The sequence below is a fragment of the Cibotium barometz genome, chromosome 29, assembly GCF_041138505.1.
Source record: "Cibotium barometz isolate CiBa-2024 chromosome 29, ASM4113850v1, whole genome shotgun sequence".
NCBI classification, from domain to species: domain Eukaryota; kingdom Viridiplantae; phylum Streptophyta; class Polypodiopsida; order Cyatheales; family Cibotiaceae; genus Cibotium; species Cibotium barometz.
Window position 1 is genome coordinate 34,133,479 of NC_141074.1, and position 72,089 is coordinate 34,205,567.

At 42.1% G+C, this 72,089-nt stretch overlaps 1 protein-coding gene across 1 annotated transcript; it reads left to right on the plus strand.

Annotated features, from left to right (window-relative positions):
- The first annotated feature begins 22,260 nt into the window (after positions 1-22,260).
- On the plus strand, positions 22,261-55,630 carry ATXRCC1 (BRCT domain-containing DNA repair protein). The gene is made up of 7 exons (XM_086823185.1): positions 22,261-22,754; positions 51,924-52,923; positions 53,045-53,233; positions 53,374-53,479; positions 53,574-53,728; positions 53,813-53,899; positions 54,950-55,630. The coding sequence occupies exons 1-7, from the start codon at positions 22,366-22,368 to the stop codon at positions 55,322-55,324; spliced, it is 2,301 nt and encodes a 766-aa protein (XP_086679311.1). The 5' UTR covers positions 22,261-22,365; the 3' UTR covers positions 55,325-55,630.
- The last annotated feature ends 16,459 nt before the right edge of the window (positions 55,631-72,089 follow it).

Genomic DNA, 72,089 nt, shown 5'->3' on the forward strand with positions numbered 1-72,089 from the left:
ATTCATCAACTCTGGTGGAGTAGACAAAGCTACTTCTTCATTGGAAGAATCCTTCACAACCAGTACATCTCTTGAGTGGTTGTTATCATTCTGAATCTCCATTTGCTGAAATTCAAAATTAATATCTTAAGGCTCACCAAATCTCTCTTCATATCTTTGCCAATATATAACCAACCCTAGAAACCTACCTATACAAATGTAGATTCCTCCTAGTAAACTATCATAGAGATACATATAAGTGTCTCTCTATAGTTTATGTATTGGCAAAATCATAAAATTTTTAAACTTTTTAAAGAACGTTCTGAAGTTAAAACAACTATTTGCTAGAACAATCTCCAGAGCTCTGTCTACAATCTCAAATGCAATAGTCTAATAAATGGAATGTTTATAGCTTATATAGCTAAGCACACCAATATTGTTTTAATGCTCTCTCTCTCTCTCTCTCTCTCTCTCTCTCTCTCTCTCTCTCTCTCTCTATATATATATATATATATATATATATATATATATATATATATATATATATAGCTCTCGCTCTCTATCTAGCCAACCATACAATAGACACACAAATAGATAAAGACAAAATGCCAACAAAGAAACCAACCTCAAGTTGAACAGAGAATTGGATTCGAATCACCAGCTTTGATGCTATCGTCCTTGTGCTTTCTTCTACACAAATCTCACGAAAAAACCAGGAAAAATAATAAACTTATGATCTCTCTATTTTTCTAATCGAAAAAACACAATAAAACGTAACAATAACTATTTCTCTATTACATGATTGTATGGGACAAAGAGAGAGAAAGACAAACAAATAGAGAGGGAGAGAGAAAGAGAGTGAGAAAGAGACATCCATCAATAATCTAAAAGCTTATTACATTATCTTTACCAACTTCCTTAATGGAATACACTTAAGAATTTTACCAAAAATGAAACGCCTTTCCTCAGAGCTCCTACATCTTCTACCCACAATGTAAAAGCCATCTAGTAATCCCAATGCCTCTTTGATTAAGAGGAGCTTGAGATTGTCATCTAGTCTATAAGGGTCCAAAACTATATAAATATACCGAGAATTAACATCATCCCGTCCATCAAATCCAAGGACTTCCCATTTTGGGCTAGGCTGGGATCCAAAAAAGCCTAAATGTGGCATCTCCTCAGAGAAGACAGTATCTGACAATTTATTATTGTTGTAAGTCAACTTTAAGATATTTAATGACATGTCTCTGCATAAAACGTAATCAAACTATACATTAATAACAATCATGAACTTTTTTTGTATTTAGCAAAGGGGATTATAAGAAAAGAATGAAAAAATAAAATCCATTCAAATACAAAAAAAAATCTAGAACCAAATCCATTCAAGAGAACACAAACAAATTTATTTTCGAAGAAGCTTATGCTTTGGGATACATTTAATAACTTCATCAAATACTTGTCGTACTTGATCTCTTTCAACGTGGACAATAGAGTGTATTTCATAACGATCAGTCAATCCCAGGCTTTCTTCAATAATCATAAGGGCAATATTTTCATCTAATTTGTCTAAATCTAAATGTATTTTAATTCGATAAACATCGTTTCATCCAATAGCTTCAACCGGCCATGGTCCAGACCAAGTTGGACTATGAAAAAAACGATGCTCAAATTCAGTAGCCAAATTCCCCTCTCCTCAAAGGAAAGAGTACTCCTCATGTGCGTAAAAAATATGCAAGTAACTTCTTCCATCTCTGTCAATCATACATACATACATATAAGTAGATGCATGACTACTATGTGCGTGAGTGTAAATTTTAATTGTAACTAATCTATGCATGTATATCGGTTTTAATAAACAAATTGCAACTACTATGTGTATGCACATGTGTGTTTGAATTAATACATGTAAGTCAAAAAAAAACTTCCATATTTTGACAAGCTTTCATAATATGGAATTTTATAAAAATAACATTTTAATAAACTTCCATTTTATAATGTTATTGTTTAGGGATTTAAGTATGGACTATAATATTTAGGGTTGTGTGTATGTATATAATGACATTTTGTGTGTGTGTGTGTGTGTGTGTGTGATATATATGTATATATACATATATATTTGTATACATACATACACATACACACATATAAATACATACACAGATAAAATCACCACACACACACACACACACACACGCACACAATCACACCCCAAGCACAAACACACACACACACAAAACTATTTCACTCTCTCTCTCTCTCTCTCTCTCTCTCTCTCTCTCTCTCTCACACACACACACACACACACACATGTTAATCATATTAAAAATAATAATTTTTAAAATGTTTTTAAATACTCTACCTCAAACATGCACACACCCCCACACACACTTTTCTTATTCAAACAACTATATTATTTATATCTCTTACACACACACACACACACACACACACACACACACACACACACTTTGTTTTCACAGAATCAACCCCAAACACACACACATAAATACACTTGCTAGTCAAATTTAAAAAACATTTTCTTAAAAAAAACTTTTAACATATTTCAAATTATTCCCAAAAAAAACTTTTAACATATTTTCTAAAAAAACTTTTAACATATTTCAAATTATTCCCAAAAAAAATTTATAAGCTCCCATATTTTGATAAACTTCCATAATATGGCATTAAAAAAAACATTTTAATAAACTTTAAAAAACTTCTCTCTCTCTCTCTCTCTCTCTCTCTCTCTCTCACACACACACACACACACACACACACGCATATAATACTTTCACTCTCTCTCTCTCTCTAATACACACACACATGATACTTTCACTCTCTTTCTCTCTCTCTCTCTCTCTCTCTCTCTCTCTCTCTCTCACACACACACACACACACACACACACACAAATACATACACAGATAAAATCACACACACACGCACACAATCACATTTTGAAACTTTCAAACATATTTCAAATTATTCAAAATAAAATTATAAGCTCCCATATTTTAATAAACATCCATAATATGGCATTACAAAAAACGTCTTAATAAACTTTGAAAAACTTCTCTCTCTCTCTCTCTCTCTCTCCCTCACACACACACACGCACACACACACACACAAAATACTCACTTACTCTCTCTCTCTCTCTCTCTCTCTCTCTCTCTCTCTGACACACACACACACATGATACTTTCACACACACTCTCTCTCTCTCTCTCTCTCTTTGACACACACACACACATGATACTCTCTCTCTCTCTCTCTCTCTCACACACACACACACACACACATAATCAACCCCAAACACACACACACAAATACACTTGCTACTCAAATTTAAAAAACATTTTCTAAAAAAATTTAAATACATTTCAGGTTATTCAAAAGAAAATTATTAGCTCCCATATTTTGAAAAATATCCATAATATGGCATTAAAAAAAACATTTTAATAAACTTTAAAAAATCTCTCTCTGTGTCTCTGTGTCTCTGTGTCTCTCTCTCTCTCTCTCTCTCTCTCTCTCACACACACACACACACACACACACACAATACTCTCTCTCTCTCTCTCTCTCTCTCTCTCTCTCTCTCACACACACACACACACACACACACACACACGATACTTTCACATGATACTTTCACTCTCTCTCACACACACATGATACTTTCTCTCTCTCTCTCTCTCACAGAAAAATATACACTCCCATATTTTGATAAACATCCATAATATGGCATTTAAAAAAAACATTTTAATAAACTTTAAAAAACTTCTTTCTCTCTCTCTTCCTCACACACACACACACACAATACTCGCTCTCTCTCTCTCTCTCTCTCTCTCTCTCTCTCTCTCTCTCACACACACACACACACACACATGCTATAACTCTCTCTCTCTCTCTCTCTCTCTCTCTCTCTCTCTCTCTCTCTCTCTCTCACACACACACACACACACACACACACATAAATACATACACAGATAAAATCACACACACGCACATAATCACATTTTCTAAAAAGTTTCAAACATATTTCAAATTATTCAAAAGAAAGTTATAAGCTCCCATATTTTGATAAACATCCATAATATGGCATTTAAAAAAACATCTTAATAAACTTTAAAAAACTACTCTCTCTCTCTCCCTCACACACACACACACACACACACACAAAATAATTTCACTCTCTCTCTCTCTCTCACACACACACACACACGATACTTTCACTCTCTCTCTCTCTCTCTCTCACACACACACACACACACACACACACACACACACACAAATACACTTTCTAGTCAAATTTAAAAAATATTTTCTAAAAACTTTCAAATATATTTTAAATTAATTAAAAGACAATTATAAGCTCCCATATTTTGATAAACATCCATAATACGGCATTAAAAAAACATTTTAATAAACTTGAAAAAACTTCTCTCTCTCTCTCTCTCACACACACACACACACACACACACACACACACACACACACATGATACTTTCACTCTCTCTCTTTCTCTCTCTCTCTCACACACACACACATACACACACACACACACACACACACACATACACACACACACACATGATACTTTCACTCTCTCTCTCTCTCTCTCTCTCTCTCTCTCATACACACACACACACACATGATACTTTTACTCTCTCTCTCTCTCTCTCTCTCTCTCTCTCTCTCTCTCTCTCTCTCTCTCTCACACACACACACACACACACACACACATACATGCTATAACTCTCTCTCTCTCTCTCTCTCTCTCTCTCTCTCTCACACACACACACACACACACACACACACATGATACTTTCACTCTCTCTCACACACTCTCTCTCTAGCACACAAACACACATGTTATAACTCTCTCCAACAAGGACAAAATTCTTATTTGTGATCATTATCCCTTGCCATACACAGACCGCATGTTGAAAGAATTTTCAAATAGCTTCTTGGATGGCTTCTCGGGCTACAACCAAGTGACTATCGACCCAGGTGATCAATACAAGATAGCATTTGCTATACGAAGTGGGGAACCTACGCTTATTGCATCATGCCATTTGGCTTGACCAATGTCACTGCCACCTTCCAACGCTTGATGTGTATAGCCTTCAAGTATCTCCTTTAGAAGATCTTAGAGATATTCATTGATGACCTTTACATGTACTCGAAATGGAAGGAGCATCTTGCTCATCTTAGGCTTGTTTTTAAGAGATGCAAACTTATTGAACCCCACTCAAATGGAAATTTTGGGTTACATGATAGTTTTCAAATTTTTACCAAAATCTCTCCATATAATAAGACATGAAAAAACCAACTATGCCTCCATAAACCTTTTAGTATGCAAATTTAAACTTTCATAAGACAATTTAAAAAATGTAAATATTATAGAATGAATTATATATATTAAAGAGTAAATATTTACTCTGTTTACAAGGCCAAGGTAGTTCACTATACTTAATTCTTGGAGTGTATGTACGTGTGTGTGTGTGTGTGTGTGTGTGTTAAACCATAGTATTAAAAACTTCATATATTATTATATATAGAATTCAAAAACCCCTTCCAACATCATATTAGAAAAATGCTTGTTTTTTCTTTTATACCCCTAAAATTATCAAATTATGAAAAAAAAGTTTTTATTTTTTAAGGTGATTTCTCAGAAGTATTTATTCACATGTTAAGCATTTATGGATGAGAGGGGATGACACAAGGATCCCCATCTAAGATAAGCAAGAGAAAATATCAACTGGGCTACCATCTACAAGGAGAATTTGGCAAAGAGAGAAGCCACATGGGCCAAGGAAAGACAACCATGGTGGTGCATGCACACCTAAGGGCCATCACACATGTCACTAACAACGGAGAATCCTACATGGAATGACTACACCACGAAGCTGGAAGATCCTCAAAACCCACCAGGGTGACCTTCAGCTCTTTCAAAGATGATGTAGATGATGAAGAAGAGTGGCATAAAATTGCCTAAAAGGCCATCAAGAAGAGAAAGCTCAAAGTAGGCACAAAGAGCTGTTGCTTAACCCGGACGAGGTAAAGAAGCAGAAAGAAGAAGAAGAAATAAAAAGACACCTAGAAGAGAGATAGAAACAGGAAGCTGCCATAGAAGCATAAAAGAAGAAAAACCTGAAGAAGAGAAAAGGAAAAAGGAGGAAGAAGAAAAGAGAGAAGAAGAACTGGAAAAGGGGAAGCTATCTGTAGGGACTGATCTGCCCATGCCATCAGAACTGCAGCCTTGGGTGGTAGCTTTGGCACAAAAGATGCAAGAAGCACCAAGCCACATCCCAAAGCTACCCGGAGAACTGGAGGCACACCTCCCCACCTAGCAATTGCACATGAACAAAGGGATGATGACCGTGGCCCAGAACATTCTCTCTCATGCCCTCACTTTTATGGAGGAATATGAGTCAAAGGCCCGGAGCACCATCAACAATCAGATGTGCGCTCTTAATCAGCAAAACAACACCAGACTGCTCAAAAATGTTTCAACTAAAGCCAGGGACCTGGAGAGCAAAGCAAATATAATGGCTCAGCATAACGCAAAAAATGTAAAACAAGATCGCTTTGGTGGAGAAGGCCTTAGTCCAGTAGAAAGAGCTAAGTGAAGGGAAGATCAAAACCCTCACCAGGCGAGAAAAACTTGCTCAAAGTTTAGGTGGAGAGCATGCTCAGAGTAGAGTTAGCGGAAGCATAAAAGCCAGCCAAGGTCTGGGGAAATGTCATCCAAGGGCTAAAAGAAGAAGTGTTGGAGAGAACAACATCAATGGGCGGGCAGTTAGACAAAGGTCCAAGCCCTGAAGACCTAGGAAGCAGAAGAGATTTTGTGCCTTCTACTCGATGCTAAAGCAGCAATCATTAAAACAGCACAAAGGCCAGACTCAGCAAGGTCTGGGACCAAGCCCTAGAAGCCTTAGTAAAAATTCAAGAAAAGATGGCTTGTAAAGCTCAAAAGGTCATCCATGACCTAGATGAAGATGATGATGCAGACAAGGAGCAACATCAAAGGCAATAACAATAGTAGCAGCAACAATAGCAATAGTTACAGCAACCTGCCCCCCACCCAAGCACTTCTGGAAAGAACAAGCAAGCAACATATGAGGACTAGAACCTAGTTCTAGCTCTGAAGGCTAGTGCTTGGAAGGCAGCTCACTCGGAGAAGAAGGCTAAAAAGCTAGCAAAAAGAAATAAGGAATTACACCAAGAATTGGAGGATGCCACACCCTCCTAGGAGTATGCAGATATTTTGAGAGAGGCATTGGAAGACAAAGACAAGGCCAAGACATAGGCAGAAGAATACAAAAAAAAGGTAAAGAGGAGCACAAAGTTTGAAATTGACACAATCAATGAGCTGAATGTGCTAGAATTAGAGATGGAGCACTGTTTGGAAAATGAAGCTCAACTCAGAAGAGAAAGGCCTAGAGATTGGGCAGAATACAAGACAACACTCTAGAAACAGATAGAGGAAGCACGTCCAGTGGTAGAAAGGGTACAACAAACCTAGAAAACTAGATTGTAGTGGAAACTGAAGCTATGCGAAGCAAAATAAGAGGCCACTAGGCTACAAGTAGAACTTGCAAAACGGGGAAGATTGATGCTAAATTAGCCATGGACAACCTAAAAATACTGCCTGGTGTGCCAAGGAAAGATCACGGAGAGCTGATCGGTGAGGTCCGGAAGCTGCAGGATGCCAACCAAGCCTAAAAGATAGACTAGCAAACAATGGGGCAACATAGATAATCCATTCTTTGAAGCCTCCCATGTAATGTTCTCATAATTGTTGAAGATTAACAAAAGAGCTGCCACCATATTTCCACAATGGAGATAGAATAAGGTCCATAATGACCAGGAAACCTCTTCCTCCAGAGCATCCATGCTCTCAATGTTGAGATATCGAGCTCAACTAGTGCTATGACGGACATTGATCACCCGCCTGGGTGATAGCTTCCGCATCTACACCACTGGCATGGTTGCTAAGATTATGGGTGATATGCGGCCAGTGGGATGACAGGCTGTGTGTGACAACCATTTTGGATTACTAGAGACTGGCATAGTTATAACGCCAGTCATAGTCGGGTTCACATTATGGACTGACCCTTGTATGTTGTAGTTGAGTACTAACCCATATAATGTGTACTCTTATCTTTTATGTTATGTTGGTTGAGTAGAGAAGAAGAAGATAGAAGAAAATTCAGCCATCCATCTCTGTGTGTGTGTTTGCTTGATAGGGTTTGAAGCTCTCCCTCTCTCCCACATTCTCTTTATGGTATCAAAGCCCGGTTCATGTGAGAGCTCAGGAGGCAAGCAAGAGGAAAGAACAAGGAACGAAGCGGTACTACACGAGTAGGAGCATCATCATCTCTTTTCCCTTCTTGGTTTAGGTCATACAACACCCCCTCAATAGCTCTGGGAGCTACACATCCCTGATTGAGGAGCTGTTTTTGCGGGAGCAAAGCTACAGGGAAGGTATAAAGTCCTATCGGACAAAGTTTTTCGGCCAGATTCGCGTTTCGGCCACGTTACTATGGGCCTCGTTTCGTCACTGGCAAGGTATTTCGACAGTTTTCTGGAAGTTCTGGTAGAGAACTGTTTCTGCTCGAAATCTGGTTATTCAAGTGCAGCAGTGCATTTTGGAAGTGCAGACAGGGTTTGCACATGTATTGTTGATACTGGGTGTATGTACGTGTACTCTGGTCACATTTGGTGACACACAAGTTGTGCTGAAGTACCGTTGTTTTTGCTGGTGTATTACAGGTTGCATACAGAAGTTGTCTGGTTGTTTTTGCAGGTTATTTGATTGCTGCAGGAAAACATGTCTGGCGGAATGAATCAAATTGTTAGTGAGAAGATGGATAAGAATAACTTCCATGCCCGTGGAAGTTCAGAATGACCAATTTCCTAATGTGGGTAAAGGATTTTGGGATTATGTAGAAGGAGACAATGAGGAGCCTCCAGAGTTATCTGAGAGAGAATGCCACTCCTGCAGATACAAAGGCATTCAAGGATTGGAATCAGGGCGCAAGAAAAGTCATGTACTAGCTTTTAATTAGTGTTACAGACACTGATAGGACACATATAGGATGTAAACACTCCAGCAGTTCATGGCAGAATCTAGTTCAGATGTTTTGGACTAACACAAAGGCAAGGAAGTTGCAGTTAAAGCAAGAGTTGCATACTGTGGAAAAGAAAAGCATGTCCATTAATGAATATGCCTTAAAGATCAAGGGCATTGTTGAATCCCTTGGGTCTATCAATGTATTAGTGGAGGATGATAATTTGGTGAGTGTCTGTTTGAATGGGCTTAGCAAAGACTACAAGCCATTCAAGACCTCCATTGTTTGCAGTTAGGGAGAGAACATTCCCAATTTTTGGGACTTAATATCTATCCTGATCTTAGAAGAAAAGGCTTTAGGTGAGGATTCTTCTTCATAAAGCAAGAACACATCGGAACAAGCCTTCTACTCTAATTCAGGTAGAGGCAGAGGTAGAGGCCGTCGTCGAGGCCAAGGTGGTGGTGGCTGACAAGGAAATCAGAATTCTGGACAACAACAGTCTAATGATTCACAGCAGCAATCATACACAGGTGGAAGAGGCTAGTCTCTAGAGGCAGGGGGAGTCGAAGAGGCCAGTCTCTAGAGGCAGAGGAGTCGAAGAGGCCAAGGTGGATGGCAAAGAAATCAAAATGCAAATAGCATAGAGTGTTATTACTGTGGCAAATGAGGACACATGGTAAAGGACTGCTACAAAAAGCAGAATGACATTAAAAGTGGAAAGTTGCAACAAGGCAACTATGCATCATCTAGCAAACCTGGAGAGGTGATGACAGAAGTGAGCAGTTGTTTGTGATGCAGCACATGCTTAGTTCCATAACAAGGAATGTGTGAGGATCTCACGATATATGGTATGTGGATTCTAGCGCCTCTAACCACATGACCAGTCATGCTGAGTGGTTTAGAGATATACAAAAAATGGAAAAACTAGGTTATGTAGAAACAGGTGATGATACTGCACATTCCATTGCACATGTTGGCAAAGTGCCATTGTCTATACAGGATGGCAAAATGAAGTACTTGGCTTATGCACTTCATGTTCCGAATATTACAAAGAACTTGGTTTCTGTTGGACAGATGGTTGAGCAGGGTCTGCAAGTGAGGTTTAATCTCCAAGGATGTTTTGTGGAAGACTTCAAAAATAAGTGTTGCTTGGTTGCAAAGGGTAACAGAAATGGCAAGATGTTTACTTTGGATGTGAACATGCTTGAGATAAAGGCAGCCATGTTTGCACATGGAATAGGTGTCATTGTAGATATTGACATATGGCACAAGCGCATTGGTCATGTGAATGTATAGCGGCTGAAGTCTATGTAGGCCCAAAATATTATTGTTTCAGGTTTGCCAAAGTTCAAGGTTGACAGTATGCATAAGGTATGTGAAGCATGCCAACTTGGTAAGCAGGCCAAACATGCTTTCCCACATGAAAAGTATGTTAGTGTTGTGAGGCCATTGGATATCATACATTAAGATGTATGGGGACCGAGCAAGATTGCAACAATTGTTGCAGGTTGTAGGTACTGTTACATTCATTGATGACCACACTAGGAAAGCGTGGGTTTATTTGATGAAGGAGAAAAGTGAGGTGTTTGCTCACTTTCAGAGATTTAAAGCCTTTGTCGAGAAGGAAAAAGGCATGCAAATAAAATGCCTAAGATCAGATGGTGGGGGAGAATATTTCTCCAATGAGTTCAGTGATTTCCTGAGAAAGCAGGGAATCAAGAGGCAGTTTATGTGCAGGTACACTCCGTAATAGAATGGTGTTACAGAAAGGAAAAACAAGCACATTGCAGAAGTGGCATGTGCCTTGATGGCTGAAAAGAAAATGCCACATTACTTTTGGGTAGAAGCAGTAAAACTGATGTGTACATTATGAACAGGACACCCACTACAGTTGTTCATGGTATGCCTGAACATAAGTTTACAGGCATAAGACCGGATGTGTCTCACTTCAAAGTGTTTGGGTGTATTACATATGTACATGTTCCTGAACAAAGTTGGATCCAAAGGCAGAGAAATGCATCTTCATTGGTTATGCTATGGAGCAAAAAGGTTATAGATGCTATAACCCTACCACTCGTGAGATGCGAGTAAGCAGAGATGTTGCCTTCGATGAGATGAGTAGCTGGTATGCACCAGTAGTGAAGGCAATAGAAGATACAGATGAAAGAAGTGCTGATGTTGCACCACATACAATCACAGGTGCTGAGTGGATCTGGGGAGTCCGTGGTCAGGCAGGTTGAGAAATGATACAGGTACACATGTATCACGAAAAGAGAAGGAAAAGGTAGATCAACCTTTTGTGCCTAATATGTTAGCAGGTCACTCATATGTGGAGGGTGACTCTAGCGGTTCTAAGCAGAGCCTTGATGAGGAGCTTGGCATTTTGTCTGTGGTTACTCTTGTTGGTGTAACGAGAACCAGGGCTGTTTTGAGAACACCTAGTAGTGATCCAAGTGTACGCAGGTCTATGAGGGCTAGATACCCTGTTGGTTGATAGGTTGAGATATGATGGATATACAGCCCATCATTATGCTTACATGGTAAAAGCAATACAGGAGGTTGAGCCCACTTACTTTGAGCAATTGGAAATAAGAAATGGGAAGATGCCATCGATGAGGAGATGGCAGCATTGGATGCAAATGCAACATGGGAGTTAGTGCCTTTGCCTAAGGAAAAGAAGGCAATTGGATGTAAGTGGGTGTATAAAGTCAAGCACAATGTTGATGGTTCAGTGAGCAAGTACAAGGTAAGATTGGTTGCCAAGGGCTATGCACAGACTTATGGCATAGACTATGAGGAGACATTGAGCCCGGTTGCAAGAATGGCAACCGTGAGAGCTATCATTGCTATGGCTGCAAAGCGAAGGGTTGGTCTTTACATCAAATGGATGTAAAGAATGCTTTCTTGCATGGTGATTTGCAAGAAGAAGTGTACATGATGCAGCCACCAGGTTATGAGAGTGATGCACACCGAGATTTTGTGTGCTGGTTACGCAAAGCCTTGTATGGCTTGAAGCAGGCACCCAGAGCATGGTCAAACAAGATCGGGGAGTATCTTGTTACCTATGGATTTCAGATATTCAATGCAGATTTTTCACTATATGTGAAAAAGACAGATATAGGGATCATGCTATTAGTCATCTATGTGGATGACTTGATTATCACTGGTGATAGTGATGCAGACATACATGATGTTAGGATGATTTTGAAGCAAATGAGATGAAGGATTTGGGTGAGCTACGGTATTTCTTGGGCATAGAGGTGGTGAGATCACCTCATGGCATTTTGTTATTTCAAAGGTAGTATGGCTTGGACATGTTGTCCAAGTATGGTATGATAGGCTATAAGCCTATTTCAATGCCATTGGAGCAGAACACAAAGCTTTCCAACCACAGATACATGTGAGCTTTTGGAGGACCCCACTACCTATAGGCCCATAGTGAATAGTTTGATCTACATGACCATTACGAGGCCAGACTTGAGCTATGATGTTAGACTTGTGAGTCAGTTTATGCAAGCCCCTAGGAAGCCACACTTGGATGCGGCTAGACGAATTCTCAGGTACATAAAGTCCACAGTTTATTATGGACTTTTCTATGAGGCTGGTATAAAGATACAGTTGCATGGGTACACAGATGCTGATTGGGCTAATAGTATTATAGACATAGGAGATCTACCAGTGGTTTTATGTTCTCATTTGGTGAGGTAGCTTGGTTTCAGAAGCTACTTGGTGACATGGGAGAGCTTGTGGATAGGGCAATTATCATATATTGTGACATTATGAGAAGCATATAGTTGGCCACCAGTAATCCAGTATATCATGCTAGAACGAAGCACATTGAGATGCATTATCACTTTATAAGGGAGAAGGTTCTAGAAGGAGATGTAGATCTGGTATATATCAGCACATAGAGGACCAGGTGGCTGACATCTTCACGAAGACATTGGGCACAGAGAAGCTTCACAGGTTTAGGAGCTTACTTGGAGTGCAGTGTGTGGAGTTGAGCTGGAGGGGGAGTGTTGAGATATCGAGCTCAACTAGTGCTACGGCTGACATTGATGACCCGCCTAGGTGATAGCTTCCGCATCTACACCACTGGCATGGTTGCTAAGATTATGGGTGATATGTGGCCAGTGGTGGGATGACACGCTGCGTGACAACCATTTTGGATTACTAGAGACTGGCATAGTTATAGCGCCAGCTCATTTAGTCGGGTTCACATTATGGACCGACCCTTGTATATTGTAGTAGTTGATTACTAACCCATATAGTGTGTACTCTTATCTTTTACGTTATGTTAGTTGAGTAGAGAAGAAGAAGATAGAAGAAAATTCAGCCATCCATCTCTCTCTTGTGTCTTGTTCTCTCTCTTGTGTGTGTGTGTGTTTGCTTGCTAGGGTTTGAAGCTCTCCCTCTCCCCCACATTCTCTTTATCAATACTTGTTCTATTAGACTCCGGAGGGAAGGAAGATGCTACCACCAAGGATGTAACCACCAACCAACGCCGATGTCTAGAAGTGGGGCACCAAAGATCCAGATGTAGAAAGACACAAAGCACACTTACAGAACATCCAAAAAAGTACGAAGAAGCCACACAAGTCGAGTGACAGCCTATCCCCATGGCAGAAGAGGAAATTCTAAAGTCTGACCAGTGGTAAGAGTTTTTGACCTGCAAACTCTGTAGACCGACAAACAGAGGTCTTGGGGGCTCAGAAGAGTAGGCAACAAGTCTGAAGAGAATGCTAACGCCATTCACTTAGATAATTTGTACATTCCGGACTGTACTCCCCCAAAAATGTTCACAAAGTTTAAAGATAAATTTGTCAATGGATCGGGTTTGGAGTAGAAGCTCCAGCACTAGGCGTGCCAAGTGTTGCACCCAACGGCTCAGTGGTGACAGAGTGCCCAATCGGACCACCTTCCACGTCATGAGCACCACCTTGGTACTGCACGTGTGAAGGTGGAAGGCTGTAACCACCACCACCAGGATAGCCATTGCCAAGAACAAGAAGACAAAGCTTAAAAGGATGGCTAATCACTGCTGTAAGGTCACGAGATGCATAAGTTTGAAGGTTGCAGAGGTTGCATGCTGCAATTAGCTCATAGCTAGTTGTTGACAGCCAATAATGTGAAGCCTAACATGGTTATAGTCATTATAGGAAGTAGTAGCCTTTGTGTTGAGCAGTGTTTCTATAGTGATCTTGTAATGATTATGAAGTAATACAGTAAACAAAGAGAAATGTTTCCATTCTTTATGTCTTTGTGTTACTCTCTGCATTGTGTTGAATAAGCGTGCTGTGTCTCTGTTTTAATACGCATGCTCTGCATGTGAAAGTGGGTGTGAGAGTTATGTAATGAAGTAAGAGCAGAGTGAGAGTGTGAAGTTCTAAAGCTGTGAGCGGTGTTCTAAGTGTCCCCATGACCACTCTAGAGTTGGTGTTCAAATCCAGAAGCTTTGGTGGGTGGCCACATGCCTCCCATGGTATTTCCTAATTGGTCTGTTACTTCTGTCTTGCCATTTCGCCGCCGAGAGGGAAATCGGTGAGAAACAAAAGGACACTAAGATTAGCCATTGTACTTTTTCTTTTATCAAATTTGATGGTAAAAAGGATGCACGTCTCATACTTTCATGGTTAATTGAATTAGATAATTATTTTGTTTGAGGAAGAGAAAGAGATAAGAACAAATGTGTTGCCAACCACATGGTTAATCGTGCATCATTATGGTGGAATGTTCTTTGTAAAAGCAATGATAAACCAACTACTTGGGTGGAATTCTAATGTAAAGTGAAGTTCAACTTTTTGCCACCTCAGTTTACTCTTTGACCATGTCTGATGATCGTGAGACGATATCACAATACACGAAGAAATTTTGGCAAACTCTACTTCAACTCCGTATGCTTGAAGAATTCCCTGAAGATACAATTCAATGTCGTTATGAATCTGCTTTCCAAGGTACACGTTACAAAGGTACTAAGGAAATTAGGCAACTAGAGATTGTCATTGGTCCTTATAAAGAGAAAAGGGATTTCTTAATTATTGCACCACTACACTTTAGTGATATAATTTTGGGTATGCCTTTTCATCATCAATTCAACCCCTCAAATTGATTATGAAACACACACACAATGTGGATCACACACCAAAACAAGAGGTGGCTCTTGATCTTCTCAACATCTTCATGAGTATACCAATTTGATTTCAACTATTAAAAACAAGGAACAAAATAACAATTAGGTTAAGCATGAATCCCAAGCCAAAGTACATTCAAAACATAAACGCAACTTACCCAATGTTCCTTCTACCTACCAATTATAGCTCTATCTATCAAAGACCATATTGTGGCCATTACATAAAAGCCACAATCCACGTCATTAGGTTGACGGGGTACCTACAACGTAGAAGAAATTACATATTATGATTATCCATGCAACAATACATGTGAATGCTTACCCTAAACCCTAAGTCCATATACCTCCACCTCCTACGTGACACAATGCAATTACGGGTTCTCCAACTCATGCTTCATTGCCAGGCTAGAGCAATGCCTACTAAGATGCCATAACACTTTGCCATAAAACATGTCATTATATGTATATTGTTATAAAATATTATGACACAAGGAAAGAAAAGCTATAGTTTAGAAACTTACTGGTACACATCGTCTAGATAATCCGACAAAGTGCACATGGACAAAGAGTCGAAGAACAATATTACAGTTTTTCCTCTTGGCAAACTTGGGATACGAACCTTGTGGCCATTGAAAATTGCCACAAGAACCCAATGATTTCTGCAAAAGAAACCGTTTAAGTTACACAAACACTTGCAAGATAAAGTATTACATAAAGGGCTTCCGTCATAGTATTACCTGTGCAAGATAGGAAAGAAAGTAAGCACATGCTGTGCCAAGTCCAAGGGCCCAAAAAGTTATCCATTGTCGTATGATTCTGAACCCTGGATAAACTTGCTTTTAATAGCGTACTCACCTCCTCTCAATACTTGCTGCTATGCTACCCCAATCTTTGCACCACTGGCTTAGCTTCAGGTTTCAGTTGTATCTCATGTTGCACAGCCGACACCCCCCTCACCTGAGTATAAGATGAAATGAACAAATCTGGGAACTGTTGCAACATAGACATATATTCCTTCTTCTTAGTTTCTACCAAGCATTTTCTGCAACACCTCTTCTTTGTATGGCTTCTCTTCAACCTCAACTTCTACCTTCTCCCCTTCCTCTGTACACAGTTGCAAAGACATACTCATGAGATCAATATTTGGCTCCAACAGTTGAACTTCTCCCTTATCATCTTGTGAGCTTTCCTCTTCTGTTTCTGTGTCCTCTGTGTGGCACTAGTTTCTTCATCCTCCTCCTCTTTTGATGATGTGTCATCCTCTAAAATCAGTTCTTTCCCTTTACCCATGTCATATCTAACTTGCTTTTTTACTCGCTGATCCAGACCCAAGATGAGGTGCCCTCTCCACCAATCCTGACCTGCCCTCATGGCAATCAGCCATGGTCTCCCCAATATCAATGGATAGGCCTTTGTCCTTGCTGGCATCACATGGATATATAACTCAGATTCTAGACTAAATATGGTTACCTTCAGCTTCTTCACTACTCCCAAGCATCTCACCTTGGCATTGTTGGCCACTCTCACTCTGAATTCTGAAGGGGCACTCACTTTTAACCTCAAAGCTTCCATGGTTTGCTAAGTCATAACACAAACCTGAGCACCTCCATCAATGTACACTTTTGGAACTTTAAATTTGTTTATCCATGCATAGGCAGATAGTCTTTATCCCCTTTCACACGTACTATATTCAGTTGTCCTCTTTTCTTCACCTTCTTGGGAATCCTTATACTAACGAATTTGCTCTAGGAACTTCCAAGTTTAAGACACAGCTGGCTGCAGGTAGCTGGGGCCAAGATAGAGTGGGTCCTTTTTGTTGGAGATCTTTCTTCAAGATAGAGTGGGTCCTTTTTGTTGGAGATCTTTCTTCAAATCATACTCTTCCTCCCCTTCTCCTAATGGAATGTCCTACATTCCTATCTTCCTCTCCTGGGCCTACTCTTCTTGTTTCCTTCATTAAATTGATCTTCTAAATTACTTTTCTTTTTGCCTTCTAGATGGTTCGGCTTTATCCTCACCTTGAACACCCCTAGTTCTTTTGTTGGCTAGCATATCTACTTCCTCGTCTTTTCCTTCCTCGTCTCTTCCAGTCAAGTTGTGGTTGAACTACAGGTCCTTGTGGAACTGGTATCTCCTCTTCCCTTCTGACGTTTGGTATCTCCTCCCTTCTAGGTACTAGAGGATATATATCTCCTCCCATTCTCTTGGGGTAAGAACATTGATGAGGGGAATTATACCCTCTTTCCATGCAATTAAAACATTGAACATTCAAATTGGGTCCACCTTTGCCTTTACCTCTCATCCCTTCTTTTTCACCTGCACTAGGGACATTTCTACCTCCATGTAGCAAACTCAAATTAAATGCTGAGTCAATTGGTTGATCCCTTGCATCAGTTGGTTAGCAACTACTGGAGCTGGGGCAGTTCTTGTTTCTGCTGGTCTTCTCTCTCCAAGCACAGTAGGCCTAGTCTCAACTGGCACCTACTTTTGCCTTTCTGCCATCCACTGGAGCTTCCGTTCTTTTTCTCTGGCAATCCTCAATGCCTCATCATATGTACCCGGTCTCTTCAGTTCAACCTTCTCCTTCAGATCAAGGTGTTTAATTGCTTCCTGAGAGGAAGCAAAGCTTGAGGTTTGTAGTCTTGCACCCTCTCCTTCACTAGAGCTACACCCAAAAATAGGGAAGTTAAATGCCTTCTTCATAAAATTTAGAGTGTTGCTTACAGAGCCAGTTGGTGAATTCGAGCTCTGAGGACCGTGGTGGCTTTTATTTCTAGGTATTTGGTTGTTTCACCACTCCTGTCCATGTTTCATTAGCTCAATTCTTCCCAAAGCTCCTCACTTGAGGTGGATGCGAAGGAGCCTACCTTCTTAATAAGGGGAACATCGAGTGATAATCATTCGCTGGGATCGAAGGCTTTATGGGTTTGAGGAGTGTGAATTGATGCGGTACAATTGACTATGTTATCGTTTCTAAACGATTGGTCTAGATGGGGTTCCCATCAACTCCGCATCAAAGGTCCTTTTAGTACTTGTAGTGCAGGTATGAAAATGGTTTCAAGCACATTTTGTTTATAAAATAGCTACTAGGCCCATGTTCACACATCTAGGTACACGACTGTAGGCTCACATATGTAGGTTCACGTCTGTAAGCTCACATATGTATGTTCATGTCTATAAGCACACGAGAAGCAGACATGACTAGGTTAACACCTTTTACTCACATCTCTAGACTCATGTATCCAAGTTCACGTGTCTAGATTCATGCCTCTAGACTCACGTATCTAGGCTCACATTTGTAAGCTCACATTTTTTAAATATGAACTCAGCTTTTGTACTTTCTTTTTATGAAATAAGCTTACCTAGGCACAGAAATCTAAGAATTGGGCCTATGACTGGGTTGATGTACACTTATTGGGACTATGATTGTGTAATAATTGTACTTCCCTAATAATTATGAAGGATAGGAATGTTTCTTGAAAATTGAAGCTCGTGTAGATGGTATGATAAGAAAATCTTCTGAGAAAATGAGTAGGTGTGTCTGTATGAGTCTTTATGGCAGTAATATTTGGTCCATAAAATGTTAAATATACCTACCTCTAGACTCACGTGTCAAGTCCAAGCTCATGCCTCACGTGTCCAAGATCATGTCTCACATATCCAGACTCTGGTCAATTTTGCACGGGACTGTGGGGTCATGTCCCCTACCTACCCTAAGAACTGGTTTGGCCTTGTTTTTTGTGGTTTTAAAGATTTTTAGAATTGATGGGGTGTGATTACGGTTGTTATGCAAGTAATTAAATGTTTTTTAATCAAATTTTTTATGGATTTGCATGTTTCTAAGCTACTAAATCAAACAATGCATGAAAAAAAATTGAAATGTATGAACAAAATTCGACAATCCCACTCTAATCCACCCCAATGGAGTTCAATGCTCATGTTTTTGAAGTGGATTCCATTCCTAATCACAATTAATAAGCTATTTTATAGCTTTAAAAAATAAATCTAAGCCTCTTAAGCTCCAATTTCATACAAATCACCTACGAGCTATGGCCCTTCCACTAGTTGAAACTAGAATGCCATGTTTACAAATAAACTTTAAAGCAAAATTAAACACAACAAATAAACACATCGAAGGCTCCAAAAACCATACGTTTTTCAGAGTGTGACCTCCTAACACCGAGCAATACTGGGTGATCCCAAAAGCTTTAAATGGATGGATAAATGGAGCTAAGCCCTAGGCTAGTCCCCAATAACGGCACCAAATATTCTCAAGTCAGAAGCTTACCTTAACCTTACCATTATCACACCGGAATGCTCCTTTGCCAATGCGGTGACGAAAGATGTGGTCCTTCACGATGATTCTCTCTCACGCAAACCTATTCAAACAAGCATCTAAGAATCCAAGAGCATCCATGAAAGCAAGAAGGAAAGCTCACAAGTAAACTATTGTAAGGGAATGATTGTGTCTTGCTTATTGTAAAAAATGACTTACATATAAATACCTAGTTTTCATAGTAAGCCAAACTTTAAAATGGTTTGAACTCTATTATTATTGTGTCTTGCTTATTATAAAAAATGAATTGTTTTCACACTAGGCTGGCCAAACTTAAAAATAGTCTAACCTCTATTATTAGTCTTAAGCAACTATGTACACATAGTTCATAGCCTTTCTCTATTTGACATTAAGCACATGGTAGGGCTTCTTTATATGTTCCAACACCGTATTACTAAAGACGAGTGCTTATTTGAGCGGGTAAGATGGCAAAGTGCCTTACAATAGGTTAGGAGGGTGTAACCATGTTAACCTATGGAGTGGTTAGCATTCCCTCTCGTCACAAAGGGGAGCAAGAAAAATGGATCAAGAAGTATGGATTTAGATGGATCAATCCATGGTAGGTAATTAAATTGGCGTGATGCTCTATTAGAATGCAGATAGGTAAGCACAAATTGATTGGTTTAATGAGAAAATTAAGAAGAAACTCATGTATTAGAATACTATAAAGCTCTTTCTTACAGGTTGTGCTAAAATGGTGAAACACATCCTCATTTTCGAGGCATCTATTTGTACATTTTGTAAGACCCAATGGGTTAAGATAGCAAAAATGGAAAGGGTGACACTCCACCTCTTATGAACTAGCCTTGTAGCCCAAGAGAGTGGAGAAGTGGAAATTCTAGTGTCCACATTAAAGCAAAGAGCCTAACTTGTGTGATAACTTCAATTTAAGGTAACGAACCTTAGACCAACATCATACAAAATGGTTATCAAAATTTAATGGACTTCTAAGAAAATGAGAAGAGTATACATGGTTAGAGCAACATCATATATGGAATGGTTAATCAAATGGACTTTTAGGAAAACGAGAAGAGCATACATGGCATAATAGACTCTTCTCTACATCAATTGCCAAATCAAGCAATCGCTAGTCATACAAGGCATTGCTAAATGCTAGTAGGAGAGCCTCAAAAGTGTACAAATGGAAAGGACATAGATCATTGGTAGGAGAAGGCTCTTCAAGAGAATCTATGTAGTGATCCCATGCTTGGAGCACACGCTTGGAGCAAAGATGGTAAGCCCTTGGCCTACCTAAATATGGAAAAGTCTAATAAATTGCACAAAATGAGAATACAAAGAGGCTTCAATGGACTATGGAGCCATATTGGCAAGACATGACATTCCAAAGAATGAAAATGTATTGCTAAGAAGCCACAAACCATTTTTTAGAGTGGCCAATTGCTATAAGTCACTCCAACCACAAGTGGATACACAATTGAAGCAATAAAAGAGGTCAAACCTCTTGGGAAATAAAGGCCAAGGCATGGCTCACATATAGGAGGAAAAGAAAGGCATTTGGTTGGTAAAAGCAACACGTTAATGGTAGGAGGAAAGCAAAGATAATTGGTCTAACAACAAGTAGATGCACAATTGAAGCAATTCAAGAGGTAAAACCTCTTGTGAAATAAAGTCCAAGGCATGGCTCCACATACAAGAGGAAAGGAAAGATAATTGGTAGGTAAAAGCAACACATTAATGGTGTGGCAGGAGGAAAGCAAAGAGAATTGGTTGGTAAAGGCGACATGTTAATGACATGTCAGGGATCCCATAAGAGCTGGAAGAGACACTATAGCTGTTTGGAAAGCCATCCCAATTTCTCACTTAAACTTGCTAATGTGGAGGGTCATGCACTCTAAACTCCTGACATGGGGTCGTATTAGCAAGTGGAAAATTGTAAGCATGCTCTACCCCTTCTGTAAAAGAGAGGTAGGGGGAGTGTTTAATCTCTTCTGTAAATGCAGTGAGACAACCTACCCCTTGTGGAGGAATATTAGAAGGTGGATGTACAAAGCAAGGACTCAAGATGTGCTAAATTGGAAACAAGCCATTTTGGGTGACATAAGGAAGCTAAGCCCGGCTCTAGTGGAAGTTTGGTAACCAACCACACAAACGGCCTAGTGTTCGCCAAGAAAACAAGGGCATAGTGAGAATAATATGTATTCACTGAAGAGATTTTGGAAAAGAATGATATTGCAAAAGCTTATCTAAGTAGCTAAATAGGTGAAATATATGAGATAATGCCTAGTGCAAAATCCATTATGGGTGGTATGATAAATTAAATGGTTTAATCTATTGAAAATCAAGGAATATTCTTGGAGGAGAAGGTAAAAGCTTAAATCACCTCATCATGATAAAAAAATAACAAAATCTTTCTGAAGAAGCATCAACAAATATAGAGGAGACTTCCTCACACACACACACACATATATATATAACCACACCGGATGAGATTTCTCTCTCTCTCTCCCCACTACAATGTTACACAATTTATTCTCGTTCTTCTTCTTCTTCCTCTCTCTCTATCACACACACACACACGTGCACGCATATTCCATGTCTCAAAACAAGCAAAAGCATATGTATGTGTTACACACACACACGTGCACGCATATTCCATGTCTCAAAACAAGCAAAAGCATATGTATGTGTTTTCTCCTCTCCTCGTTTGTAACTAATTTAAAAACTTTTCTTGAATTTTTCTCGTTGAGGTAGAAGCTAATCATATAAAATAAATATCCATTTATAGCCTTGTTGAAGAAAGTCCTGAACTAAGAGAAAAGCACGTCCGCTCTCTGACAGGCACTTTCACACACAGAGGATTCGATCATCTGCATCCACAAAGCAATGGATTCTCCCGAGGGACTGCGATGCGAGTGGAGGGTGCAGTCGTGCTCGTCAGAAGCAGAGGTTCACGAAGCTTATAATGCCCTCAAGGACGAGCTGTACAGGGTGTGGCAGACGGCAGAGCCTGCAGAGGAAGCCTGGCTTGTGCTGGAGGCCCACCCCCCTGCGGCCTTTTGTGAGATGGAGATTGTGAACGCAGGATCGGCCCTGGTTGAAGTGTTTGGGCTGCGAGATGAGGAGGACAGCCCTGATGAAGAGGAGGGCTACCAGATGTTGCTCTCCGCCCAGCAGCTGATGAGTGCCAAAGATCTCATCAACAAAACCAATCGCAACCGTTCATTCACCTACAGTACCTCTGATAAACTTTCTCAGCTTGCTGCACAGAGCAGGTAGAACCCTGTCTTGCCCCCAAAGCCATAGATAACAAAGAAACCTGTTCTCCTTTTGCCGCCTTTTTCCATTTGTCTTTACGGAATGTGGAATGTGGCTGCACAGCCTCACATCTTACGTACATACATTCCATACCGTGCACATAGCATGCAATGCATACATACATACATACGCATAACATTTTCTAGGAGGCATGCATATGCTCCTCATGTATGAATGCATGCATGTTATGTACAAGCACAACCTGTCCATGGGCTTTAGATGGGTAATATCTGTTACTTTGATTGGGCCCAAAGTAATATGTAGGGCCCAGTATGCAATAGTAATCAACAAGACTGATCAGAGGAGACAGGTTCTTGCGTGCATTATATTTGCTAATGTGTACAAAAATGTGTGTATTTAAGCATACTTCAAATTGTGGACATGCACATTATATTTACATATGTTGCATGTATTGAATCATTGACATGCATGCAATGTTCTATATTCCATGTACGATTACTTATGCATGTTGCATGCTCACATATTAATGCCCATATTTAAGTGTAAGTGTATGCATATGTAAATGATATGTATGTATGTTTTCTTGTGTGCATATGTAAGTGTATGTATGTTATTATGTGTGCATTTATGGTATGCATGCGTGCTTGTGTACTTACATTATCCCGAAGTCTTCCTTAGACAATGTGTTTCCATTCAACTAGTCAAGGGTCCTTGCCATGAAGTGAAGTTGTTGTGCTCCTATTCCTTCTATTAATCCTTGAAGTGTCTCCTGAATAATGATCATTCTCAATTCACTTGAAATGTATCCTATATGCGTTGTGCAGCCTCATTCCCACTTGTGGTAGACATTGCTTGACGACGTGAAGCTTGTGCTGGGGAGGACTAGTGAGATGTTCAACCATGCTGCTTGTGGATGGCAGTTGGAGCCTGAGGATGTGGGCCAACATGTCATTCCATGCAAAAAAAAACAAGCCATGTGTTGTACTCGTCTAGATTAAATGTTTCTTGTGACACTGGTATTTTAATAAGCCCATCCTATGTTTCTCTACAACCATAACATAAAGATAGAGTACATACTATGAGGGAAAGTGTGAACCCGACGACTGACACTATAATCATGCAATAACTCTAGTAAATCAAATTGGTCGTCACACATCTTGTAAACTATTGGCGGCATATTAACCATAGTTTGATCTCTAACCATGCCAGTTGAAAGAGTGCACAGAGCGGAAGCATACAAGCACTAGAGTGTGCTGAGAGAGAGTGTAAGACTCATAAGTGAGGAATACAAAAGGAAGACTAGACTCTGAAAAAAGAGAGAGGCAAGCCCACCTATATATAGGTAAAGACTGGACACTTAGAGCTGCTGACTTGACTCCATGTAGCTGGCCGATTGGACATGAAGTAGCCGACTTGGGAAAAATGCCAAAAAAAGACTCCTCCTCATAGGAATCACTAGGGGAAGGAATGCCCTCGCTAGAGGTGGAGCATCATCAGTGGCCAATCCAAAACTGCCCTCACTAAGGACATTGCACTCGTCCATCTCCATCACTCGAAATTACCGGAAGGTTTCTGGCCCGTGGTGATATGTAAGGCAAAAGCCTCATTCTTTTCCTTTGTTGTGGAGTCCGGATTTTATGAACTTGTGGTGCGGTACGTGTCCCGCAGACAACTATGCCTTGGGGTCTGCAAAACTAACTCATTAATCCAACTGAATAGCTGTAATTTGGTCTAGTGATAGTCTTGTAAATCAAACTATCTACTATGTGCTTGTACATAGTTGGGTTCTCCAAGAGATCACCTATATCTGCAGACAACCTCGTGTTCTACTCCAATGGCACTGAGATTGGCTTACATCATGTCATCCCATACTTGGACAGCATGTCCAAAGCATACTGCCTCCCTCTGCAAAAGTCAAATCCTATCATGTGATCTATTGACACCCAGGTCGGATCACAGCTTATTCAAATCTTTAATTTCAGACTTCTTCGTAATAAGAAGCATCTTCATCTCATGAATGTTATCATCACTGTCAGTTGTGACAGTCAAGTCATCAACATAGATGATTACTAACATAATTCCCCTCTTAACCTTTCTCACATAAAGTGAGAAGTCAACAGTGGATATTTGAAATCCAATAGTGACAAGATGCTTTCCTATCTGGTTTGACCATGCTCTAGGTGCCTGCTCTAAGCCATACAAGGCTTTGTGTAAACGGGAGGGGCAACTGAACACGGAAAAGCTAATCAATCATGAAATCTGAAAATACACATATGCATGGCATATAAAACAAGATGACAAATCTGCACAGTACACCACACTAGGGGCCAGAAGATGGGTTGACCCCCCCCCCCTTTATGGTTAGATTACCAAAAAGGAGTCTGCTTCCAATACAACTTTGCGGGTGCCCAGGGTTCACCACTGGCTTCACCTGTTTCTTCCAATACAATATGAAAACAAGAAAACATCACATAATCTGAATTTGCTGACAATTCTCAGCACAAGTGAGCATTCTCGGCATCAAGCACATGGAGGACAACTATGGACAGCCCATAGCACTCCCACATCAGCCCGGGACAGCTCAACATCTTCATCTTCTTTGTGTCTGGCTCATAGGGCAAGTCGACCAGCCCTCAAAGGCTGTTTTCAGCAGTCAACCAGCCCTCAGTAGCCACAAAAGAAAGCTTGGTTAAATGGAGAGATCTTGATGATTCCGACTCTACTTGGCAAAGAGATGAAGACTTACAGGAATATCCAGAACTTCTTCAGGAATTCTTTCAAAGACAACCATCTCTTCTTAGCTGGAGTCTTATTTTAAGTGGGAGGGAATGTCACGATTGTGACTAGCTCTCTTAATCTCTCCTTAATTACTCCTTAATCCCTTATTAACTGAAAGGACACTTGTGAAGGGTCACACCCAATCCCTTATTAACGTGTTTGTCCACCGAAGTCAGCTCGAAACGGGCACACCTAGCGGCCTGTTCTGTGACCACATCCTCTGTGCTGCCGTTGTCAAACAAGACGACGACGCTCTGGCCACCTATGTAGCCAAAGGACTTGAGCAATTCGTTGCGCTCATACTCCTGCTCATGGGCGCCCTTCTGCTTATTTTCGAGCTCTCGGCTAATAATTGCTCCAACTGAAGCACCGGGGTTTGAAGAACTAGGGGTAGCCGCTCGGGTCTGTGTGGGAGCTGAGCTTACCACGGAAGCTGTGGAGGCGGCGGTGGCGGGCTTTGGAGGCTTCTTAGGACAATCCCGAGAAGTATGTCCTTTTGTATGAGAAAAGAAACATCTACCCTCCTTCTTGTACTGAGAAAGTTCCTCAGCACTTAACTTGCCACCTGTCTTGCCTGCCTCCGCTTTCTGGTCTGGAGTAAGCTTAGACGCATTGTTCGAGTTCTTGGAGCCAGAGGCTCTCGGGCTCTGTCCTGGGGAAGACTCCGTCTGGTTCTGGCTTTTGCCTCCCAAGGCGTTAGCCTTGGGAGAAGCCGGCTGGGAAGTCTTGGGCTTGCCACCATTATGTTTCATTTCTGCACTCTGCGCAAGCGAGAGTGCGTCTTCAAAGGTGGCTGGCCTAAACATACGCATCTCCCATTGGATTTGCATGTCCAGGCCATACAAAAACTGCCCTTTCTTGTCCGTATCAGATAAGCCCAATTGCAGACATAAAGTCGAAATTCTATCGGCAAACTGAAGGACTGGTTGCGCGTTCTGACGCGCTCCCCTGAACTCGTCTTCGAGTCGCTCAAGGTAGTGGGGCGGTAGAAACCGCTACTTATTAAGGTCGCGGACAAACTCGTCCCACACATAAGCTGCCATACCTGCTCTGGTGTGGGCATGAGCCCACTGAGTCCGCCAAGGAATGGCCTCGCCTTCCAAGTACCAACTGGCTAAGATCACTCTGTCAGTATCTGATTTTCTAACTGCGGCAAAGTAAGCTTCAAATTGATGTAACCATGAATAGAGAGTTGTGGGATCGAGTTTACCATTATACTTACTAAAGTTCATTTTCTCGGGAAAATGATTCGAGGGCGCGGTCGGTGTCAATCTGGCGTCCAATGCTTTGAGGTAACGCTCGTGTTCCACGCGTCGCATGGCTTCGTCTTCTCGTTGTCGGATCTCCAATGCATGCATCTGCAACTCAAGCAAAGAGCTTGGCTGCGGCTGTGACCCAGCGAGAGGGTCCCTGTGTCGAGGATCTGGTATCTGGGATACGGAAGGAGAGGGAGGAGGAGATGGAAAACGCGACGCTGGAGAGCGGGTACGCAGGACAATGTGGCACTCTAATGTTCAAGAAAGCCACAATTCATAATCATACGGGTACCACACGCACTTCACATGTGCAAATTGGGATTTATGGTTTACATAGAAATGAAAACCCCCTCTGTTTCCTCTTCATCGGCAACAACCAGTCCCAATGCTCTTGGTTCCAGTTGAACTTCCTCCTTATACATGATGGTCTATAACAGCCTCGCCAGCTTGTAACCTACCTTCTCCAATTCACATAATGTATATGCTCCCCCTGTTTGCTGATGGTTCTCACTAGAGCCCAAAGGCGTCAACAACCACAACCCCCGGAGCCTCAATTTGCATAGTCTTCATCTTAGCCTACTACTATGGAGGACACAACCCCATGAGCCTGGCAATCCATCTCTAGCGGATTGGCAACAAGCTTTGCAACTAGAGATAGGTGTGCCGAAGGTAGCCGCTACAGGAAGGTAGTGGTCCTGCAGTGGGAGCATTGGCAGCATGTGACGATGGTAGTGGTAGTTGGTTTAGGGCGCTGCACAGGCGGCTGAAGGCGGTGCGATTAGCCGAAATAGGCGGAAGTTGGCATTGCTATGGGTGGCAGTAGGTGAAGTGTGACCGATGACAATGGTGGACAAGGTGCTGCATGGGCGGCACTACACGGCACAACCAGCGATAGTGGTGGGGTTGAGCGCTGCACAAGCTGAGCTAGCAGGCTTAGGGCACTGCACATGCGAGAGTCAAATACCGTGGAAATAAGTACTGCTACAACAAGTGGTGGTGAAGGGTAGCTACGGGCAGGACGTGGTTGTGCATAGGTGGCTCTGACAAGGTCAGGATTTACTCTGCAACAAAAAGTCAAATACCATCAAAACAAGTCATCAGGTATACTATTTTGATATAGTGCAGTTCTACATTCTTGTTTACAGGTCTACATTTTGCATTGTTGAACAATGATGGCTTAGGCACCCGATGTATTCGGGGTGCTCACCCAGGAGGATAAGTTGGATGGAACCAATTACTCGTTATGGAGTTTTATGATTCAGAATGTGTTGGTAGCCAAAGGGCTGTGGGATATCGTGTCTGGTGAAGGCACCCACCCACCAACAATTCAGCAAGCTACACCTCCTAGAATGGCAATAGAAAGGGTTGCAAGTGTTAATGCAGAGGTTGCAATCCCTCCTCCGACTACACATGAACAATGCATGAGGGAGATTCAATGACAGAGCATCTCACCAAGGTCAAGGATTTGAAGGAACAACTGCTGAACATTGATGAAGTCATACCAGACAGGCAGCTTGTTAGTAATACTCTGATTCCTTTGCTACCTTCTTATCCTCGTTTTCATACATCTCTTAATCTCTCAATGAGAGGTGGTAGAGATCCTGTGACTTTTGATGATCTTGTGGACTTGCTCTTACTGTCACGATTGTGACTAACTCTCTTAATCTCTCCTTAATTACTCCTTAATCCCTTATTAACTGAAAGGACATCTGTGAAGGGTCACACCCTTACACATGGGTCACTATCAAAGGACATGTCTATTCATTAAAAGACACCCCCCTAAGTCCAAAGGACATAACCGTTGACTCAAGAGCCACACCCCTTCCCAGGGATGCGTCTCTTCACTTGTACCTTGTCTCAATGCAAATAACTCAATCTTTCTATCAGCATTTGTCTCATGTTTATTAATTAAGTCTTAATCATGTTAATAAAGCTATAAAAGCTTTACAGTGGTATCAAAGCAAACTTTTTTCCGCCCTGTGAGATGCCCAAACCCTAACGCTAACCCTAAAAATAGTCCAAACCCTAACCCTAAAATCAGCCCGCCCAAACCCTAAAATTGGGTGTAGCAAGTGTTGAATGGAAGAGCAGGAGAGAATGCCCCATTTAATTTTACCCAATTTTGCTTGATTAAGCATTTTCCCCAATCTTTCTTTAAAAAAAAAAAATGGTGGGAAGCAGAGACTCACATCAGGGTTCCATCTAAGTGCTTGTAGGCTGCCGTTCGGGGTGAATACCTCTCCAAGCAAGGGGCGCCACCCTTCGTTTTCTAAAGCCATGACTCTTCACGTTTTTTTTTGAACGTGACGTTTCACACAAAAAAAAAAGCCTTATAACTTAAGGCTTATACTTAAGCCTTTCATACACGTGGCCTCAACCAGCCACGTGAGCAATTCGGCAGCCAGCACCCAACGGCAACGACCAGCAAAAGGCAACCCGCCAGCGCAAAGAAAACCGGCTAGCGACTAGCGCTAAGAGAGAGAGAGAGAGAGAAAAAGAGAACCCAACGGCTAGCCGACCAGCGCATTTAAAAAAAAAACCATAAACTTATCTTACGGGTTCCTACGAAACAGTGCCTACCTTGGTCTTCTGCGCGCCAACTTGCTGCCGCCTCGCTTCCTCGAAAGCAGCCTTCTTCATTGCTAGGCTCCTGCGGTCTATGTTGGTGTTTTCCGTGGCTTGACGGCTACTACCTTGGTGCTTCTTCTCCAGCAAAACTATTTATTATGGCAACCTCCTTCAGGTGTGATTTTTCCATTTTCTTGGGTATTCACATTTTACATAATGTGGAGTATTAACATATCAGCAACCCTCCATTTCATTCTTTTGCGGGCTCTCCACTCCTCCGGGGCCAATACCCCTTTTTACGGGATCAAAGCACCTCTCCGATCACGTGGACACACACTACCCTCTTCTCCGATGGCTTATGGCAGAGGAAACCTATGACTTCAGTTATTTACAGGATACACCCTCTCAATCCATAGTGCCCTCTCCTACCCGTGTTTCTCCACCAGTCCCAGTCCCTGTTCCAGTGAGTGTGCTCCCCTTTGTCCAGCCCACTCATTACCGCATTCAGATAGCCACACCGACTTCTCACCTCCGAGAATTCGACGTGTGGGTGATCCGTGTTCGTACTTCTGCACAGGATCTGGATCACTATTGTTTTATACTCGGGCGTCATCCTTATCTGGGCGCTATCCTGCCCGAGTGTAGCATCATTTTTCATGAATATTGCACTTATTCTGAGGACATTCATCCATCTTCATTCACCGGAGTAAACACCCTTGACACCAGTAGCTGCCCCTACCCCTGTACCTTCTTCTCCAGTAGCAGACTCTCGTGCGAGCCCAGTCCTAGTGGATTGCCCTTACTATACTGGATGGTCTATAGCCGCTTCACCAGTACGTAGCCTCTCCTCTCAGGATTTCCAAATGCCGCACCCTCCAGCCGATGGTTCTTACTAGAGCCCAGCGGCATCATCAACAGCAAAAACCCCCAGAGCCTCATCACCCGGAAGCCTCTACATCAACATCTCCTCTCATGGCAGAACCTGTTGACATACCAGCCCCTCCGGAATGGCAGTCAGCTTTGCAGCAACTCCAACAGCAGTTCCAACAGCAACTCCAGGAGTCTATGGCATCCTTGGCCTCTCAGATCCAGCAGCTCCACACGGATCGCCACTCTTACACAAGTTCCGTACCAGCAGCAGATGCTTCAGTAACAGTACCAGTAGACGAAGACGTCATTCCTTCCGAGGTAGAAGGCGACGACCTTAAAGCTCTTTATCGTCTTTTACAAGCCAGTAAACAAAGAAATTGAAAATTAAACCCCCTAACTCTTATGGTGGTCAGCGCAATAAGCACATCTTAGACCAATGGCTCTACAAACTGCAGTTATACTTTGAAAGCATGACCCTTTCTGACTCCAAAAAGGTGACTTTTGCGGTATCCCTCCTCAAAGACACTGCTTTATTATGGTGGCAACGACGACAGCACGCTGGAAAAACGGTTACAACGTGGGAAAAATTTGAGCGGGTCCTCCATAAGCAGTTCATACCTGCCAATGCGGATTTCCAAGCCCGTACTCGCTTACGCCATTTGGACCAAATTGGTTCCTTGGCCTCTTATATCTCCTAGTTCACCAACTTGATATTGGAGATTGATTCTTTGTCCCCAGCGGACGAACTTCATGCCTTCGTTGAAGGGCTTAACCCTACACTGCGTGCCGATGTTCAGAAATATAACCCTGTCGATCTTGCCGATGCCATACGATACGCCGAGCGCGTTGCAGACATTAATTCTCGAAATCCGGCCTCTTTCGGTCGAGTTAATGAGTTTCAGAAAGCCAATGGATCTCGTATGAGCCGAGATAGTCGCAGAGAGTTATCTGGCTCTTCTACCTCCCGGCCTAATCCCCAATGGAATAATTCTCAACACCCTCGCCGATCAGAAGGATCGTCCTCTTTTAAGTTCCGACGTTCACTCCTTCCACGCAGTTCGGATCGTGGACGGGACCAAAGACGTGACCAATCTCGCAATCCTCGTCCTTCTACTGTTCCTGCTGGACGGGATCAACAAAAGACGGGATTGTGCACAATTTGTAATGGACCTTATCGTTGGTTTGAGTGCCCCAAAAGACCAACCCATCGACATAATTCTAATGCTGAACTCCCCACTTCTACGGAGAAACCCCTAGTTGCTGACAAAGGAAAGCGTGCAGTTAATCACCATGCTATTGCACATGCTTCAGTAATTACCGCTACTGCTACAGCACAAACTGCCTCTTCACCGTTGCCTAAGCGGTCTACTCAGGTTTTGGTTCTTCAAGGTTCTATTTCCAGTCACCCTATTCAAGTGCTCATTGACAGTGGGTGTTCTCATAATTTTGTGGAAACCACCTTGACTGAGAGATTGAAGATTTCGACTTCTCTAAGTACTGTTGTTTATGAAGTAGAGCTTGCCGATGGTTCCACATCCTTGTGTAACACCATTGCCAAACACCTCTCCTTTCGAATTCAGCACTATCGTGACAAATTGGATTTCCAAGTCATGAATTTGGCACATTATGATATGATCCTTGGTCAAGAATGGTTGTATCAATATGATCCCCTGATCAGTTTCCGGAACCATTCTATACAATTTGCTCAAAATGGTATGCTTGTGGCTCTCGAAGGAATCAGAGACCAACCTTCTATACCAACCCTTTCAGCTCTTCAAGTGAAACGGTGGGTCCGCAAGAGTGGTTGTTCCTCAGCACTTTTAATGGTCTATTCAGCCAACGACCCTCCCGAGGACATAGATACAAAGGTGATGTATCTCAGGCAACCTTTCTTTGCTCCATACTTGGATCTTTTTTCTCAGGAGCTTCCTGCGGTCCTCCCACCTCGTCGACCAGTCGACCATGCTATTGATATTCTTCCTGGCAGTGCTCCACCTACTCGTGCTCCATATCGAGTTTCTTTTACGGAATCTCAGGAGATACAACGACAACTTACTGAACTTTTGGAGAAAGGATATATTTGACCAAGTAAAAGCCCTTTTGGAGCTCCAGTGCTTTTGGTGAAAAAGAAGGATACGTATATGCGTCTTTGCATCGACTATCGTGCCCTTAATAAGTTAACTATCAAGAATAAGTATTCTCTTCCACGCATTGATGAATTGTTTGATCAATTGCTCCATGCAAAGGTCTTCTCCAAAATTGATCTTAAGTCTGGATATCATCAAATTCACATTCGCGAAGGTGATGAATATAAGATAGCTTTTCGCACAAAATATGGTCATTACGAGTACCTGGTCATGCCATTCGGGTTAACCAATGCCCCTGCAACATTTATGAGTCTGATGAATGATCTTTTTCATCCTTTTTTGGACAAGTTTGTCATTATTTATCTTGACGACATCCTGGTGTTCAGTCGAAATATGGAAGACCACAAGGCACATCTTAAGATCGTTTTCCAGGTGCTTCGAGACAATGCTCTTTATATTAATCCAGGCAAAAGTGAATTCTTTAAGACATCCTTGGAATACCTTGGACATGTTGTTTCAGCAGACGGAATTTCTGTGGATCCAAAGAAAATACAAGTTATTGTCAATTGGCCAACTCCCACAAACATCCATGATGTTCGTTCTTTTTTGGGACTTGCCAACTTCTATCACACAAAGGTTCATTGATTTTCCGAAATAGCTGCTGCTCTCACCGAGCTTCTAAAGTCCGCTCCTGCATTCCAATGGACTGAAGCCGCAACACAAGCTTTTGCAAATTTAAAGACAGCTTTGACAACAACTCCTGTCATGGCTATTCTAGACCCTACTCTCTCCTTTGATGTTTACACGGATGCTTCTGATATTGCCATTGGTGCCGTCTTAATGCAACAAGGACGTGCTATTGCGTTTGACAGTCATAAGCACTCTGCAATTCAAGGAAGATACCCGGTATATGACAAGGAATTTTTAGCTATTGTTCATGCCTATTGTGCATGGAAACATTATCTCCTTGGTGCAGATTTAGTGGTGAAAACAGATCATCATTCTTTAAAATATATCTTCACGCAGCCAGTTATGAATGCTAGGCAAGCACGTTGGGTCGAATTCTTAGCCAATTTTCATATGACAATTGAGTATGTTCCTGGTCTTACTAATGTGGATGCGGATGCCCTCAGTCGTATGCTGTCAGCTTCGGTCTTGGCTATTTCTACAGTTGAAATGGATATACCTCAAAGTTTCAAGGACCGCTATTCAAAAGATCGTGATTTTGGAAATGCATTTCGAATTCTCAATTCTCAGAATGCAACTCCTTTCGACTTAAAGATTTATGGAGCATATACAATAGTGGATGGTTTATTGTATTATCAGGACCGTATTTGTGTACCTCATGATACTCATGTTTGAAGAGTATTGGTGAAAGAACATCACGAGGTCACTTATGCTGCACACCCAGGCATCAACAAGACTTATCGTCTTTTGACAGCTACATACTATTGGCCTCAAATGAAGCAAGATGTTATTAAGTTTGGTATAGCGTGTCTCTCATGCCAACGTATGAAAGCTAGCAGACAAGTTCCAGCTGGTCTTCTTCAACCACTTCCAGTTCCCAATGACCGCTGGGAAAGTATTAGTTTGGATTTTATCACTTCATTGCCACGTTCTTCTAAAGGCAATACACAGATTCTTGTGGTGGTTGATAGATTTTCTAAAATGGCACATTTCATCCCATGCAAGAAAGCAACCCAAGCTTCAGATATTGTAGTACTGTTTATACAGTATATCTTCAAACTTCATGGATTGCCAAAATCTATAGTTTCGGATCGAGATCCAAAGTTTACAGGACATTTTTGGACTTCGATATTCAAGTCTCTTGGAACAAATTTACTCTTTAGCTCTGCTTATCATCCTCAGACAGATGGACAAACGGAACGAGTTAATCAGATTCTGGAAGAAATGCTGCGACATTATGTTCAGTCTCGATTAGCTTCATGGGAAGAATATTTACCTTTGGTGGAATTTGCTTATAATAATTCTTATCATTCAGCTATTGGAATGACACCTTTTCAAGCAGCTTATGGCCATACTCCCCTTATTCCTGCCAACTTTGTTCTTCAACATAAAGTGGCTTTAGCAGACCACCTCATTTAGGAAATGCAAGATATTCTATTACAGATTAAGGATAAGATGATCAGCGTCCAAGAGCAATATCAACGCACAGCTAATAAGCGTCGTCGTCACATTGAATTTCAAGAAGGAGACTTGGTATTATTATATATTGCCTCTCATCGATACAAGACAGTGAAATCAGTTTTCCCAAAGCTTCGCCCAAGATATTATGGACCCTCTCAAGAAGTTTGTGGACGGTGATTTTCCAGTTTTAGATCATTTGGATTATGTTCCAGAAATCAAAGATGAACACATACTCTTAATTCCAGAGATAATTCTTGATGTCAGACAGAAAGAAACACGACATAAACTCACTATAGAATTTTTGGTTAAATGGAGAGATCTTGATGATTCCGACTCTACTTGGCAAAGTGATGAAGACTTACAGGAATATCCAGAACTTCTTCGGGAATTCTTTCAAAGACAACCATCTCTTCTTAGCCGGAGTCTTATTTTAAGTGGGAGGGAATGTCACGATTGTGACTAACTCTCTTAATCTCTCCTTAATTACTCCTTAATCTCTTATTAATTGAAAGGACACCTATGAAGGGTCACACCCTTACACATGGGTCACTATCAAAGGACATGTCTATTCATTAAAAGACACACTCCTAAGTCCAAAGGACATAACCGTTGACTCAAGAGCCACACCCCTTCCCAGGGATGTGTCTCTTCACTTGTACCCTTTCGGCCTCTATTTAAGAAAGGCCCCTGTCTCAATGCAAATAACTCAATCTTTCTATCAGCATTTGTCTTATGTTTATTAATTAAGTCTTAATCATGTTAATAAAGCTATAAAAGCTTTACACTTACAAGAAGAGCAAACAAGGGCCAACCATACTCAGGGTGGTGAACAAGCTTTTGTAGTGAAAGACAAAGGGAAGTCCAAGGCTGACTCCAAAAAGTCATCTTCTAAGGGTGATACTTCAGCCAAGGGTGATGCTTCTAAGAAAAAGAAGTGCCACTTTTGCCACAAGCTTGGACACTATATACATGAGTGTTGTAAAAGGATAGCTCAAGAAAAGGACAAGAAGAAGGATACTGGCAAGGAATTTGGTAATGTGGCTGATGCATCCGAGGGCAAGCAAGAAATTCAGCTAATCTTGTGGATGACGATTGGGTGTTTTTGACCATGGGAGAGGTCAATAGTGACGCTACGATTCTGTATCCAATGATGTATTTCTCAATGCTTCTGAAAAGAGTTCTTGTATTTGGTACATAGACAGTGGTGCTACGTGTCACATAACATCTAGGAGTGATGTTTTCAATTTTATGTAATCTCTTTCAGGTCATCTGAGTGTCTCGTGTAGATCACTCAACATACCTTGTTAAAGGTATAGGCAAGGTGCCTTTGGTATTGGCCAAAATTCACATTCTGTTAGACCCTGGCAGTTCGCATAACTTTGTTAACTACAAACTTGTGCAGCAATTGAGTCTTGATACAACACTCAGCGACCATACCTATGAGGTACGTCTACCTGCGGGTAGAGGAAGTTTGGGATCGCAAGGTCGAGATGCTTCCAATCCAGATTCAGGACTACAAAGATACTCTGGAATGCTATGTTATGCATCTGGAAAATGTAGACTTGTTATTAGGGATTGAGTGGTTTAAGACTCTTGATGTCCAGATAGATTGGTCTAGTCATATTTTCTCTTTTCAGCATAGGGACACCAAGTATAGTATTTTAGGTGATTGTATCCATCCCTCTCAGGGACCTCTTGTAAATACTATTGATTTTGGAAATATAATGAATTCTTCTTTGTACACTGCTTTCCATTGTGTCTTGATTCCACTTTCTTCTTTTCTCATCCCTTCCATGGATGTGAATGAATTAAGTGTGTTTGAAAGCAAAGAATTACAGAAGATACTTGATTCGTTTCAAGATGTATTTCCTAAGGAATTGCCATCGGGTTTACCACCTGAACGGGCAGTAGATCATCGTATTGACTTGATCCCTGGTGCTCATCCTGTGAGTATTCCACCTTATAGGATGAGCCAAGCTGAGGAAGATGAGTTGGCTAAACAACTCGAAGATTATTTGAGGATGGGCCAGATCCGTCCAAGTAAATCACCTTGGGGTGCACCTGTGTTGCTTAGGAGAAAGAAGGACAATACTTGGAGAATGTGTATAGATTACAAAAGATTGAACAAGCTGACAATTAAGAACCGTTATCCTCTCCCTAGATCAGATGACCTAATTGACCGGTTAGCAGGAGCGAAATATTTCACGAAGATAGATTTACGTACTGGCTATCACCAGATACGTATTCATGAAAGGCATGTCGAAAGAACCGCCTTTCGGACTAGGTATGGCCATTACGAGTTTCTCGTATTACCTTTTGGGTTAACCAATGCTCCAGCCACTTTCCAGCAAATGATGAACGATCTTTTTCGTGAACATTTGGGGAAATTTGTGATGGTGTTCCTGGATGATATTTTGATATATAGCCGTACTCTTGAGGATCATGTCAGACACCTCACGATTGTCTTATCTCTTTTAAGAGAGAATCGACTATATGCCAAGTTGAGTAAATGTGAGTTCTTTATGACCGACATCATTTACTTGGGACACAAGATCACTAGAGATGGATTGAGCATTGACTATGACCGAGTTCAAAAGGTTTTGGACTGGCCTAGACCACGAACAGTGAAACGACTTCGTTCTTTTCTCGGTTTTGTTGTTTTTCTTCGGAAATCTGTACGGGAGTACTCTCAGCTCACACTACCGATGACCGACTTATTGAAAGGTCGTGGACGTAAGTCCAATCAGCCTCTCACTTGGAATAACGATTTGGATATGGCCTTCAGACTTTTGAAAGATAAAGTCAAGGAAGCACCTATCTTAGCGTTGCCTGATCCTAGTCGGCCTTATGTTCTTGAAACTGATGCCAGTGACTATGCTATCGGGGCTGCTTTATTTCAAGATGGTAGACCAGTTGCTTTTGAAAGTAAAAAGCTAGACGACACTCAATCTCGTTGACTAACCCTTGAGAAGGAGCTTTATGCTGTGATTCATGCTCTCAAGGTTTGGAGACATTATTTATATGGCTCCAAGTTTGTGGTATTGACTGATCATTAGTCAATCAAGTATGTGTGTGATGCGGATGATTTGAGAGGCAGGAAAGCTCGTTGGGCAGAGTTAATGCAAGATTTTGATTTTGAGATCCGTTATTGGAAAGGGTCCATGAATAATATTGCAGATGCGCTTAATCGGATTAGAGAGGTGAATACTTTGTCGTTCACCGAGATTTCTACTGACTTATTTCAGTCATTGAGAGGGCTTTGCAGGACTGATAGTTATTTTGGTCCATTTTGGCAGAAGATCCAGGACGGGAGCTCATTGATTGACCAAGACTCGGTGACTGAGCAGTCTACTATACAGGCTGCAGGAGGTCAGTGGATGATTCGGAATGGTTTACTATTCCGTAATGACAAAATTTGTGTACCACAGATCCCGGACATTAGGTCCAAGATTCTGAGGGAGTGTCACGACGCCCCTTCTGCTGGACACCCTGGGGTACACAGGACACTATCTTTAGTGAAACACACTTTTTATTGGCCGAAGATGAAAGGGTATGTAGAAGATTATGTTCTCAAGTGTCAGATTTGTCAGGCAAATAAAGCTGAACGCTTTAGACAGGCTGGGTTGTTGCATCCTTTGCAAATCCCAGGTAATAAGTGGGAAAGTATTTCCATGGATTTTATTACCGGATTGCCAAGAACACATCAAGGCCACGATTCTATTTGGGTTGTGGTAGATCGCTTGACAAAGATGGCTAGATTTTTACCGACCCGGAAGACTATTACAGCTACGCAATTAGCTCGGCAGTTTATTGAGCAATTGTTTAGACTGTACGGGTTACCGCAGGACATAGTCAGTGACAGGGACTCTAAGTTTACGAGTGACTTTTGGAAACTTGTTTTCGAGAAGTTGGAAACAACTTTGAATTTGAGTTCCTCTGATCATCCTCAATCTGATGGCCAGACTGAAAGAGTGAATCAAATTTTGGAAGATATGCTTCGAGCATATGTATCCAAAAGACAAAGTTCATGGGAGGATTATCTTCCTATGTTAGAATTTGCATATAACAGTACTAAGCATACGAGTACAGGATTTAGTCCTTTCATGCTTATGTATGGTTTTCAACCAAGATCACCTGTTACAGTAGGATTCTCAGGACTTCAGCATGATGCAGCACGTAATTTTTTGCAAGATATGCAGGAAATGTTACAAGTTGCAAAGGAATCTATTAGAAGTGCTCAAGACCGCGACAGGTTTTATTCTAATAGACATCGTTCACCTAGAGAGTTCTCTGAAGGAACGATGGTGTATTTGTGAGTTCCGAAAGATTCCGAGACTTTACGGACAGGTAGATCTCCGAAATTATCCCCTAGATACTGTGGACCATTTCGTGTTACACAACGGATTGGTTCAGTTGCATATGAATTGGATTTGCCTTCTCATGTGAAAGTTCATCCTGTATTTCATGTCAGTAGACTTAAGGAAGTACTGGGTGGAGCAGATCAGTTAGTTACTCCTCAAGAAATTATAGATGTCCAAGACATGACATTTGTTCCGCACGAACCTGAAAAGATTCTTGGCTTTCGTGAACGAAGATTGCGTCATACGCTTATCACGGAATACAAGATCAAGTGGAAGGATCGTGTTGAGGAGGACGCTACATGGGAGACATTGACTTCTCTTCAGAGAGATTACCCTGGCTTTTTAGTGAGCTCAGGAGTGAGCTCTTAGAGGAAGGGGAGTATGTCATGTGCACAATGGGTATCTACCATGTGCTATACGCATGCAAGACTAGTTTCGAGGCTTGGGGAAGCTTGGAACTAGGCAGGCTGATTGACGAGCTGAGTTAGGGAAATACTAACGGGCGGGCACCCAAGTATGGACGGGCGGGCGGCCAAGTGTGGACGCCCGATGACCGGCCAAGAGCCTATAAAAGGGTGGCCAAGGCTAGTTATTGTATTATAGAGAGTCTCGCGAGTTTGTGAGAGCTCTATGGTCTTGGAGCCTGGATCTAGTGCAGACGTGCACCTGCTTTATGCAGCCGAGGCCGGCAGAAGCAGTCTCGAGGCCTGCGAGGGCAGCTTCGTGGCGGTATGGGACGTCGCGAGGAGGAGATTGGTCGGTACGTCAACCTAGTTAGCTCAGCTCGTGGCTCGGTGGGGACAGCCAAGACTGTGGGCTTGCCCACGGCTGTCATGGTTGGGAGGTGAGTCAGGCCTGCACCCCCTTTGTTGTTTGTTGTTCGTTTGTTTGCAGGATTCGAGTTTCGAACCAAGATCGATCACGAGGGGATCCGTGGGGATTTGACAAGTGTGCCCAGGGACTCATCGAGCTCAGCTCTTTTTGCACGCTACAGCCTTGACACGGTTGGGAGAGACACGAGAGCGGGAGCGTCGCTTGAGACATAGCCTTGCTTCGCTCCAGCGTCTTCAGGAGCAGCTCCCTACATGTGAGTGGGTGGCGTCCCAGCTGAGCCAAGCACGCCAGGAGGTTAGAGAGGCAGAGGAGCAGAGACATGAGTTCTACTATCATCACCAGGCCTCTCAGTGGACGCAGCTTGGTGATAGAGTGACTGGGGAGTTTTTTGAGATCACCGGACCCCGCCATGCTCGAGCAGGAGTACGCCAACTCAGGAGGCAGGACGGATCGTTAGCCACTAAGCCCGGGGAGATTAGAGTCATTGCCACTGAGTTCTATAGAGACCTGCTTTCAGCGGAGCCAGCCACGGAGGCACGTGATGCTTGCAGACAGACTGTGTGGGCCCATGTGCAAAGGAGGGTCACAGATCGTATGCGCACAGTTTTGGGTGAGCCCCTTTCAAAGGATGAGCTTGTTGAGGCTTTGAGGGTCCTTCCGCGTCATAGTTGCCCTGGGGAGGACGGATTGACGCCTGCCTTTTTTATGCGCTATTGGGACCTTTTGGGGCCATGCCTCCGCAGGGGCTTTCAGTATGTTTTGGACACTGGGGTGATGCCACAGAGCTTTTCAGAGGGCTTGATCTTTCTTATCCCCAAGGGGGAGGGAGTGTCAGATGATATTCGGCATTGGAGGCCTATTACGATCCTCAATACTGTCTACAAGGTCCTAGCAAAGGCCTTGAGTTTGAGGATCCAGCCCTTCCTTGGGGAGTTGATTCATGCTACCCAGACAGGATTCGTCAAGCAGCGCAGTATCCTTGACAACATTTTCACCTTCTGGGAGGCGACGGCCCGAGCTAGACTTCTCGGTGAGGACTTGGTCGTGATGCTTCTCGATTTTGAGAAGGCATACGATAGAGTCGATTGGGGTTTCCTAGAGGGCACTATGCTTCGCCTGGGTTTTGAGCCAGACTGGATTCGAGGAGTGGCGGCTCTATATTCCACAGCTCGTAGCCAGGTGTTGATGGCAGGAGGACGGGGGCCGAGTTTTGAGTTGACCAGATTAGTCCGTCAGGGATGCCCTCTCGCCCCATTCCTTTTTCTCTTCTTTGCAGAGGCTATGAGCATGTATCTGACAGCAGAGGAGGTTGGTTTGAGAAGACTCCAGCTCCCAGTCCGGGGTGAGAACCTGCTCGATTCTGAGTTTGCTGATGACACGGGATTGTTTCTGCATGGCCAGGAGGCCAATCTACAGAGGGCAGAGCACTCGCTACAGGTTTTTGGTGTGGCTTCGGGAGCATTGATCAATTGGCGCAAGACAGTGGCTTTTTGGATCAGTAGTGCTCCCGCTCCGGCATGGAGCCTAGACCCGGGTTTTAGATGGATTCCTCCTGGCACAGCAGTGCGGTATCTGGGATGCCAGATTGGACTTGATTTGTCACCTGAGCAGCAGATTGCCCCGCTTCTTCTGAGCATTCGGAAGAAGCTTTTATATTGGAGTACAGCTCGGCTATCCTTGGCTGGGAGGGTGGTGGTGACAAATCAGGTGCTTTTAGCGACTATGTGGTACATCACGTCTTGCTGGATCTTCTCGAGCTCTTGCATCAGCCAGGTACAGAGGCTGATCAGGAACTTTCTTTGGTCTGGGCGGGATGGTTAGCCGGCCCGGGCTAAGGTTGCTTGGGTAGTTATTACTCTTTCACTGGCCCATGGGGGGCTTGGGCATTATAGATCCAGCTGATCAAAGTAGAGCCTTGTTGGGGAAGCTTATTGTTCGGGGACTGCTTCCAGGCGCTGACCCTTAGAAGGAGCTTCTATTTCAGCGGCTGCAGGCTAGAGCTCCCCCAGCAGGGGGCACTTGGGCACCAGAGATACGGTGGATCTTCATAGAGATGAGGAGGACAGGCCTTAGTAGAGGATGGGAGGACAGATTTGCCTTGAGCATCCTGCGAGCTTGGGAGCTGCTGAGACCGAGGCTTTCTCAGAGACCTCCCACTTGTGATGAGGAGCGGGCCAGACAGCCGCTCATCTGGAGTCTCGCGGTACGCATAGAGCAGGGTCATATGCTAGGTTCTCGGCCTCGTCTAGCCTGGGGACCATTGGCGGCAGGCCGAGCTATCCATGTGTGGGGTTGGTGGCTTTTCCTTCCTCCTTCACGCTTGGTACTGCCCTGCTGTACCCGCCTCCCTACGGCTGATGTACCAGCCTCCCTGTACGACTGCTGATCCGCCTCCCTGTACAGCTGTTGTACCCGCCTCCATGCCAAATACCTTAGAATTGAACAGACAATCAGAACAAGTACTAGGGCGAGAAAGTACAGTAATTGACTTACCTGTTAAGACAACTGGTTAGCTGCCTTTGGCTTGGGTCCTGCGTTTGACTTGGTACCCTTTTTCTTCGGGCACTCATTACGCATGTGTCCTTTTTCTTCGCAGATAAAACAACGTCCTTCCTTCTTGAGCTTCAAAGCCCTAAGGAGTCGTTTCTTCTTCGCTGGTGTCGAACTTGTATTCTTTGAAGGTTGGTCCGAAGACTTGCCTTCATTCGTGTTAGCCATAGGTGCGGAGAACTTTCTTTTATGCTTGTTCCCCAGCTCGGTAACGGGTTTCGATTTGGAAGAGACCATCGTATCATCATAGATACGAGCTGAATGAATGGCCTCGTCCAATGTTTTGCATTTGTTATTTTTAACCTGTAATCGGTACGAGTCGGGTAAACCAGCTACAAAAAATCCCAAAAGAGTAGTGGGATCCATCTTTGTAGCTTTCATCTGCAAGTCACGAAACTTCTGGAGGTAGACCTCATAAGTGAGGTGCTGCGAGGTCATGGTCAAAGCTGAAAACCGGGCAACAACATCGTAGTCATCCTCTTTCTTGAGGAATTCTTTCTTGAAAATGTCTTTGAATTGTTGGCTTAGGGTTCAGTTCCTTCCACCAAAGCAAAGCTTTGCCGGACAGGAAACCTGCTGCTAACTGTATCTTCTTTCCATCATCGTATGGATGAAACTGAAAGTGAACGTGCCACTTGTGTAGCCAAGTGTCCACGATCTCCTTGGTTCTCTGCTTTTGCTCGCCCCCGAACGGTTCCGGAGTAATATTGGGGCCTAAAGCAGAAGCCAAGGTATCCATTCCCGAGAAAGTAGAGAGGGTAGTGGTCAAGAGAGCGATGGAGTTCTGCAAAGCCTGCATTTGGGCTGCGATTTGTGCCTGACGTTCCGTCGAAGAAGCTTCGAGAGCTACTTTGAACTCTTGGAAATCTGATTTTGACACAAACTCGTCAAAAAGATCGGCATCAGTGCCTTCCGTAGCCGGCAAGCCTTCGCCTTCCACGAGGGGCTCCAACTCTGATTCTTGGGTCGACATCGTGAAGAGGTTACGCGGAGAGAAAAGTCGATCTTTGCACAATGAAAGTGCGAGCGAACTCGAGAGCTTGAGAGCTCGAAAACTTGAGAACTTGAGAACTCGAGAACTTGAGAACTCGAGAAGTCGAGAGATGTGTGGCAAGAAGCCCACGTGAGGGGGTTTATAAAGGTTTCCCAAAAGCCAAAAAAAACTCGAAAAGCTAGGCTTAGCTTTTGCTTTAGCTTTTGTGTTTTTTTTTTTCGTGAATAAATATATATATATATTTTTTTGTGTTTTTGCACTAGATCCAGGCTCCAAGACCATAGAGCTCTCACAAACTCGCGAGACTCTCTATAATACAATAACTAACCTTGGCCACCCTTTTATAGGCTCTTGGCCGGTCATCGAGCGTCCACACTTGGCCGCTCGCCCGTCCATACTTGGGTGCCCGTCCGTTAGTATTTCCCTAACTCAGCTCGTCAATCAGCCTGCCTAGTTCCAAGCTTCCCCAAGCCTCGAAACTAGTCTTGCATGCGTATAGCACACGGTAGATACCCACTGTGCACATGACAACACTGGCCTGCTGCATCCTGGTCAGAGCACTGACTATCATGCCAGATCCTCTCAATGTCCTCAGCGAGGCTAGGATCTGTAAGTATCCTCTCTGGGATACTCAACTGCAAGCTGGTCTCCCGTGTCCTCTCCTCAAGTGTCAAAATAACTGGCGCATGGTCTGAAAAAGAGGTGCCAACGAGAATGCCAACGGAGCCACCACGCTCCCCGAACCTGTCGCCCACATAGAAGCGATCAATCCATGATAGATTAGTCCCTCCCTGTCGGCGATCCGACCAAGAAAAACTAAGACTGTCCTGAGAGCGGGAGAAAGCCTCATGTTGCCATGCATCAGTGATCCGCAGTGTCATACAAAATCGCTCCCAAGCTGCAAGCTCCATGCCGTGCACTGTAACATGACTGCCTCCCACCCTATCGGCCGGGTCCTCAAGCATGTTGAAGTCTCCCCCGACACACGAATGTGCAGCCTCGGGCAATGCATCTGTAACAAGGGTCCAGAACTCTGCTCTGGCACTAGCATGGTTGGGCGCATAGACATTGAGCACACCAAAGTGCTCATCGTGCATCCTCAGAATAACATACTGTGCTCTACTAGGCACATTGACCCCGCGATCCACAATGGCATGCTGCCATACATCCGCAATGACCATACATACTCCTCCCTGCCCACCCAAGGGGCCAAAACCTGCAGACCAAAATGTGTCCCATCTACCAGGCATCACCGAACCATATCTCCGAATCCTGCTCTCACTCAAATGGTGCTCCTGCATCATCAGAATATCAATAGTGCCCCCAACCAGGCATCTCTGAAGTTCGTGCCTCAAGCTACCACGATAACGTACATAGTGTGCGTCGCCAAGGCCCTGTACATTCCATGAGATGATCCTCATGGATGACCTGCTGAGGTGGAGGCTGTCTCAGCCATACGGCGGGCCTTCGCAAGCGGCTTGGATGGAGAGTAGTCCCCATTTGAGCGACTACGAATCTGCCCACTCGGTGTGCTGCAAGAGTCTCGGACCAGGCGCAAGTGGCTGTGTCCCATGGTGACTGCCTCCAGCTCAGAGAGAGAAACCTCATGTATGCATACATAGCCAAGGTCTCGTGCTAGGTCTGCCACTATGCGAACCACCAAATGTCGGATATCGTAGTCATCCGCACTCCCGGTATCAAAGAAATGTGCCAACTCCCAGAGTCGGCCTATCACGTCTGTCATCTCTAGATCGCTCACATGGTGAGAAAACTCAACTGCCTGAGTCTTCAAAATACTAAGAGCGAGATCCAGAGTCCACTCCCGGTCACTAGTGCCGCAGAGAGGGAAGGAGAAAGGCCACCGCTGAATCAAGTGCCTCCTCCCCTCGGGCCGGAGGTATCACCACATGAACTCTGATGGGTGCTGGCTCATGGGGGCCCTCCGCTCCAAAAAGGCGTGTGAAGGAGTAGTCGAAAGCCTCCGAGCGCTGTCTAGTGTCGAGACTACTCAGCCGACTGCGGATAGAGGATATCCGTGAAGCACGAATCGGCATGGTAGGTCTCCTCTGCGGTGCTCGAGCAAGGTCGGTGCTCAGTGCCCGCTGGACTGCAGGTGAGCGCCAGGGTACTGCCAGTGCCTCAAGGGCAGGCCTTGGCCAGGTGGCCGACCTGCCTGCATATAAAACACTGGTTCGGGAGCCCCGAAAACTCCACTCTCTGATCGATCCATCCCCCCCCCTATCCTAGGTAACTGAATGACCTTCGGAAGGGAGGAGATGTCAGGAACCAAAACTCTTACCGAAGGCAGGCCAGCTGCTCTAGCCACCACTGAAGCTACTGTGGGGCCAGTCTCAAGCACCGAGCCCACCAATGATCCTATCCTAGAAAGGAGCGGAAGGTACTCGCGGCGGAGTCCAGGAAAGCAAACTGTGACATGGAATAGGTGCTCTCCCTGCTCGGCTGCTGCTGGGTCGAAACCATGCTGCCAAGGTCTGAAGAAGGCCCGAGCGCCCCTAATGTCAAGGGGACTCATGGCTAGGACCTGGGCCACGCTTTGGGCTGTCTCGAACTCAATCTGGTAGTGTCCGCGGCCCAGTAATTGAACGTCTAGGATCTTGCCCACATCTGCAAGAAGGCGGGCCTGGAGAAGATCCCGGATCTCCCCTCTGCTGGGGCGAGTGCCAACTATACGGCAGACGGTGGAATGTGCCTGGAGGCGTTCCACCTCTGCGGCGAGGCTCGCTTCCTCTTCTGGCGAAAGAGAAAGCCTGATGGGGGTATCCTCAGGGGCGGGCGAGGGGGCTGCGGAAGAGTCCCTCTGAGGTGGGGCGGGAGGAACCTCCATCAGAGTCTGAAGCTGAGTCCAGGGCGAAGCGAAAAACGGAGGGTCCTGCAAGAGCCGAGCTGCACAAAAAAGGCGGAGCGGGGAGGGGAAGAGGGGGAAGGGCGGAAGACAGAGGGGGAGGGGTGGAAGACAGAGGGGGAGGGGCGGAAGACAGAGGGGGGCGGAAATAACAGAGGGGGAGGGGTGGAAGGCAGAGGCGGAGAAAAAAGGGGGGGGGGGCAGCGGGGAACGAAAGGGGTGGGGGCAGAGAAAGCGCGAAAGGGGGGGGAGGGCAGGGGCAGGCAGGGGGGCGGGACACGGAGGAAGGGGGGGGAGCGGGGGGTGCGAAGGAGACGGGGCAGGCGGGCAGGGGGCGACGGGTGCAAAAGGGAGGGCGGGGGGCGCGAGAAGCATAGGGGCGCGGAGGGGGGGGTGCGAGCAAGCGGGGAGAGGCAGTCACGAGGGTGGGGAGGAGCAGGCGGCAGCTCGAGCAAGGGGGGTGCGAAAGCTTCAGCGAGCACGATCGTGTCCTCGATTGGTTAGATTCTACAAGTGGAAGCTACTTCTCCCATGCAGTCTTTTGATTTGCCACATAACACTTCAACAAATCCAATACGGCTGAATTTGCAGCTTCACTTTGGCCATCCGTTTGGGGATGATAAGCTGATGAAAACTCAAGTTTAGTGCCCATATTATCAAATAAAGCCCTCTAGAAGAGGCTCGTAGTCCTGGGATCTCTATCCCCAACAATGGACTTAGGCATACCATGATGCTTGAAGATGTTAGGAAGAAAAAGCTTCACCATATGATCAACTTTAATGGTTTTCTTGACGGGCAAAAAGTGACCTTGCTTGCTAAACTTGTCCACAATGGTCCAAACAGCATCATTCCCATGCTGGGATCTAGGCAAGTCCATAATAAAGTCCATAGTAATACTTTCCCATGGCTGGGAGGGAATAGGCAATGGCTGAAGCAAACCTGGAGGCTTTTGCTTGTCAAATTTCACCTTTTGGCAAGGAAGACATGCACGTACATATGCCTCAATGTCTTTACGCATGCTTGGCCAAAAGAAATATCTCTCAATCATGCGTGTAGTAGGCATGATACCTCTATGACTAGCATAAGGTGCGTGACATTCCTCCATAACCTTTGGACGCATATCCTTTACCACACATAAGCAGTTATCCTTCATAAGATGACCGTCTTTGATCACATAAGAGGCATGTGAGTGACCAGCCATCAATTCAGTCCATATATGGCAAAAATCAGCATCCAAATGATACAAATCTGGCATGGTTCTCATGAGAGGCCACTGAAACTGCAGCCACATAAGGCCTCTTGGATAATGCATCTGCCACCACATTTTTCTTTCCCGTAGTATGTACAATCTGAAAATGAAACATGGAAAGAAAGTTTGCCATTCTCATCTGCTTCTCCGAAAGCTTTGTTTGAGATAGAAAGTATCTCAAGCTTTGATGATCTGTCTTGACTACAAATTCAGCCCCAAGAAGACAATGTTTCCATATCTTTAAGGCATGAATTACAGCCAAGAGCTCTTTCTCATAGATATCCATATGAAGCTCGGCAACATGCAATCGACGGCTCTCATATGCAACTGTATGACCTTCTTGATTTAGGACAGCTCCTATACAATCGCCACAAGCATCACATTCCACTATGAATGACCTTTGCAAGTTGGGAACAATCAATACGGGTCCACATATGATAACATTCTTGAGCTGCAAGAAGGCATCCTGCTCCTTTGGGGTCCATTTAAAAGTGGCTTTCTTCTTCGTGAGATCATGTAGAGGAGTGGCAATCAAGCAAAATGCCTTATGAAGTGCTTGTAATATGAACATAACCCCAGAAAACTACGTACTTGATGTACATTTTGCAACCTTGGTCAATTCCGAATGGTTTCAATCTTGGTAGGATCCATTCTTACTCCATCCTTGGATACAATGTGACCCAAATAGTGTATCTCTGAAAGAAAGAACTCACTTTTCTTGGCATTAATGAAGAGTTTATGGTTCCGCGACTCTTCAAACACTGTGGCCAAATGAGTCCTATGCTCCTGCTCATTCTTGGAGAAAACCAAGATGTCATCAAAGAATACACCTGTGAATTTTCGATGGGGTCGGAATATCCTATCCATCATACGATTGAATGTGGCTGGGGCATTGGTGAGACCAAAAGGCATCACTAAAAATTCATACAATCCAAAAGCTGTCCTGAATGCAGTTTTGTGGACATCCTGTGGCACCACTCGTATCTGGTGATAACCACTCTTCAAATCAATACGGTTGAAACAAGCCAAGCCATCAAGCTTATCCAAAATGTCATCAATACGCGGGATTGGAAATCTATTCTTGATGGTAAGCTTATTTAGAGCTTTATAATCCACACACATGCGGAATGACCCATCTTTCTTTTGAACAAGAAGCACGGGAGAGCAATAAGGTGAGGAACTTGGCTGAACCAAACCTTTCTCCAAAAGCTCATTAACTTGCTTCATGATCTCTTCTTGTTGTGCGGTACTCACACGATATGCAGGTTTGTTAGGTGGAGAACTACCTGGCATAAGATCTATGTAATGATCCTCGGGCCTTTGAGGAGGTAATGCTCCTGGCAATGCATCAGCAAAACAATCTTTGTATGCATGAAGAAAATTCAGCCTATCCTGAGTCAAAACATCCACATTTTCATGACTTGGTTCAATGCTATCATGAACAAAAACCAAGCATGCAGAAAGACTCTTTTTCATTGCTTTATTAATCTGGATGTGAGATACAACTGGGATGGAATCCCCTTTCTTGCCAACATCAATAACATGCATGCGGCCTCTATGCATAAAGGAAATCTTGTTTGTCTTGTACTCTTTGGGAGGCTCATGCCTATGATGCCATGGCTTGCCAAGCAATACATTGCATCCATTAAGTGGGGCAACCAAGAAATGCTCATGATCAAGATAACCCTGAATATGTATGCGCAACTTCCCAATAAGTGGGGTAACCTGCACCTCTTTACCAACAAAAGCAGCTTCTGCTTCAATTTGAGGCCCCATGTCCTCGACCTCAATACCCAAGGCGGCTGCCATCTGAATAGAGATGAAGTTATCTATTGCACAATCATCAAACATAAATAGAGCGGGCTGATCCTTGATTTGACCCCATGCTTTGCATACCATCCTCTCTTTTCCATCATGCTTTGTGTTTCCCTACACATCGGGAAGTGCATGCACATTTGCCTTGGGTTGCTTATCCTCATGCTTTGGTTTGCGGTTGGAGCATTGTCTAAACATATGCTCTTTGTTGCCACAAGAAAAGCATTTCCCCTCCTTTGCATATTGCTCCCTTTGCTCGGGGGTCAAGCCAAATTTGTTCTTCTTTGGCCCATGATCCTTGGATGAGGTATTTTCAGCTTTACCTCCCTTCTGGACATCTCGGAAGCTCTTTTTAGGTGGCTGTCCACCTTTTTGCAGGTTTGGGACAGCCTTCTCTTTGCCCTTAGAACCCCCTTGATCTTGCTTAATTTTGAGCACCAACTGCTCCGTAGCAAGAGCAGAGGCTATAAGCAGTTTTGCAGAGCGTGTTTCGGGTGCAATTCAATGCCCGAACGATAAGTTGGTTGTAATCCGGAGCGAAACTTCCTCTTTCTTTCATCCTCGGAGAGTTGCATAAAGGGAGTTGCCTCAAGCAACACTTTCCAAAACTTATTGACATACTGTTGCACACTTTCATTATCTTTTTGCTTAAGTCTATCCCACTTTTGGGTGAGTTTGCTCTGCATTAGGAGGCAAGAATTGGGTATTTTTAGCGTTGTGTAGCCTGGTTTGAGAATGAGGCAGGATGCAAAATTCATACTATTCGCATAGATAGAGGAGGTGAATACATGTCAAATGTATTCAAGGACTACTTGCATAAAAAGGGGATTAAGCATCAGTGTATGGTGCCATACACACCTCAACAAAATGGTGTTGCCGAATGCAAGAATAGATCTTTGATGGAAACAACTAGATGCATGTTCAAAGGTTAAGGTTTGCCACACAAATATTGGCTTGAGGCAATCTTGTGTGCAACACGTGCTTAACAGGTGCCCTACAAAAGCCTTGAACACAATCACACCGTATGAAGCTTGGTACAATAAGAAGCCAAGAGTGAACTATTTGCGTGTGTTTGGTACAATAAGAAGCCCATGGGAACTTGTTGAGTTACCTCCTCGGGTCTACAAAGTCAAGTGGAACCTAGATGGATCTATTGACAGATTCAAAGCAAGGCTAGTTGCTAAAGGATATTCTCAAGAGAAGGGAATAAACTATGAAGAGGCTTTTGCCCCTATGTCAAAGATGACTAACAGTCACTGCATTGGCAGCACATCATGGATGGAGTATGTATCAATTGGATATCAAGACGGCATTCTTGAATGGTGATCTTTTGGAAGAGGTCTAAGTGTGTCAGCCTCTTGGTTTTGTGGTTGCAGGCCATGAACACAAAGTATGCCTTTTAAAGAAAGCACTTTATGGACTTAAGTAGGCACTAAGAGTATGGCATGCAAAGACATATGCACATTTGATCAGCCATGGGTTCGATAATAGTCCAATTCGAAAGTACTCTGTATGTGCACATTGATGGTGCAAACATAGTGGTCATCATACTCTATGTTGATGACATAACCTTGATAGGGAGTAATCAGGAGAAAATTTTCAGATTGTAAAGCTGAAATACACAAAGCTTTTAAGGTATCAGATCTTGGCCAGTTGCACTTCTACTTGGGTATTTAGTTTATGCAGACAGATGGTGGCATTATAATGTCTCACTCTAAATATGTAAAAGGGCTTTTAAAGAGGTTTTGCATGGAAGATTGCAAACTTTTCTCTACTCCAGTTGAGACTGGTATGAGGCTTAGTAGCCATGATGCAGGTGAGCCTTTTGATGCTACTATTTACAGCCAGGCTGTTGGATGCCTCATATACTTATACAACACATGGCTAGATATTTCTTAATGGTGTATCCCTGTTGAGTAGGTTTATGCACAGCCTAGGGATTAAGCATTGGCAAGCTATAAAGATACCTCCAAGGCACTAAGTCTTATGGGATGTTCTATGCCAAGGGGGGCGATTTTCAGCTTTATGCTTACAATGATTTAGATTGGGCTGGAGACTATGATACTAGATGGTCCACGAGTGGATTTTGTTTCTTGCTAGGCAATTTTTCCATATCTTTGCTTAGCAAAAAGTAAGATAGTCAGAGTGCTATGAATATGGCAAGGAATCCAGTTTTTCATGCACGGACCAAGCTCATAGAGGCTCATTATCATTACATACGGGAGAGGCTTCATGCAGGGGATATTAGTCTTATCTATTGTCCATCACAGGACAATGTGGTAGATCTCTTCACCAAGGCGCTTCCTCAAGAGAAGTTCGAAGCTTTCCATAAAGCCTTGGGCTTGATTCCATTTGGGGATTGATCTACTCTAAACATGTATATTTCCACTACGGGGGGATTTGTAGGAGATGCACATTAGTAGTGGACATATGGGGTTAAATAAGTGCTAGGCACACTAATGTTTTTATGCACTTATAGTTGGTTTATAACCTTAGTCTCACTTACACATTTATAGGGACACTTGGCACTTTCTGGTTTGACCCCATTTGGGCCTATGTACTTTGTAAGTTCTTTACTTTGGCTAAGCAATCTCTCACGACCTCTGCGTGAGTCTTCTTCCACTGCCAACCTTTGAGTGTATGCAGTCGATTATTGTGTTCTTTTCGTGTGTCTACAAGCTTTCCATTTTGCTCTCATCTTCTTGCCCTGCACCAACAAGAGAGAGATGTTGTGAAGTAAGTTTGTTAAGGTTTTACCATTTTTGTGATGTGGATGAAATGTGGAGCTTCAGGTGGAAACAAATTCGTGTGTCTTGTCGCCAGCCTTTTGGCACCGAGGAACAGAAGACATGCATTGGGCTTTCAAGGCTCAGTTTTAAGCTTTGCAAAACATCAGCAGAAGTTGCAGCCAAGGCTGCAGAAGCCCATCTGGAAAAGAACCTGAAGACTGGCTTGGCTAAAATGTTTCCAAAGGGCTCGTCTGATGATGGGCATAAAATAGTTTCGCAGGTGACGGAACCATCAAGGCTTATGCTGACACCAAAGGTGAAGCAAGAGGTCGGGCCAACAACGAGAGGCGGTGATGCTGGGAGTCCTCTGATTGCTTGTGGTAAACGGAGGCTTCCAAATTGGCAGTCTCCAAGCAAGCAAGTGAAGAAGAAGATTGGTGGCAAAGAAGTGGATGCTGGTCATGAGGAAATCTCAAGTGAAGAAGGGGACAAGATCACTGATACCGATATGCTGTATTCAAGTGAACCGAAAGGTGGAGGACAGATGTTGGCAGCATCAGGTGAAAGAAGTGCTGAAGGCTCTCACAAAAAAAAGACAACGGCCAAAGCCAACCGGTCAGAAAGGGAAGATCCAGTCACACCAATTCAAAAATCGACTAGAAAGTGTACTTCTGTGCTTTCCGCACTCTCCACACCATCTAACCCAGATAGCCATCAAAACAATGAGGCTTCCAAGAGTGCTCACGCAAAGGTATTGTCCGCGCGAAGCAAGAAAATTCCGGAACCATGTAGAGGCAAAGGTAGTCAAGGGGCAGGTTCACATCTGTCTTCCAAGGATGCACAGTCAAGACAGACCAGCATCAATCCTCAAACACCAGATCAGCTTCAGTCTTCAAGGGAAGTGCAGTCAAGACAAGTGGATTCTCAGGTTATAAGAGGATCCGGAAAAAAACATGAGATGCAACCAAAGTCACCTCCTAATGAAAGACCATCACAAGGCAATATGGGAGTGCATGAGTCAAGACAGACTAACCAAGCCTCACCATCTTTTTCAAAGTTTCTGGTACGCATGGCAACACCTCTTGGCACCATGGCCCACATTAGCTTTGTATCTGTATATTCTACTGAAGAAAGCTCGTCTTTTCTACTTTCGCACTTTTCAATTATGTACTTTTTTGCTACAGGATGGGGTTGTCTTTGCAATATCTGGCCTAGTCAATCCCGAACGTGCAGATATTCGGGACAAGGCGCTGCAGATGGGTGGGCAGTATCGCCCAGATTGGAGCTCTGATTGTACGCTTCTTGTTTGCGCATTTGCCAATACTCCCAAGTTCAACCAAGTCAAGAATGACAATGGCACCATTGTTTCAAAGGTATGTATGTGGTTTAAACCTTTTCAAAGTTGAATGTTGGGCTTTGCACAGTTTAACGACATGCATGCAGGTGTGCCCGGTTGTGTGTACGTGCACACACGCATGCATCTCTGATGTTTTTTTCCTGTGTAGTCTTTCAGGTTTGGATTTTGGAGTGCCATCAACGAAAGGAGCTGGTGGAAATCAATAAATACCTGATGCATGCTGGAAAGCCATGGAGACAAGTTGGGACGTCTGTCACTGATGGTGCGATTATGAACATTAACTTCTTCATATTTGCATTGGTTTCAACTGGTAAGAGTTGGTAAAAGTTTAACTTTGCCTTGTCAATCTCCTACAGAACCCAATGACGATGTGCCTGATCAAAACTTGTCGCCAAGTGGCCTTGGACCTGACAAGTCTAAGATGACACTGGCGAGTATTTTGGAGGTTCAGCAATGGGTTTGTGAAGATTTAGCCTCAAGCACTGCGTGGCTCCAACAGCAAGAAAATCAGGCAACTGTTATTTTATTTTCTGCTGCTTTAGTTATTATCTTGCCATATGCTTGAATCTTATGGATGTTGTTTGAATGTGCGTAGCCAAAAGCAGAGGAGCTAAAGTCAGTTGCCATTCAAGGCATCCAACTCTGTTTAGATGACACAATAGAGTGCCTAAAAAAGAAACAGGTATAATACAGAGGCATGCGATGCTTATCTTTTCTTCACTACATATATGCATAAAGTGTGAGTTTTTCAAAGCTCCTGCAGCAGATCCACCTCTCCAATCTTGATGAGACTATTTTGAAAGAGCGGGTCACCGCTAGACGGGGCATTTGGCAAAGCAGTGTCCTTAGTGACGGAGTTGTGCAGCTATGAGCCTTTAGTCCAGGATGACCCTCAGAGCGCTCTCCCCCTGCCATCCGCACCCCCCAACACCACCACCACCCCCCCCCCCCCCCCCCCCGCCCCCCCCCACATCCCTTAGGATGAATCACATCTGTGGGCTTTGTAAGGCCCTGCTTGTGACCATGCAGTCCACCCTCGTATGGGGCCATCCTACGGGTCTTCAAATCCTCAGGGGGCAGCCGAGGCTAAAGATATGAGTTATCTGTAGCCCAGCTGACGTGTCTTCTTCTCCTAATCCACGTTCTCTCCCTATTTGGCATCATGGTGTGCGAAGTGCTTCAGTAGTTTCACTGTGCTTTGGGGATAGCCAGATGCTTGACTAGAGCACCTTGCTTAGAGGGTTTAAGGAGTTGGACGGGTCTCACGCACACAAACATGACACCACATTCTCAACGAGAGGCTGTGTGACCGCTGAGTGCTTATACCTGTTGGGTGGGATCTATCAACATGCTGGTCACTCGTGAACAGACAGGGTGGTGTCACTGAGACTTCTCTCTTAGGTGGTGTGAGCAGACATTGAGAGAACCTCGTTGAATTTTGTGAAGCCTCTCAGGTTCTGGAACTGCTCTGATATATAACATCCACTCACCTGCTCCAGTTTGAGCTAGATAATAGTCACAATTCTTGTAAGTACCATTCCTCGTCAGACAACACCCAGGCTATGCACACAGCGGCTGTAACATTCATTAAGAAACACCTGTGCGTAAATTCCAGAATGGATGATTGTAGTTGGAGCCACCCCACCAAGCACTCATGAGAATAGCGTGTTTTGTAAAAAGTAAGGCTCAATATATGCTGAGATATAATTATTACGACTTTATTTTCTTTCAGAGTATCAAAACCATTTTGGAAAGCTGGGATTTTGTGCCCCGGGCAGTGCGAGAACTAGCGGGAAGGGAAGAAAGAGCAGAGAATGCAAGAAAGCCGAGCAATGGTCCGGACTTGCTTTGTGAAGCTGAGAGGCTGAAATGGGTTTATTCAACTGAATTGAAAAAATTGACAGAGATAGAAGAGTTGACCTCTCATCTGGCAGGGGAACATGGAAAGCAGGCACATGTAGATGAGGAGGATGGTGATGCCACGGATGTCATGTCCAACGACATGTCAAGTGATATGCTGGATATGGAAAGTGATGGGACGGAAGTTCTCGAAGAGGATGACATAAAAGTGGCCGAGGAAACCATCAGCAAATTGCTTGCAGGTTAGTTAATAATGCGAGAAGAGATATTTGCCTCATAGTTTGGCCTGTTTAAAGAGAATACAGTGCTTACAAACACACCACCCAGCCCCCCTCTTCCTTTGTTTTCCCTTCAGGGCGGCTTTGTACAGACAAGAGCACTTTTTTGCTACTAAGCGAAAGAAAACAGGGATAAAATTTGAGCCTGTCTAGAGGAAAGCAGTGGTGTTAAAGATATAGTGGCCTTAGTAACTCTTTTGAGAGGCTTGTCATTCTGAATCAACGTTTATTCAGTTAAGTTATAATATCTAAAAAGCCATTTTCTTTAAATAAAACAAGGTGCAGTGGAGGATGTTTAAAAGGCATGCAAACTCTCTCTCATCCCAATTTGATGTTTAAAAGACATGCAAACCCAAACTCTCTCTCTCTCTCTCTCTCTCACACACACACACACACACACACACACATCCCAATTTGATGTCTTGTTAATATTGCTTTAACATTTAAAATTAAGGCTTAAAAGCTATCATAATTGGCCATCATGATGTGAATTTATCGTTAGGTATAGGATTGGCCATCATGATGTCAATTTATCCTTAGGTAACAATGGCCTAAGGATAAATTCATATCATGATGGTAAATGATGATAGTCTTTAAGGCCTAATTTTAACCCTTGAAACTTATAAAGCGTTGTTAACAAGACATCAAGTTGGGATGTGTGTGTGGTGTGTGTGTGTGAGAGAGAGAGAGAGAGAGAGAGAGAGAGAGATCACTCTATTTGGAACCCTAAAACTTTGGAAAAATAAAGAAAATGCAAGTATGTAAACCAAGGGTATTGGTGTGATAAAACAGTAAGAAGCCTGATTGGTCAGTAGTTGACTTTCTACTTAAAAATGTTTTTGTTTGTAGTTGGTGAAGTGTTGATATTGAACACTAAATCTCACATTTTGTCCTCATTTGAGCTTAGAATCGGCTAGAGTTGGTTTACCAAAGTAAGATGGCACATTCATGATATCTTGGGGTATTCTATTAGTCATCAAGTGAGTACTTAAAATCAATGTTAAAGTCAAGAGCTAACCTTACCCTTGCTGAAGCATGTGTCATTGGGTCTTTCCTTTGAGCCGCAAATGCAACTTTTGATGTGGTTGTGCTTATTACATCGAAGAGTTTTTGAATCTCCTCCTTGATAAGCTAAGCACACTTTGGGTTCATTTCGTGTGGCCTTTGCCTCTGAGACAAGCCTTGCTTCAGCCATGTGTGCATAACGAGTGAAGGGTGCACATCTTTCATGTCTGTATAGGACCAAGAAAATGCATCATGAAACTCTTTGAGAAGACAAATCAAGTCTTTCTCTTCCTTAGAGGCTAGGTCTTTTCCAATGCGTTGGCTTAGGCTGCTCTCCAAGTTTAACTATGTCCACCTCCTTAATATTTGCAAGTCCTTAAGTAATAGTATTATCCACATGTCAATGGCCAAGTGGAGAGCACCAACAAGGTCCTTATTTTAATCTTGACTAAGACAGTGTAGTGTCGATGCATTGATTAGGAGTCTGAGCAGGCAAGTGTGCCCAGCTTATGAGCTGCTTTGAAAAGTATTATTTTTAGATTGAAAAGCAACCTAGGTAGTAATATGTATAATTTCATTTTAGGTAGACCTCTATTAACACTTCGCACATTCTTCTATAAATGAGTCACCCAAGCCTTTACTATATATCCTCTTTTTCAAGGATACATTTTTTTATGGCTTCTTTACATGTTCCCTTGAAACAACAGAACTTCTAGTTCAAGGATACATTTTATTATGGCTTCTTTACATTTTCTCTAATCATGGTCAGTTTCGATCTCGGAGGGTTCCTCTGCCAAAATCTTGATTGGTTTAATTTTCTTCTTCTTTGAGTCTTTTTCAGGCTCGACCGTAGTTGCATAAACTGTGTGACTTTTCAAGGAGACTTAGAGATGACGACCAGAGCTCTACTAAGGTATCTTATGCTCTTTTTAAGGAGTCTTCGAGCTATCGATTCCTTAGACCCAATTCTTGGTATAGTCTAACAGGGGTCTCTAGATCCAAAATAGTGTCCCTCATCATGATAGAAGCTATTGCCATTTCATCATCATCACAAAAGTGAGAACCTGCTATTTTAGGTATTGTATCAATCATTGCTAGGATGTGTGGCTAGTTCTCACCTTCTCTAGGTTTGGGGAAGCCACTTACATTAAAGTAGATGATAGATCATCCGTTTGGAATTTTTCAAAAAGACAAACACTTTTAGCTCCATCTTGTACAGTCCTTTTTGTAGTGATAGAGTCTGCATCCTCAATAGGATGCTTTGTCATAGGGTGGTGACTGCAATTTCTGAGGTTGACCTTCATAATGACCTCTTTTTTGCACAGATAAACATGGTCACTTCCCCAGTCATGGACCATTCTACATTGTAGGTTTTTTAACGTCCATGATAGCAAAGATGTGATTGAAGGTAAGTCCACATGAGCTCAACTTCGTTAATCCTAACTACACCCACAGGCATGGTGAGATTTTCAGAGCCGACTTGATCTTTAGAATAGTGGAAGCCAAAGTTGATGGCTCCCGTTTCTTTCATATGTTTTTTTTGGTGGCTATGGTGATTCCAGCTCCTCCATCTAGGATTGCTGTAGATGTTTCACTTTTCAGTTTCAATGTCCAAACCCAAATATGAGGGGAGAGTCTTCAAGGAGTTTGGTTTGGATTCAATCAATCAAATGGATGGTGGAGAAGCATAGGTTTTAACTTGCTCCTCAAGGTAGTCATTCAGTCGATACTCCTTGGTGTTTGTGGGCCCTTGATCTTCCCCCATCTTAGGTTCTTCCCTTGTTGTATCAGCATCAAAATTTATATTGTTCACTACATCATTGCGTTTGGTTACAAATTTGTATTTTTCAAAGCGAATATCTGGAGGAGATAACACACTTTCTTCCTTGGATCCCTCAATTATAGGGTCAAGGGCTACCTTGGGCATGAATTTATAAGGATCTAGAAGGATCGGGGGTAGGGGTCCTAATTGGAATTGTCTCCTTTACTAGATCCTGTGCAGTTGTGAACCTGGTATTTTCCCCAGTGGGGTTGGGATATTGTGTCAATTTCTTTGGAAGATACTGGAGTCCATTCCATTGAGGTGTTCTAGCTACTGCTCTTCGAGCCATGTCCAAAATTTCATCTCTAGGTGCTTCCTCAAGTAGATGACTCAGTTTCCCCATCATCACTCTCTATGATTACACTACCCTCCTCTGATTTTATGAAACAATGAAATCAATTGAGGTTGACTTAGTTTTTTATCAATTGAGTAGCGGGAGTAATAATATCTTATGCATCGAATGTATTCTTGCATTGACTCAATCTCTCGCTTTTTGACATTGTTTAGCTGATGGTGGACATGACTCCACTTGGGTCCAGTCTAAGAAGTCTACCCTAAAAGAATTCTTTAAGGCAACATTAGAGGCCTTATAAGGGGACTCTAGGGTTTGGAATCATCGTCCAATTGCTCCATTTAGAGTCAATCCAAAATCTAGATCTAAGTAGGTTCGTCACTAACACACCTATGCCTTTGCACATTTGCTCAAAGACCTCCAAATGATCCAGAGTGTCTTGGAACTTGCTAGGCCTTGGATTGATATTTTTCTCGAGGTTCTTTGGTCTTGTTGATGTGATGGTGCCTTTGTTAGATTTATCAAGAAGTCCAGAGGCTCAGTGCACTTGAGATGTATGAGGCAGTCCCAGACAAATTGGCACTTCTACATGAGAATAATCTTCGACCAAGAGTGAGTGGCTCGAGGCAAGAGGATCTAGATTTTCCAATAGAGTCCTCTCCATAAGGCCCCTAATTGGAATTCCACCAGTTGACACTAAAGGGGACCCTCTTTCTATGCGAGCATTTGTGTGATCTAAAGGGGTTTCTCCCGTGAGAACCTTAGGGCAGTAGATGTTCCCATAAGTGTCCATGTACACTCTACACCCTTATCCATTTATGAATCTCCAAACCTTGGGGTTCAAAGGTTCAACTACATTTTATTGGTTCACCCGTGCGGGTTGCATGATCTCATAGATCTTGTGGTGGCCACCATCAACATACTCCACTTCATGTGTGATTGGATTGATTATTTGTTTAAGAATACTAATACACCACCCACTAGTGGACATTGAGCTCCCATGGGATGTCTTCGATCTAGTAGGATGGAGAATATCAATGTTGAAGGTCATCGTTTTCCCACTTGAGAGTGGGGTTGTTGCTCTAGAAGCTAGGGTAGGTCCAGACCACTATTGGCTAAGTAAAATTCATTAGTGGGTCTATTCAATGGTGCATCTAAAATGAATTAATGATGCTTGTTACAAAATCAAGTATTACTTGTTGACACTAAATAATCGATCATCTCAAAATATTCATGACCATCACCAATCATCTACGCTTACATCAACTAAGCCAATCAATTAATAAATTAATTGATTAAAAGTATAAACAACCATACAAAACTCATAACGTCAAGATGATGTGACTAATACTCCTGCACTCGCATACACGTAAAGTAAGCTACGATCGTCCGTGTTTAGAAAGGCGTCCCAATCTAAACCCATCTATGAGAATTCATAAAAAAATGAAAAACATGAGAATATATATTCCATGAATTAACTCATTCATATATAATAAAAAACTTGGGAATATATATTCCATAAATTTACTCCTCATAACTTGCCTCGAGGGTGACAACAAGAAATTGTCCTCATTTGTCACAAAATCATAAAATAATCATCATGGGCTAGTATGAACATAAGATGCAATCAAGGATGGATAGATGACAAGGGCATGATCAGGTAGCCCCATTGAGGATGTCCTTTGTACTACTTGACCAAATATCAATGATTAATATTACCTTTTCTTGTTGTTGTCTGCTCATGGTCTAACATAATTTCTTGCTTGAGGATTTTAGAATCTTTTTCAAATAATGAAAGATCATCATACAGTCTAAATGGTTTTAGTAGATTAATGTGAAAAGAGTTATGAATATGCCAATGTGATGGAATATCTAGATGGTAAGTATTGTCATTAATTTTTGTTAGAATCTTAAATGGGCCATAAAATCTAGGGACTAATTTAACTGCGGGGTGTATGTCTACACTTTGAGTCTTCTTTTTTCTACACGAAGCCAAACATAATCACCTTCTTGAAAAGTGATTGGATTTTGTTTCTTATTTGCTTGCCTGGTATATTGTGTTTGGAATTTAGATATAGTCTCATGTACTTGTTGTAATATACGACTATGGTCTCTAGTGAGATCATCAGCTAGTTGCAGGGACAATGTGTGAAAGTTGAGAAGCAAGTGTCGGTAATTTCTCACCATACACAACTTCAAAAGGAGCTTTTCCTATAGTAAAGTGTGGTGTATTATTGTACACAAATTTTAACAAATGAAGATGTTACTCCCAATTGGCTAGTGTAGAGATTGTGTAGGACCTTACTAAATCTAGAATGGCACTATTAGTTGCTTCGGTTTGGCCATTGCTTTCAGGGGATGGAAAGCATATGTGAAATTAATTTTAGATCCTAGATTTGAAAATAAAGAAATCTAGAAATGATTAAATAATCTAAAGTCATAATTAGATACAATAGCTTTGGGTAGATGATGATGTGTGGAGACATGATTAATGAAAAGATATGCAGCTTGTGAAGTAGACAATGTCTTTTCGCATGCAATAAAATATGATTGCTTACTAAATCTATCAACAATAGTCCAAAGCATATCATTACCTATAGAAGTAACATGAAAACAAGTAATCAAATCCATAGAATTTCTTCCCAAAGGACCATCAAGACTAGGCAAAGGCATTAGTAAGCCAGGATGTTGCTTGATTCGTTTAACAAACAAGACATTTAGAAACAAAGTTGAAAACATCATTCTTTACGTTAGGATAATAATAATCATCTATTACTAATTTTAAAGTAGTAATGATGCCTCTATAACCAATGTAAGGAGGCTTATACAATTCTTCTAGGAGTAGTTGTCGAAATGGACGATTTATGCATAAACGCTTTTCAAAAAAAAGAAATCCATCATGATATGAATAATTATCAATAGGTAAATAGTTGTCAGAGTGTTTGAGCAATGTCAATTGTATCATATATCCTTAAACCCTTTAAAGTGCCAATTCTTGGTCAAACACGGTGTGATATTGGGACACATTGTCTCTAAGAACAGTATATCCACTGATGAAAGCAAAGTTAGGTTGATCTTGGAATTTCTCCCACCCACTAATTACAAAGGTGTGCAGAGATTTATGGGCCACGCTGGGTATTATCACCGCTTCATAATATTTTATGCTGAAATTGCCAAACCATTATATAAGCTACTCATTGTCTTTGAATGGACTAAAGAATGCCAGGAAGCATATGATATATTGAAGCAAGCACTGGCCAGTGCGCCAATTCTAAGACCACCTAACTGGGACCTTATGTTTCATGTGCACATCGATGCCTTAAACTTTGCTATTGGATACATATTGGATACATATTGGCATAGCTTGGTGAGTTCAAACTAGACTACCGAGTCGGCTTTGCTAGTCGCCAATTGAATGATGCAAAGGTGAATTATACCACCGCAGAATGAGAAGGGTTGTCCATGGTTTATGTTGTCAAGAAGTATCAACATTACCCATTGGCCAACAAATTTGTGTTCTTTGTGGACAATCAGGCTTTATTATACTTGGTGAACAAGCCTTGCACCACGAGAAGAATCACACGCTAGTTGTTATTACTATTGGAATTCGACTTTACGGTCAAGAGATAAGAAAGGGAACACAACATGTGTTGGTTGATCATATGTCGATAATTCCAAATGGGAAACCGGCAAACTGGTTGTTGATGATTGATGACCTGCGAGATGCTTATTTGTTCAAACTAGACATGGTGCCCGGATGGAGCGAAGAAATATCAGATTATCTAGCGTATGGTTTTTTGCAAGAATGACCCTTGAACAAAGATAAAATGTGTCAGCTTGTTAAGTTGGTTGCACCTTATTAATTAATTGCTAGAGAACTATACAAGCTAGGTAAGAACAATGTCTTTAGGAGATGTGTGCGGGAAGACGAATTTGTCACAATATGAGATGAAGCACACTCAAGGATAGCTAGAGGACATTTCACTGGGGAAATTACAGCTTGCAAGGTGCTTCAAGTAGGACTATGGTGGCCTGCATTATTCGAGGACGCCATGGAGTTTGTTAAAGGTGCAAAGAGTGTCAACAATTTACTATTCAACAACAAAGGGACATGATGTCACTTACCACTATTATTGTACGACAACCTTTTGAGAAATGGGAAATTGATTTTGTTGGCCCTATTAGTCCAACTGCGCATCCAAACAAGCCCAATATGTGATCGTGGCCACAGACTATTTCACAAAATGGGCAGAGGCGGCCAGAGCCTCTAAACAAGCTAATGCATGAACAACAGCTAAGTTCTTCTATAAACAAATCATTTCAAGATTCAGCTACCCATTAGCAGTGATCGCGGTTCACGCTTCATTAATGAGGTGATTGATCACTTACTTGCTGGATTCTTTGTAGTCCCCCGGAAGTCATCCCCTTATTATCCACAGGCTAATGGTCAAGCGAAAAGTACAAACAAGATTTTGTGTACTATCTTGACAAAAACATTAAAAGCAAGTTGAACGAATCGGGAACATAAGCTAACAGCATCTTTATGGGCATATTGAACATCGTATAAAGTAGCGACGGGATATACTCCTTTCCCTCTAGCTTATGGTGTTGAAGTGGTAATGCCTATGGAGTACCTAGTTTTCCAAGCCTAAGAATTGCGGTGCAAGAACGATTGACTGAGAATGCATTAGTCGAAAGGCTAATTGACTTAGAGAAACTTGATGAAACCTGACTAATTGCATCACATGGTCTTATGGTTGAAAAGTTATGAAGAAAACGTTGGTTTGATAATAATAACTTGAAACAAAAGAAGCTAGAAATGGGGGACCTTGTCCTCATGTATAGTGTAGGAAGCACCAAAAAAAAGAAACTCATGTACAGAGGATTAGGACCTTTTCGAGTGTCCGAAATCACACCTCAAGGGTCGGTTAGAATTGAAACAATTGAGGGCATACCAATGGAGGGTTACGTCAATGGAAGCAAGCTTAAAAAATATTTTGTACCATTGACCCAAGAGATACTCATGCAAGAACATCTTTGAAAACAACTAAAGGAGCTCGCAAAAGAAAAAATTAAGCAAGCTCAGGAAGAAGCTAAGGCAAGAGAGGCCAAGGCCAAATAGATACTCTAGAAGAGGGTATTGCATGTGAACATGGCTTCACTAACCCTCCTTGATGAGGATGAATTGGACATTGTGCTAGTACGGCTCAGGGTGAAAGTCTCTACGACTAAAAGTCATATGACGAGCATTGCATTAATAGATACGGGATCAAGTCATAATCTGATCTCATATGAGACATGGGTAGCTCTAGAAGATAAACCACACCTTGAGATACGGGATCAAGTCATAATTTGATCTCATATGAGACATGGGCCACCAATGGACAAGTATGAAGTGTGCACTTGTCAACTAAAAAAGTTGAGGGATTTCTAAGTGTTAATGTGTCCATCAGAAATCATCCCTTGGTTGGAAAGGTGTTTGTTATGCCTGCAGGATCCATGGAAGACGAAATGATCCTGGGTCGATCTTGGATTTGTGCCAGTAATTGCAATATCCAATGGGAAAAGAGAATGGCACAACTGAACGAGGGCAACAATGTCATTTATGTGCCCTTATGGAGCCCAATAAACAAAGGGAAGCAAGCTATGATTGATGGTATAGAAACACCAAGCACAGTAACAGCATCTCATCTATCAGAGAAGACATCAACCCCACAATCCATATGCAAAAAAATAGCCAAAGTCACCAGGTACTTAGCAGTGGGTGCCTAAGAATCAACTCGAAATCCAGCTATACAATGATGCGAAGGGAGTGATTAAAGAATTAGGGAAAAAAGTTCAAATTACTGACAAGGGATAGAGATGGCCTTCAAATGTTAGCCACAGTATTCCAAATGAAGCCGCACTCCACAAGGCACTCGTAAGCAATGGATTCGAAAGGAATTGCTAGCGACATAAGGCTATTACCAAGGCAATATGGGTGCCCAAAGCCCATTGTTGCAAATACCTTTAGAAATAAAGAAAGGGACAGTAAGAGCAACCAAAGCCAAATCCCTGCTAAAACAAATGCTAGGAATGCACAAACATTGGTCTAGAGAAAGAAGCCAATTCAATATGATGAACTAAAGATAGCAAACCTGCCAATTGTACACACCACGATAGAGGAGCTGGGCAATGTCATTTGTGAAGAAAAAAGAAAAGGGGCAACAAATGGACACAGATACAAATCCCAATCAACAAGATTTAGTAGAGGCACTCTTCATTTGGATGAAGGGAAAGATCAAGCACTCTCACACGGAGTTAAAACAATTGCAAAAACAAATGCCCATAAGTGCCAAAGTACCACCTTGGTTCCCATGGCAATAAACAAATGGAAGTACAAAGGTATCCATTACTCAAAAATGGATACAAGGTAAAAACGGGTTAGAATGAAAAATGATCATTCAATTCATTCAACCAATTTTTGATTGCATGATTGAGTGTTTGAGCATGAAAGGAATGTAGGGTATAAACCTTCCACGCACTCTATACAAAATGGTTCATGTCGTGAACTGGTTCAAAACTGTTCATGTCATGAATTGGTTCAAAACTGTTCATGTCATATACTGGTTCCAAATAGTTTACATTGTGAAACAGTCCAAACACTTCACATTGTGAACCGGTTCTCAATGGTTCACGCCATGAAACGGTCACTTTTCCTTCGACCAATCATGGGAGGCCACATGTCATACTTTATTAAGACAGCTAACCCAATCCGATGGCCATGCCAAAAAATCAAAATTGTGCAACAGTCCAAACACTTCACATTGTGAACCGGTTCTCAATGGTTCACGCCATGAAACGGTCACTTTTCCTTCGACCAATCATGGGAGGCCACATGTCATACTTTATTAAGACAGCTAACCCAGTCGGATGGCCATGCCAAAAAATCAAAATTCTTTCCTTTTTTTTGTGCATTCTGCATTTGTCATCCTCCATTGTGTGTGATCCTCAAGCTTGCATCTCCACGCATTCGATATTCGTCTAATCATCTGCCTACGCAATCAACATATCCAAGTTAAGGTGGGAGCTTGTGCCTTGCCTTCTCATTTTCTTTTCGTTTTTTTTTCGATTCTTTTCTTCTTGAACATAATCAAAATTGCATGATAGGAAATTCATACAAGTACAGGAGTTTATTTAATTGCATAAGTGTGTTTGATTTCTTTCCTTGTCTACATAAACCTACATTCTCATCGTTTCACAAAACCCCGCAACCACGTTTGTAACTCACACCCCCTACACTCTCACGGTACTACAGTTTCACAAAATCTGATTGCTGCTATGAGTGTTTTATTCCTTTCACCTAAACACGACATAAAACTACACTCACCAATAAACTCTCAAACAGGGTATATGCACAAACAATTTCATGGGATTACACCCTGCAATTTCATGGAAAATAGTTTCACGGGACTACACCCTACACTTTCATGGTTTTATACTGTTTCACGGTTTTAGATTGTTTCATGGTTTTAGACTGTTTCATAGAAAACAATCTCATGGGTTTCACACCCTTCACTTTCACGATTTTAGCCCATCTCATGGCTTTAACTTATCTCTCGGAAAAACTAATTCATGGGCTAAACCATCTCATGGTTTTAGCCCATCTCATGGTTTTAGACAGTTTCACGGTTTTAAACTATTTCACGAAAAACAGTCTCATGGGTTTCACACCCTGCACTTTCATGGTTTTAGCCCATCTCATGGCTTTAATCTATCTCCCAAAAAAACTAATTCACGGGTTAAACCATCTCACAGTTTTAGCCCGTCTCACGGAGTTAACCTATCTCACGAAAAGATTGTTTCATGGCTTTGACCTATTTCACGGAAAATAGTCTCATGGGTTTTTTACGCGGTCATCTCACGGTACATAAACCTTCACTCTCAGGATGTGCACCTTCTCGCCTATAAATTCATAACTCCTTAATTGCTCACAAACACTAACACACTTCTTGTGAGATCCCTGTCCCCACCGAGCAACGGATTCGAGGTACTAGCAGCGGAAGTAGCACTTCTCGCGCGGGACAGGGGTCTCACACTTGGGCCTCGTCCACGGATATCCGGACAAGAGACTAATCCGTCGGTTTTTCCAAAACCAAACCCGGAAAAACTTCCCTTACTCGGAAAGCACGGGCGATTCCACCAGGATAACTTTTTACTCTAACGTAGTCAAGATCATTACTGATCACGCTGATCCGACTGCACCTATAAAGATACTCGGTCAGATCAAGGAAGAAACTTGCACTTGGATCATTGGGATCAACGCTTTTTTCCCCATCAAGAGGCACAGCCGTTGATTCCTATCCATAGAACAATTACTATCCGGGATTTACTTTATCTATCGTAATGACAGAAATTGAGTCTCGATTTATGGATCCATCAGTCCAGCCTAACCCCATCCAGTCCCATGGGTTAGCCAACCGCCCAACCACTGTAGTGATGGGATCCAATTAAGAATTTGGTTAGGTTTTGCAAACATAAAATTAGTCACACCACTAACACACCCAATATGAAATTGCCTTTTTCTTAGCATCAGCTAACTTTAAAACAATCCTTTAATGAAACCATTATGTCACTGATGACAATCCTCAAAGTCTATGGTTGAATCCTTATTTTCAGTCATTCATTCATCGGTATACTTATGGCATCATTGGCAACCAGAACGCTCACCACCTGTTCACTCAGGGGCCTTTTCCATAGTTCCTAGCTCATAGTAACCGGCAATATATTCATATAATAGAATGGAATCTCCGTGGAAGATCAGCAAGATCAACCCACAGATCCATATAAAAGAGCCATGGACTCATCCGTTGAGGACCAGCAAGGTCAATCAACCAGATCCATGCCCGGTTTCAGAAAACAACTCTTACTCCTTGTTCCAATATCTTCCTCGATGCACGTGTGGGTATCTTCGGCGACCCAGAGCCCGAGCACCGTATGGTCAGCACCCTCTAGGATCCTTCGCAGGTAACCTAGCGCTTCACTCATAGGCCGCTTCCTTGGTCCCTCATCCACCGTACCGGAAGCTCACCATTTAAATCGAACCGAGGCTGGTCAAGACCTCGATCGAACTTGCTACGCGAGACGTCCTCCATTGACTCTCCGTCAGCAGTTGCAACTTTATCAGTTCGGTCTTCATGACCTTAATCCTCAAGACGGTCAAAATGCTTCCCCAGCATTCTTGACATAAAACAGTCATTTACAAACAGTCACAAAATACAGTTTCTATAACGAACTCTCGTCTTTCCACATTATCCACTCTCGGACCACATTACTTATTCCACATTCCATTCAATGTGTACTCATTCTCATCCATTCACTCATATAGACTACACATTATTTCACATACACCTTCACATTCGTTATTCTACATACATATCCATGTTCGTACGTCCACATCTACATCCAATTTCACATTCATACATACGCATCTAAATGCATACATCTATTTTCACATCCTCATTTATACATCCACATTCACATACATACATCTACATCCGAATCTACATCCATACATCCACATCCACATCTTCATTCACATTCACATCCATACATCCACATCTACATACATACATCCATTTTCACATCCTCATTCGTACATCCACATCCACATACATACATACATCCGTATCTACATCCATACATCCATACTACATCCATTCTCGCCCTAACACATCCCATATACATCTTATCCCATCAGATACACTCTCTACCTCGTCCCATACACATCTTAACACATCCTAACTCATCTTAGCACATTCTACCACATCTCATACACCTCTTATCATATCCTATCACATCTCATACACATCTTATCACATCTTTTCACATCTCATTTAAAAATCAATCTTTTATGCAACTTCCTATGCATAAATTCATTTTAAATGAAAATGACACTTTTGAATTAAAATTCCATCTCTTATGCATCTTCCTATGCATAAACTCAATTTAGATGAGAATTGACACTTTTGAATTAAAAATCCATCTTTTATGCATCTTCCTATGCATAAATTCAATTTGGATGAGAATAACACTTTTGAATTGAAATTCCATTCTTTTATGCATCTTCCTATGCATAAATTTAATTTAGATGAGAATGACACTTTGAATTTAAAAATCAATCTTTTATGTATCTTCTTATGCATAAATTCAATTTGGTAGGAATTACACTTTTAGAATAAAAGAATTTCTCTTATGCATCTAAGTTGTGCATAAAATCCATTTATGATGAAAATCACACTTTTAGTATAAAAAGAATATCTTTTATGCATACCTCTATACATGAAATCCAATATGATAAAAGTAACACTTTTACAATAAAATAATCAACTTTTATGCATACCTCTATGCATGAAATCCAAATATGATAAAAGTCACATTTTTATAATAAAATAATCAGCTTTTATGCATACCTCTATGCATGAAATCTAAATATGATAAAAGTCACACTTTTATAATAAAATAATCAACTTTTATGCATACCTCTATGCATGAAATCCAAATATGATAAAAGTCACACTTTTATAATAAAATAATCAACTTTTATGTATATCTCTATGCATGAAATTCAAATATGATAAAAGAAACACTTTTATAATAAAATAATCAACTTTTATGCATACCTCTATGCATGAAATCCAAATATGATAAAAGTCACACTTTTATAATAAAATAATCAACTTTTATGCATACCTCTATGCATGAAATCCAAATATGATAAAAGTCACACTTTTATAATAAAATAATCAACTTTTATGCATACCTCTATGCATGAAATTCAAATATGATAAAAGAAACACTTTTATAATAAAATAATCAACTTTTATGCATACCTCTATGCATGAAATTCAAATATGATAAAAGAAACACTTTTATATTAAAATAATAATTCTTTTATGTATACCTCTATGCATGAAATCCAAATATGATAAAAGAAACACTTTTATATTAAAATAATAATTCTTTTATGCATACCTCTATGCATAAGATCCAAATATTATAAAAGAAACACTTTTACAATAAAATAATCATCAATTATGCATAACATAAAAATCAATTTCTCCATGATTACAATAAAATTCTTTCAATCAATCTAGGATAATAATTCCTAGAATATGGTAGGAAGTTCTCTTTTCATGCTTTGAATAAAATTATTTTATGTGTAATTTTTATAAAAATTTTGCCATAGCTCCGCTACTATGACTGATAAATCTCAATTTATTTTGAAGGATAAAGCTTATCATTAAGAAAATGATTAGAATGATCCCTAATTGGATCATTAACCCAATAATGGGTTGAATCATCAATATTCATGAAATACATAAACTAAAAGCATTGGATTGAAAATGGGTCATGAGTATGACCATTTCTTGAGTGAGAGAGAGAAATTATATAAAAACCATTAGAATCAAGCATAAATAGAAATTTATGTAATTCTTAACTATCATTAATCAATTAACTTCAATAGCATTCATCAAATTATGTAACTCTTCACTACCATTCATCAATTAACTTCAATAGCATTCAAAAACCATTCCAATTAAGCTTCTCAAGCTTGAGAGGGGTTGAGAAGAGAGAAACATTGAGAAATTATAGAAAATGATCAAAATTCACTAATTACCTTACAAATTGCTTGATTCTTTGTTCACGGTAGAGGCCCCCAACCAATCAATTGGTTAAGTATGTTGATGGAGCCACCAATGGGGATTGAAGAAAGAGGGAAGCTCCAATTTCTTCAATTTGGAGAGAATTTTAGAGAATAGTAGAAATTAGCATTATTTCAGCATAACTCTAGTATAGTAAAATTCTTCTATTTTTTTCAAAGGACTCATGTTCTATTTATAGGAGAGGGAAGCTCTAACCAAAGCTAACTGAATTCTAGAATTTTCCAGATTCAGTTTGGTTGAATTTGGACTAGATTTGGATCTAGTTTGGTTCCTTCTTGATTCGGTTTGGTTCCATTTTGATTTGGTTTGATTCAAGAGAGAGGAGAGATAAAAATATCACATTATTTTTGAGTTTAAAACTCATTCAAGAATGTGAAATATGCACCTCCTTCAAAGAACTCCCCTTCCTTACATATGTGTCAAAATAGAATCATTATACCCAAAATATCTCATATTTTTAATATTGCTCATAGTTTTTTACTAATAAACCTTGTACATTTTCAACTCTTCATCTTATGTGAGCATTTACTCATTTTTGGATATCCAAAATATCTCATATTTTTGATATTACTCATAGTTTCTTACTAATAAACCTTGTACATTTTCAACTCTTCATCTTATGTGAGCATTTACTCATTTTTGGATATCAAAAATATCTCATATTTTTTATATTACTCATAGTTTCTTACTAATAAACCTTGTACATAGTCAACTCTTCATCTTATGTGAGCATTTACTCATTTTTGGGTATCTTCTTTTACAAATTGGATTTATCTCCTCCCTACACATGGATTGATGCTATTGGCCCATAGGAACCTTAATTGGACCATAATCCAAAAATTTCTGAAAATCTAGACCCTTAGGCTAAGGTCCTTTATACCCATTTCCAATAAATTCCAATTGCACATTGGAAAGTTCTTTTTGAATTTCTGTTTCAGGGGAACTTATTTTAATAAGATGAGTTATTTTTCTATCCAAAAATATTCATAATCTGAATATTCTCTCTCTAGAATATTTTCTCTCTCTATGTCAAAACAGGTAGAGACGAGATCTCTTATATTTCTGAAGAGGAAATTGATTACAGGGGAATATGCTGGACATTTTGAGAGGCTGGGGAGGAATCTTACATTCTCTCACACTTGAAAAATGCGAGATGTCCTCATCTCGCAAACTTGGAATAATTTCGCGAGATGCACGAACATGAGACTTAGAGAAAGATTTAATTAAGATTAACCACCAAATAAAAAAGTCTCAAAGAGAGTAAGGGTCAAGACAAGAACAAGATTTAAACTTTATTCATTCTTGGAACATATACAGTAAAGATAGAAGAACTCTTTACACTTCCATAAGCCCGTCCATCATATGATCACAAAAGCAGCACTCACAAGCTGCGCACGTATAAGGTAACTCATCTATGGGAATAATTCGGCTGGTTATTGCCGCACCTACCTCAGTGGCATGAGGTGATCTAACAAAAGGACCTCTGAGAGGCAAGCCAAAAACGGGGTAAAGGCATATCTTCTGATGAGGAAGAAAACATGCCAGTAAGAAGACCCGCTCTTAGAAAACCCAAGATGTCTTGATCTCATGACGCAGTAGTATCGGGGACCCAAACCCAAGGCTTCAATAACCATGGCCAAGCAAACATTGTTACAAAAGTGCTGCTGACCCCAGGGTGTTACCCTAGTTATGTCTTGATAGGTCCGCCATTTGGTCTGAGCTACAGAAGTTCCCAAGTGAGGAAAAAGTGAGCGCTCATACTGTTCTATAAAATCCTTCTTCACAGACTCGCTTGCGTCTTGAAGGTGAGAAATCATCATGGATAAAACTAATTCTTGTTGCCAAGCCATGAAGGAGATTAAGAAAGAAAGGAGATCGATGGAAGTAAGATTACTGTGAGCGACAAGTAA

Coding starts and splice junctions, on each gene's coding strand:
- ATXRCC1 (XM_086823185.1), top strand. CDS start 22,366: ATGGATTCTCCCGAGGGACTGCGATGCGAGTGGAGGGTGCAGTCGTGC. Junction 22,755..51,923: donor CAGCTTGCTGCACAGAGCAG/GTAGAACCCTGT, acceptor GTGGAGCTTCAG/GTGGAAACAAATTCGTGTGT. Junction 52,924..53,044: donor CATCTTTTTCAAAGTTTCTG/GTACGCATGGCA, acceptor TTTTTGCTACAG/GATGGGGTTGTCTTTGCAAT.